We start from the raw sequence: 72,089 nt of genomic DNA, 5'->3' as shown, positions 1-72,089 counted from the left end.
GCAAAACAAGGGGTGCCTTGTGCTAAGCGGTAGTACCGTGGCCAGGGCGGTAGTACCGCTTGTTAGTGCCGCTGGTACTACCGCTCCTGCTGTGGTCTAGACTTTTTCGTGTCGGGTTTTCGTATAGGACCACGCAGGGGGCGGTAGTAGGGACGGCAGTAGGGCGCGGTAGTACCGCCCTGAGGGCGGTAGTACCGCTCCTACTTCTGCTCCACTTCCGCTCGACTCGCTGCCCTCCCTTGTTTTTCCAACGGCTGTAGGAAGCGGCAGTACCGCCTATAGGCGGTAGTACCGCTCTCAGGGCTGTAGTACCGCTCTCAGGGCTGTAGTACCGCCCTACTGCGTGTACTTCTTCCTCCTCAGTCCTGTTTGCCCGTCTGCCTGCTTGCCACAGCGGTAGTGCCGTTGTGGCAGCGGTACTACCGCTCCAGCAACGGTAGTACCGCCCAGATGCGGGTTGCGGCCTGCATAACGGTTGGATATGTCCCCCCACTATGTAAAGGGGTCTTCTTCCCCAAGAAGACTCACCTCTTCCATCCCCAAACTCCATTGCTGCTCCAAGCTCCATTTTTGCCCGATCTCTCTCCCTAGCCAATCAAACTTGTCGTGGAATAGTCACGGCAGATGCCCTTGTGAAAGGACTTAGTCGTGGAGCCATCGCAACTAGGAAGCTTAAAGGGGTTAAAACGGGACAAAGGACACGAGGGTTATACTGGTTCGGCCCCTTACGGTGAAGGTAAAAGCCTACTCCAGTTGAGGTGGAATTACTAGGGTTTCGATGACCAGGGAGCGAATCCGCTATGCCTGGCTACCGATTTGATCTTACCTCCCCTGAACCGCCGCTGGGTCGTCCCTTTATATAGAGAGGTTAACGCCCAGCAGCTCTCAGAGTCTCGGCCGGCTCATAAACAGTGTCCGGCTCGGACTCTTAACTATTCTTGCCTTACAATACAAGTCATGCCATAACGGCGGTTTATCACTACGGGCCTCAAGTCACCTATGGGCCGGAGGCCCTTACTGAACCGCCATCTTCAACCTATCCTTGGGCTTCTGAATGATGAGTTGTCGCAACGTAACCCGGCCCATCCTGGGCGGGTTACACCAGTAGCTATATCCCCAACATTAGGCCCCAGATTGATTTGAACCGGTTCATGTCAATCTTCAATACCTTAAGAAAAAATCTTCTGGCTTCTGTTTGCGCAAAGGTTATAACCCGCCATGACGTCATCTCCTGGACTCTTGGTAACCCGCCGTGACGTCATCCGCCATTAATGCACGTTCTACTCAACGTATCTCAACAAATCCTTATCTTAATAACCGTCCCGAAAACCGAGGCATCTCTGTAGCTGGATAATCATGCTTTCAACCTCCTCGTTGCTCGCGCCCACTTATCAGCCTTCCCTTATAAATAGGCCCGACCGGGTGCTTTCTCATTCTTCCCTTTCCATCGTCTTCCTCCTCTCGACGCCTCAGAACCCGAGCTCCGCCGCCGCCGCGCATCTCGTCTTCCTCAGCCTCGGCCGCTGCATCAACCTGAGCTAGTCCAGAGAACGGCGGCGACTCTCCGCAGTGAATCTGCAACTGTAAGTCTTCCTCTTCTCGAACGTCAGATCCGCATTAGGGTTCCGCGTTTCTTCCGTGTTCTTCGTAGTTCATCTTGGTTTCTTCATAGTTCTTCCACCGCGGCCTCTTTTGATCCGAAAAGCAGTACAGAACTCCTGCGGTAGTTGTTTCGCGTCCTTTTTCCATACTAACAGATCCCTTTCACTTGCAAAAAGACCTCATTGGAGCTTATGAACTCATCTGTACCAGTTTTTAGTTCTAGAAAGTTTTCTTTCCTGCACGACCGTTTGATCCAAAATAATAGCTCCAGTTTGTGAAACTTGTTTGTGCAACACTTAGGCAAAAAACTGCATCTGTCAGCCATGACGGCTCTTATCCCCGGCTTATAAAGGCAATGCTCAATGAATAGTCCGGGTTACTCATAGTGGATTTGAATAACTTAATTGTTCATGATGCCCATGGCGGTTTAAACAATCGGACGCAATTAGCCATATATCATTAGGCCCCTTCGTAAGCCGCCACCTTGAATATGAATTGAAATATTTTTGCCGGCTTAAAGTTGAACCGGAAATTTTATTTTGTCAGAGGCTTTCATCCTTCACCATGCCGCCCAAGGCTCCCAAAGCACCCATTACATGCAACTGGGTTAGATCCAACGTCACTGATAGCACCTTAGCTGATTTCGTGAAAACGGGTTACCTGCCAAAGAAAGAGGTCATGTCCTATCGTGCTCCTGACCCGTCAGAAGAGAGACCTCAACCCAAGGATGGGGAGGTTGTCATATTTACTGATCACATGAACCGGGGCTTTGCTCCTCCCGGCTCAAAATTCTTCAGAGATGTCCTGCACTTTTTTGACCTGCGACCTCAAGACATTGGACCCAATTCCGTGTCAAACATCTGCAACTTCCAAGTATTCTGTGAGGTGTACCTTGGAGAAGAACCCATCTTGCTACTCTTTAGAGAGTTATTCTATCTGAACCACCAAAACGAATGTGCCCATGGGCCCAGCTTGGAGCTTGGCAGAATCCCAATCCAGCGACGTAGAGACTGTCTCTTCCCTTCTGCTGAGCCGCCGAGCCACCCGAAAGATTGGAACCAGACATGGTTCTACTGCCAAGACACTTCTCCGGCTAACGAGAACCCTCTGCCCGGCTTCCGCGCCCTACGTCTAGAGTCAAATCACCCCTTACTAGATAAACTATCTGCGGCTGAACGTCAAACACTTACCCCCACCATAAACAAGATCAAAGCTCTTCTAGGGAACGTCCTAAACGGCATTGATTTGGTCCGGGTTTGGATTGCCTGGCGGGTGATTCCTTTAAGCTGCCGCCCCGGCTTGATGTGCGATTACACGGGCCAGAAGGATGATCCTCTTCGGCACAGTCCTGACGACTTACCTAAGGACATCATTGATGACATGACCAAGTCTCTTCTGAACGAGAGCCTGGCAGATTGCGGGAGAATAGGCTTAAGTCCTTTCTGCAAGGCTAACCCGGCCCCAGCGGTAAACTATTGACCTGAACACCTCACCTTCCATTCTAACGATTTCGTCTTAATTCAAAAACCTTTGTTGTCTTTTACAGGCTAATGATAAATTTTGGAAAGTCAAATATGACCATGCTGCTGCAAAGAAAACCAGAAAGGCCAAGAAAGCCGCCAGGAAAGCCGCTGCCCGTAAGAAGGGGAATAAACCTAGCGCCTCGGACCTGCTTCATCTGGACGATACCTCCGAGTCAGAGGTAGCTCTTGACTCTTTAGGCCCCTTTTTTAACCATCTTACTGACACGAATTATCAGCAGGACACCGGAACGAGTCATGAAGTGATTGAAGAGGTAACTATAATTTCCTTTGACTCCGAGCCTTTGCCGAGACAGAAAATCTGAAGGGTAACCCGGAAAGTAAGATTTTCACATCCTTTAGCTTATCAAGATCCTCAATTTCTTTTGAAGCGACAGATTCATGAGAGTCGGAAGCAAACCCGGACCAGCAAAGATGCAGACCTCTCCTCCGGCTTACCCGATGCATCAAGGAAGCGTCGGACTGAGGTTATCTTCGACTTATATTCTTTGCACCCTTTGGCGGGCTTCACTCGTCAACCGCTCAATTCTTCTGACTCAAACTACCAGGAAACTTCACCTTCCTCCGGCGACTCAATGCAGTCCAGCATGCCGGCTTTCAAAACCGCTCCCGGGTAATGATGATCAGTTTATTTTGTGCTTATCTTACTCGTTTTTGTACTAACCCTTTGACTTTCAGTGTACAAGTAAAGCCCAGCAAGAGGACAAAGAGAAGTAAGCCAGTCGAAGAACCGAGCTTGGCTGAGCCGGAACTCAGAACGGCTGCTCCTGACGCTTCTACTCGTGAGCCGCCAGCTGTACCAGCTCCTGATGCTTCTGCTTATGAGCCGCCGGCTGCACCAGCTCCTGATGCCGCCACTGCTCCATCTATTGAACAAGTTATGGAAGGTTCTGAGAACCCGGAGATCCCCAGCCCGGCTCATCCAGATGATCCGGACATTGAAATCACCCGGACTGAGTTTGTCGAACCGGGAAGACCTACCGTGCTGGCTAAGTGCTCTGCCAAGGAAGAACTTCTAAAACACCATAGGGCCAAGCTAGATATCACTGATTATGCTCATCTGAGCATTGAAGACATTGTCTCTGGCTATGTGAATCAAGTGCAAAACAGTCGGGATCTGGAAATTGACATGGTGAAACAAATACAGCAAAAATCTGAGGTACGACTCTCTTGCTTACTCCCTAGTTATCCTTACCATGTCAGCCCCCAAGTCTATTACTTATGATGAAATATGTTGTAGACTTAACACCAGTTTAGTAATCACGTGTGGTAACCAAGTATTTGAGCAGCTATGCATTAGCCCCCAAGTGCCAAGTATCTTTGCCTGCAAAGTGCTTGGGACTTATTTCCATGAACCGCCACTGTAAATAGAGCTCTTTAACATACATTAGCCCCCAAGTGCCAAGTATCTTTGCTTGCAAAGTGCTTGGGACTTAATGTTGCATTATGATAACCCTACCGGTAAACCGGAATTTATGCAGGCTGCCATTAAGCAATTTGAATCGGAGATCTCTGATTTAAAGAACCGCCTGAAAACTCAAGAAAATGAAACCCAAAAGGCCAACTCCAAGTTTGAATTCAGTGTATCTGCACAAGAGAAACTGAAGAAGAAGTTTGAAGCAGAGAGAAAAGCCTGGGTGGATGAAAAGACTGCTTTGCTCAGCCGGGCCGAACAAGCGGAGGCCACTCTTACTGAAACAACCGCCGAGCTATCCGGCTTAAAACGCCATGTATCTCAGATGGTCTCCGCAATCTTTGGTAAGTTACTCGGTAAGTGTTAGCTAGTTTACATCTTCTCCAATAAGCTTACCTGACTTTGTAATGCAGGCCCCCGGAGTTCCAATCTCAATCAAAACATGCTGACAAAGCTGAAGGCTGTTTATACCCTGGTGGAACAACTCTACACCGGGTCACAACGTGCTTTAGCCGCCGTGGCTCTATCAAATGAAGTTCCCACTCATCTGGCGGATGTGTTAAGGCGGCTTGCAGTGCTACCTCAACGCTTCCAAGAATTGAGACGAGCTTCTGCAAGAGCCAGAGCCATAGCCGCTCTGAGCCGGGCCAAGGCGTTTCTACTGGAGCTAGACCCGGCCGACATCGCCCTTGGATATCCCAGTTTGAAGGAGGACGGCACCCCATTTGACCAGAAGGACTTCGCCGCTTGCGTGAAGAGCATACGCCCTGTGGCCACTCTGATTGGTAATGACACAGATCTTTCCAAATATCAACCGGGCTATGACGCGGAGAATCAGAGGATCCCAACACCACGTTATGAAGCAATCAGCCTGATTCCTCCCACTTGTAAGCATACCTTCGCCCCTGAAGTTGACCCGGCCGGGTTAATTGATGATGAAGCTCAATTTGAAGCCTTGAGTGGCATTGACTGGAAATCATCAACCTTCCAGGACATGGAAACAGCTGGAGGAGCGGAGAGGGATGACCCGGAAGCCTCAGGCCCGACACACCTTTAACCCTTCAAGCAGCTCATGCTTACGTCTTGATGAAACAATGCTTCATTATTCAAACTCGGGGAGTTATGTAATAGAGTAGGAAAATACTTGATTTTGTCGTGCCATCGCGCACATGTGTGGCGCTCAACACTGTTTAAACTGCCTTCTTATATTCTGCCGGGTTATGCTTGATCCTCTGTTTTCCTTATGTTTAAAGAGTTGTCCTTAATTGTCCTGCATAGAAAACAAATCACAAGTCCCTTGGCGGCTTACCGCATGGAGGGTCATATATATAACCCGGAGTATGCATCAAAAAATCATAATAAATCAGTTCAATTGTATCGTTGAGACAACCATAACAGCCTATCTATGATTCTTCCAGTACACTTCCGGTTTATATAACCCGAATAATGAAGGTGAAAACCCAACTCTGTAATACGATGCTTATTATGTGCGATCAACTTTATTGATCAAAGTTAAGCCGGTGGAACAGAAACCACCCGTGAATACCTAAAATATGATCAAAAGAACTTGTTTGCATAAGAAACTTCAAAAATTTGGAGTCTTCTGATTCGAATACGATCAGAGAACCGTTCCAAAGGGGTTAAGCTAAGATTCGAATATGATCATATAGCCCCCAGTGGCTTTGGCATTGCCGATCAAGAGGGTACTGACAGCTATGTTCTCTTTGGTTCGAATACGACCTATGTTTGAACAGGAAGCCCCCAAATGACCTTGAGAGTTGTTTAGCGACGCTGATTCGAATACGATCCACGTCGGTTCCCAAAGGGGGTTTGAGCTATGATTCAAATATGATCAAGAAACTCCCCAGTGAGCTCGGCAGTGTGCCAATCAAAAGGGTATCGACGGCTATGCTCTCTTTGGTTCGAATACAACCTATGTTTGAACAGGAAGCCCCCTAGTGACCATAAATTTTAGCGGCTAGATTCGAATACGATCGTAAGCCGGATCAGCCCCCAAGTGACCATGTGAGACTATAATAGAAATAGCAATGACACATTTACCTTTGAGGGGAAAAAAGGACAGAGGTCCTGCTTTATTATTTATCATAATATATACATTGTCACGGAAGTATGTACATTATAAGAGCCGGTGGCTCAAGTGTAATAAGGCCGAAGCTGAGCTATATTCCACGGCCGGCGGGTCTCCTCCTCCGACTTACGTGAATCTTTGTGCTCTCGAACATCGATGAGGTAGTATGACCCGTTGTGCAAGTTCTTGCTGACCACAAAGGGCCCTTCCCAAGGTGGGGATAACTTGTGTGCATCTGTTTGATCCTGGATGAGCCGGAGCACCAAGTCACCTTCCTGAAAGGTTCTGGACTTAACCCGGCGGCTGTGATAGCGGCGCAGGTCTTGTTGGTAAATCGCCGAGCGAGCTGCTGCTATATCACGCTGTTCATCCAACAAGTCAAGAGCATCCTGACGCGCTTGTTCATTGTCCGTCTCAACATAAGCCGCCACACGAGGCGAGTCATGACGGATGTCGCTAGGGAGAACCGCCTCGACTCCGTAAACCATGAAGAAAGGCGTATAACCCATAGATCTATTAGGAGTAGTATTGATACTCCATATCACAGAGGGTAACTTCTCCACCCAACAACCCGGCGTCCGCTGCAAAGGGACCAAAAGGCGGGGCTTGATACCTTTCAAGATTTCCTAATTAGCTCTCTCAGCTTGACCATTGGATTGGGGGTGAGCCACTGATGATACATCAAGTCAAATATGCTCTCGTTGACAAAATTCTTCCATGGCGCCTTTAGACAGATTGGTACCATTGTCAGTTATAATGCTGTGTGGAAAACCAAAGCGAAATATCACCTTTTTCATGAACTGCACCGCCGTGGCCGCATCACACTTACTAACTGGTTCTGCCTCAACCCACTTTGTGAACTTGTCAACCGCCACCAAGAGGTGGGTCTTCTTATCCTTGGACCTTTTGAAAGGTCCAACCATATCAAGCCCCCAGACTGCAAACGGCCAAGTGATTGGAATCATCCTCAACTCTTGAGCCGGCACGTGAGCACGTCTTGAGAACTTCTGACAACCGTCACATTTACTGACTAAATCCTCTGCATCAGCATGAGCCGTCAGCCAATAAAAACCGTGACGAAAAGCTTTAACCACAAGGGATTTTGAGCCGGCATGATGGCCACAATCCCCCTCGTGAATCTCTCGTAAAATATCTTGCCCTTCCTCAGGGGAAACACAACGCTGAAAAGCCCTGGTGACACTGCGATGATGCAACTCGCCATTGCCAATTATCATTGACTTAGACCGTCGGGTTATTTGTCTGGCCAAAATTTCATCCTCAGGCAATTCTCCCCGGGTCATGTAAGCCAAGTATGGCACCGTCCAATCTGGGATAACATGAAGAGCCGCCACCAACTGTGCTTCAGGGTCTGGAACAGCCAAGTCTTCCTCTGTAGGTAACTTGACAGAAGGGTTATGCAGAATATCCAAGAAAATATTAGGCGGCACCGGCTTTCGCTGAGAGCCCAGCCGGCTTAAGGCATCAGCCGCCTCGTTCTTTCTGCGGTCAATGTGCTCTACTTGGTAACCCTGAAAATGTCCGGCAATGGCACCAACTTCACGGCGATAAGCCGCCATGAGGGGGTCCTTGGAATCCCACTTGCCTGATACTTGTTGGGCCACCAAATCTGAGTTGCCAAAGCACCTTACCCGGCTTAAACTCATCTCCTTGGCCATCTGAAGACCATGGAGCAAGGCCTCGTACTCAGCTGCATTGTTAGTATAGGGAAACATCAACCGTAGGACATAACAAATTTTTTCACCTCGAGGGGAAGCTAACACGACTCCAGCCCGCGAGCCCTCCAATTGCCTGGACCCGTCGAAGTGAATAGTCCAGTATGTATTATCTGGTTTCTCTTCAGGCATCTGCAACTCTGTCCAATCGTTGATGAAATCTACCAATGCTTGTGATTTGATAGCCGTGCGTGGCACATACTTTAGACCATGAGGCCCAAGTTCAATGGCCCACTTAGCAACTCTTCCCGTGGCTTCTTTGTTTTGGATGATATCTCCTAAAGGAGCAGAACTAACCACAGTGATAGGGTGGCCCTGCAAATATTGCTTAAGCTTCCTGCTTGCCATGAACACCCCATAAACAAGCTTCTGCCAATGTGGATACCGTTGCTTGGACTCAACGAGTACTTCGCTGACGTAATAAACCGGCCGCTGAACCGGATGTTCCTTGCCCGCCTCCTTGCACTCCACCACCACAGCCACACTGACGGCTCGTGTGTTAGCAGCTACATACAACAATAAGGGCTCCTTATCGACAGGAGCAGCAAGAACTGGCGGCTCAGCTAACTGTCTTTTCAAATCCTCAAAAGCAGCATTAGCAGCATCACTCCAGACAAAGTCATCTGTTTTCTTCATCATCTGATATAGTGGTATGGCCTTTTCGCCCAACCGGCTTATAAACCGTCTCAAAGCAGCGATGCGACCCGCCAGACGCTGGACGTCATTTATGCACGCCGGCTTAGCCAGAGAGGTGATTGCCTTGATCTTCTCCGGGTTAGCTTCAATGCCTCTGTGAGAAACCAGAAAACCCAAGAGCTTGCCTGCAGGAACACCAAACACACACTTGGCCGGATTAAGCATCATCTTGTAGACCCGGAGATTACCAAAGGTCTCCCTCAGATCGTCTATGAAGGTCTCCTTCTCTCTGGATTTTACCACAATATCATCCACATAGGCATGAACGTTGCGCCCAATCTGATTATGAAGACAATTTTGTACACACCGCTGGTAAGTCGCCTGGGCGCTCTTGAGCCCAAACGGCATAGACACATAACAGAAGGCTCCAAAAGGGGTAATGAACGCCGTCTTCTCTTGGTCCTTAACTGCCATTTTGATCTGATGGTATCCAGAGTAAGCATCCAAAAAACTTAAACCCTCACAAGCCGTCGTAGCATCAATAATTTGATCAATACGGGGGAGAGCAAAAGGATCAGCCGGACAAGCCTTGTTTAAATCCGTATAATCCACACACATACGCCAGGTGCCGTTCTTCTTGAGCACGAGCACCGGGTTAGCTAGCCATTCTGGATGAAAGACTTCAACAATGAACCCGGCCGCCAAGAGCCGGGCTACTTCCTCACCAATGGCTTTCCGCCTCTCCTCATTAAACCGCCGGAGAAATTGCTTGATAGGCTTAAATTTCGGATCAATATTAAGAGTGTGCTCAGCGAGTTCTCTCGGTACACCCGGCATGTCAGAAGGTTGCCATGCAAAGATGTCCCGGTTCTCACGGATGAATTCGATGAGCGCGCTTTCCTATTTAGGATCCAGATTGGCACTGATGCTGAACTGCTTAGATGAGTCGCCTGGCACAAAGTCAATAAGCTTAGTCTCATCGGCCGACTTAAATTTCATTGCCGGCTCATGCTCTGTGGTCAGCTTTTTCAAAGATGTCATATCTGCCGGGTCAACATTATCCTTGTAAAACTTTAATTCCTCTATCGCACAAACAGATTCAGCGTAAGCCGCGTCACCTTCCTCACACTCCAAGGCTATCTTTCGGTTGCCATGAACCGTAATGGTCCCATTGTGGTCCAGCATCTTGAGCTGCAAATATACGTAACACGGCCGTGCCATGAACTTGGCATAAGCCGGCCGCCCAAATAAAGCATGGTACGGGCTTCTTATTTTGACCACCTCAAAGGTCAGTTTTTCTGCCCTGTAGTTGTACTCATCCCCAAAGGCTACTTCCAGCTCGATCTTACCAACTGGGTACACCGACTTACCGGGCACCACACCATGGAAAACAGTATTGGACTGGTTGAGGTTTTTATCAGTTAATCCCATACGACGGAAGGTCTCATAATAGAGGATGTTGATGCTACTGCCTCCGTCCATGAGTACCTTAGTGAATTTATACCCACCAACTTGAGGAGCCACCACCAAGGCCAGGTGACCTGGATTATCAACGCGGGGAGGGTGATCTTCCCTACTCCATACAATCGGCTGCTCAGACCATCGCAAGTAACGTGGAACTGCCGGTTCAACAGCGTTCACCGCCCTCTTATGAAGCTTCTGGTCTCGCTTGCACAAACTGGTAGTAAACACATGATACTGTCCACTGTTGAGCTGCTTTGGATGGGTCTGGTAACCCCCCTGCTGCTGCTGCTGATTACCCTGGCTAGATTGCTGGTTAAAACCACCGTGATTACCTTGAGAATTCTGAAATTGGAATTTGAACCGCCGCCCGGGCCATGAAAGCCGCCGCCCTGCCCATTGTTACCGTTGAACATGTTGGAATTCTTAAAGGCTTTCATGATCGCGCAGTCTTTCCATAGATGAGTGGCCGGCTTCTCCCTAGAGCCATGCCTTGGGCAGGGCTCATTTAACAATTGCTCAAGCGTCGGGCCAGACCCGCCAGACCGGGGAGGCTGTCTCCCCTTACGTCGGTCATTGTTACCCTGCGTGTTGGCATTGGCCACAAACTCCATACCATCATCGGCCTTACGCTTATTACCTCCCTGACTCGCCGGGTTATGCTGAGGGCCCTTGCCGTTGCCATTCCTCCTTCCCTTCCCTGTCTTTTCCTCATCAGACGCGGGATCCTTGGTACTATCAGAGTCGGCGTACTTGACCAGAGCCGCCATCAGCGTACCCATATCATTGCAATCGCGCTTGAGCCGCCCAAGTTTCATCTTCAGGGGCGCAAAACGACAATTTTGCTCCAACATCAAAACCGCAGAGCCGGCATCCATCTTATCAGACGAGTGTATTATTTCTTTGACCCGGCGTACCCAATGGGTTGTAGACTCGCCCTCTTGCTGCTTGCAGTTAGTCAAATCCACAATTGACATAGATTACCTACATGTATCTTTGAAGTTTTGGATGAACCGGGCTTTTAGCTCTGCCCACGACCCGATGGAGTTAGGTGGTAGTCCCTTCAACCAAGTGCGGGCAGTCCCATCCAACATCATGGTGAAGTATTTGGCCATTGCCGCTTCGCTGACTTCTAGCAACTCCATAGCCATCTCGTAGCTTTCAATCCATGCTCCGGGCTGTAAATCAGCTGTGTAATTAGGTACCTTCCTTGGTCCTCTGAAATCCTTGGGCAGACGTTCGTTACGGAGAGCCGGCACCAGACAAGGGACACCTCCGGTCCTCGTAACTATGCCTGCCTCGATAGAAGCTGTCGGATAAACTGGGAGGGGTTGGTAAGCCGTCAGCTGAGCCGCCTGCTCCGCCTCTTGACGTGCTCTGTCTTGGTCTACCGCGTTAAAGGCTCCATTATGCGCCGGGCCATGGCCAGCTGGCAGGTCACGGCGCCGGACGTTGCTTGAGCCGGTCGCTGAAACCATGTGTCTGCTATAACTTGGGCTCCGGCTTGGACGAGGGGTTGAATGAATCCTGTCCCGGCTATATGAATATGCCTCCTGTTGTGCCAGAGCCGTCTGAAGAAGTTCTCTGACCCTGCGGATTTCGACCACCGTTGGAGAGTCGCCCTCGACTGGGAGAGCCGCCAGTCGCGCCGCTGCAGCGACCATGTTCTCCAACGGATTAGAATAATGACCCGGTGGTATTGGCACGTATTGAGGTGGGGCGGTATTCACACGGGGAGGCCCCATCACTTGCGGCTGAACCAGCGTTCCAGCCCCGGGTGTCGTGATTTCCGGCGGGTTACTGGGCCCTGCACCGGGCGTGTTGAAGAGGTTTCGAGGATCATAAACCGGAGGGAGCCGAGATTGAGCCTTCTGATGCCTCCTTCTCATGATCTCATTGGATGCGTTCTGATCCATCGTGAGCCGGAAAGACTGCGCCTGAATCAGTTGAGTCTGGGCGTCCAGAGCCGCCTGTTCTGCAGCCATCCTGATTCCTTCCGCTGCCAGATCTTCCTTGGCTCGTGCTATATCCAGCTTTAACTGTGCCAGCTCCGCATCATGTTGAGCTTGATCCGCTGGGACAACCGTGGCGGTTAACAGGGCAGTCATCTTATCCGTTAGATCCATCAGCACCTGAGCCGGCGAGTGCGCAGGGCCTCCTGCCCCAGCGGCGGGGTTTTGAACAGGTTGCGTGCCAGCCATGAAGATACCAACCCGGCTTGGCGGCTCAAAAGGGTCTGGAATACTGTCGCCATCGGAACAACCCCCGAGCCTGCCATCTTGAAGTTGATACAACGAGTCCGTCTCACATGTGGATGATTCCTCATCAGAGCAGATGGTCGTCTCATCGCTAGATCCAGATCCTTCAGAGAGTCCTCCGTGGATGCATCCCACGAAAGCACATTTCAAGGCGGGCAGAGTCCGGGCGGGTCTCGCACGCTGAGCCGTCTCGATGAGGTCGGTGCCGATGTCCGGCTTAGGGCCCGGCTCGCCGATCTTGCCAATGAAAACGTGGATTCCGCCGAAGGGGACCCGGTACCCGTACTCGATTGAGCCGGCGTCGGGGCCCCAGCCCGCGTCGTTGATGTAGATCTTGCCGCGACGACTCTTGGTCATCCGGCCCATAGCGTATCCCTTGAGCCCTTGGAAGCTGCCCTTCAAGAACTCAAATCCACCGTGCGCTGGCCCCACGGTGGGCGCCAACTGTCGTGGAATAGTCACGGCAGATGCCCTTGTGAAAGGACTTAGTCGTGGAGCCATCGCAACTAGGAAGCTTAAAGGGGTTAAAACGGGACAAAGGACACGAGGGTTATACTGGTTCGGCCCCTTACGGTGAAGGTAAAAGCCTACTCCAGTTGAGGTGGAATTACTAGGGTTTCGATGACCAGGGAGCGAATCTGCTATGCCTGGCTACCGATTTGATCTTACCTTCCCTGAACCGCCGCTGGGTCGTCCCTTTATATAGAGAGGTTAACGCCCAGCGGCTCTCAGAGTCCCGGCCGGCTCATAAACAGTGTCCGGCTCGGACTCTTAACTATTCTTGCCTTACAATACAAGTCATGCCATAACGGCGGTTTATCACTACGGGCCTCAAGTCACCTATGGGCCGGAGGCCCTTACTGAACCGCCATCTTCAACCTATCCTTGGGCTTCTGAATGATGAGTTGTCGCAACGTAACCCGGCCCATCCTGGGCGGGTTACACCAGTAGCTATATCCCCAACAAAACTTGTTGATTTTCTAGGGATTGGTTGAGAAGGCCCAGATCTACACTTCCACCAAGAGAAATTTGATCCCCCCACTAATCCCTTTATGATCTTGTTAATCTTCGGTGTTTGAGCACCCTAGACAGTTGAGGTCACCTCAGAGCCATAGTCCATTGTGGTGAAGCTCCATGGTGTCGTTGGGAGCCTCCAATTAAGTTGTGGAGATTGCCCCAACCTTGTTTGTAAAGGTTCGGTCGCCGCCTCCAAGGGCATCAATAGTGGAATCACGGCATCTCGCATTGTGTGAGGGCGTGAGGAGAATACGGTGGCCCTAGTGGCTTCTTGGGGAGCATTGTGCCTCCACACCGCTCCAACGGAGACGTACTTCCCCTCAAAGGGAAGGAACTTCGGTAACACATCCTCGTCTTCACTGGCTCCACTCTTGGTTATTCCGTACCTTTACTTTTGCAAGCTTATATTGTGTTTCATATCTTGCTTGCTTGTGTGCTTGTTGTTGTTGCATCATATAGGTTGCTCACCTAGTTGCATATCTAGACGACCTACTTTGATGCAAAGTTTAATTTGAGAAAGAAAAGGCTAAAAAATTGTTAGTTGCCTATTCACCCCCCCTCTAGTCAACTATATTGATCCTTTCAATTGGTATCAGAACCTCGTCTCTTTATTAAGGACTTTGCCGTCCGAAGAGTATGGTTGACACCGTAGACAGTGTGGAGGAGCACTCCGGTGCGAATCCGGTCTCGTCTACGGGCGATGGGGGAACCTCGGTCTCTCGTGAGGAATTCAATGTGGCCTTGGACACATTGAAAACCTCCATGACGACCGAGGTTGAAAGCATGTTTAATAAATTCATTGAAGGGCTTAAACTATCCACCGCACCGTTGAAAGTGGGTGATCCCACTAACAAGGTGACGGATGCTAACTCCGACAAGGGGGAAGCTACTAGTGAAAAAGCTCCTTCTTCTAGTGGTAAGAATGGCACCAGCATCTTTGCCCATGTGGAACCTCCACTTGTTTATGGTGGACCGATTCCTTCTACACATTTGAATCATGCCGGTCCTCCCCATAAGATTGTGAAAAATGAGGACTTTGATTCTTGGGTTTATCGCTTTAAGCGTCATTTAAATCATGTGAATACTAATCTTTGGAGAATCATTGAAGAAGGTTTCTATCTGCATGACCCAAGCAACTTCACCCCTAGAGAAGCCGCGGATAATCAATTCAATGAGAATGCTCTCTTCATCATCCAAGATGCAATTCCACCTGAAGATCTCCCTCATCTTCGGCCCTTCGCCTTGGCCAAAGATGCATGGCATTGTGTTGTCTCCCTCTACCGGGGTAGCGCAAGCATTCAACGCTCCAACTATGAAGTGGTGCACGATGAAGCCGATGAGTTTGCAATGAAAGAAGATGAAGAACCTCGTGAGCTTTATCGGAGAGTAACCAAACTCGCGGTCTCACTCCGAGATCATGGGAGCAAGGACATGGATGACAATTGGATCAAGCGCAAATTCCTCAAGGCAATGATGCCTTACCACAAGGCCATGTCCTCCGTCATTCGTCAAAGGCCGGACTTCCACACTTTGTCCTCAAGTGAAGTGTTGGATGAGTTTGTGGCTATGAGCATCCTGGACAAGACCACCGACAATGCGGTGCTACGTTCTCAAAGAGCAAAGAAGCCCAACCTTGCATTAAAGGCCAAGGCTAGTGTGGAAGAAGAAGAAGAAGAGGAAGAAGAGGAGAACAACCCCGAAGATACAAAGTATGATTATCATGAGCACATGGCTCTCGCTTCACGACAATTTTGGAGTAAGAAGAACTCAAGGCCCAACTTCAACAAGAACAACTCAAGTGGCAACAAGGTCAAGCAACGCGGGAGGACTTGCTATAATTGTGGCAATGTGAGCCATTTTGTCGCGGAATGCCCTTATGAGAAGAGAGAAGACAATGGTGGCAAGCTCATTCAAAAGGACAAAGCCAAGTCTTTCCCTAACAAGAGCAACTTCACCAAGAGGACTCCTCCCAAGGGGTTGGTGCACAAGAAGAGTACAATGAGAATGATGATGACGATGAAGGCGGTGACTCGGTTGCTATGGCCGCCGTGGCCATTGCAACAACTCCTCGGGTATCCCTCTTCGACTCAACCAATGAGAACATCATCGCCAAGTGCCTCGTGGCTAAAGCAACCAACAAGGTAACCCCCAACATCAAAACTACCATCATTACTAATCCTTCCTTGACGGATTGCATTGATGAAAATGTGGGGCCTAATGAGGAAGAAAATGAGTTTGATTCCTTTTTGAGTAAGCTCAAGGGTAAGTCCAAGAAGCACTTTGTTGCTCTCTTGGAACAACTTGGTGAAGCCAATGACACCATCGAGGCTCACGAACAAACCATCTCTAAGATGGAGGGGCATAGTCGTGATTATGCCGATGAGATATCGGATCTCTCTAATGCTCTTGAGGAAGAGCGTGGTCTTCGTTTGGCTCTTGAGGAGTCACACAACGATGATCATGCTAAATTAAAGAAAGATCTTGATCATGCTTGTGTCTTATCTCCTGTGCTAAATTCCGAGAAGGCCAAACTTGAAGTTGATCTTGCTAGACTCAAGGAAGAGTCTGATATACTTGACAAGGCCCATAAAGCCTTGAAAGGTATTCATGCTAGTCTTAAAGAGTCTCACGATCAACTCCAAGTGAAGCTAACTAAGGAGAAAGCCACCTTTCCTCATATGGTTTTGATTTATAATGCAAATGCTACTAACCCATGTTGTGAGCATGTGCATCTTATTGAGGAGAATGCCAAGTTGAAGATGCAACTTGATTAAGGCCTTGTGTCATGCATACAAGGTGAGAAGAACCTCAACGACCTTTTGAGCAATCAAAAGGAAGTTGTGGCCAAGGAAGGGATTGGATTCGCACCAATGCCCAAGAAAAAGAAGAAGAATGACAAGACCAAACGACCTCCCCCTCTCAAGCAAACCTTTGTGAAGGAGGGAGAGGGTGCTTCCAAGGAGAAGAAAAATAATGTGAAGGGTGGTGGTGCCAAGAGAAGCAATGCCACCCCTTCCAACAAAGTCGGCGACTTTAACCCTTCTTATGTGTTGTGTCGTGCTAGTGATGGGCATGTTTATGCCAAAAAATTTGGTTCTCCTTATGAGTACATTGAATGGTCTATTTGGGTTCCTAAGACCCTTGTCACTAACATCAAAGGACCCATTACAAAATGGGTACCTAAATCCGAGCATTGATCTCTTGTAGGTGTTTGCTTCCGGTGGGGGATCATGGTTGCTCGATAGTGGAGCTACAAATCATATGACCGGAAGCAAGGACTTGGTGGTGGACGTGCACAAGATTCCATCTATGCCCACCAATGTCGAGTGGGGTGATGCCTCGTCGTCCAAGGTATTGGGACTAGACAAGGTTGTCATTTCTCATGATCTCACGATCGAGAAGGTCATGCTTGTTGAGTCCCTTGCATACAATTTACTTTCCGTTCGTCAACTTGCACTCATGGGCTTTGCCACCTTCTTTGATATTGATACCGTGGCCCTCTTGTGGATCAAGGCTCTTAAAGTAGCCTTGTTGGGCATGTCGAGAACGGTCTTTATGTGATTAACTTTTCGGAGCGACCCACTAAGACCGCGACATGCCTAATGGCTAAAGTTGACGTGGGATGGCTTTGGCATCGCCGTCTAGCCCATGTCAATATGAGATCTTTGCAAAGTCTTCTCAAGGGGGACCATGTCCATGGACTAACGAATGTTAGTTTCGCTAAAGATCGTGCTTGCAGTGCTTGCATCGAAGGAAAGCTACATGAAAAGGCTCACCCTCCCACGACTATCATTTACTCGAAGAGGCCTTTAGAGCTCCTTCATATGGATCTCTTTGGGACTCCATCCTTTGATAGTCTTGGGGGTAGAAAGTATTGCTTGGTGATTGTGGATGACTATTCAAGATACACTTGGGTATATTTCTTCAAGAGGAAGAGCGAGACCCAACAAACCGTCATTGACTTTGCAAATGAAGCCCAACGTCAACACAATGCAAAGATCTTGACAATAAGAAGTGACAACGACATCGAGTTCAAGAACTACACCTTGGATGAGTTTCTTAGTGATGAGGGGATCAAGCATCAATATTCCGCACCGTACACCCCTCAACAAAATGGTGTTGCGGAGAGGAAGAACCGGACATTGATGGACGCGGCAAGGACCATGATGGCAGAGTTCAAGTCTCCATACAACTTTTGGGCCGAAGCCATCAACACCGCGTGTCATGCATCAAATCGTCTCTATCTCCGCAAAGGCTTGAACAAGACTCCATATGAGATACTCATCGGTAACAAGCCCAACCTCAAGTACTTTTGGGTGTTCGGGTGTAAGTGTTTCATTCTCAAGAAAGGTATTCGTTTGTATAAATTTGAGGCTACAGTTTATGAGGGCATATTTGTTGGTTATGCTACAAACTCTCATGCTTACCTTGTCCTCAATAAGTCCACGCGGCTTATTGAGGAGACGTGTAACGTGGAGTTTGATGAGAATAACGGCTCCCAAGTGGAGCAAAGTGGCACTTGTGATGTAGGTGATGAAATTCCTCCTCAAGCCATAAGAAGAATGGGTGTTGGTTTTATCCTACCCATTCAGGGACCCCTTGTGGCCGAAGGAGAAGGAAAATGCTCCACTCAAGTGGAGCCATCACCAACCCAAGGCCCACACACTTTCGAAGAACAAAGTGAAGGCCCTCAACCTCAAGAACAAGACCAAGGGCAAGATAAATCCCAAGATGGCGTTGTAACATCAAGTGATGCCCAAGGTCAAGTTCTCTCCTCCGAGCAAGTTCAAGATCAAGAGCTTCCTCGAGATCAAGAACAAGCTCAAGACGGCGCTCAAGATGATCAAGTGACCGCTCCTCGACTCACCCCCGAGGAGGAAGTGGAGCGTCATGCCGCCAAGATTGCTTCCAAGCTCTCCACCAAGGGTCATCTCACGAAGAATGTGCTTGGAAGCATTCAAAATGGGGTAAGCACTCGTAGACAATTGGCAAACTATTGTGAACATCACGCGTTTGTCTCTTGTGTTGAACCCCAAAAGGTATATGAGGCACTCGAAGATCCGGATTGGCTTAATGCCATGCATGAAGAACTCAACAACTTCGAGTACAACAAGGTGTGGAGATTGGTGCCAAGGCCAACGGGGAACCACAATGTCATTGGAATCAAGTGGATATTCAAGAACAAGCAAGATGCTCATGGGACCATCGTTCGCAACAAGGCAAGATTGGTGGCACAAGGCTACTCCCATGTCGAGGGTATCGACTACGGTGAAACCTTTGCTCCCGTTGCTCGCCTTGAATCCATTCGTTTGTTGATTGCTTATGCTTCTCATCACAACTTTAAGTTGCAACAAATGGATGTTAAAAGTGATTTTCTTAATGGTCCTATTAATGAGTTGGTATACGTCAAGCAACCCCCCGGGTTCGAGGATCCCGACTTTCCTGATCATGTGTATCAACTCGATAAGGCACTCTATGGCCTTAAACAAGCCCCACGTGCGTGGTATGACCACCTTACCGAGTTGTTACAAGACCGTGGATTTGAAGTTGGGCTAATCGACCCCACTCTTTTTACTAAGAAGGTCAAAGGGGAGTTGTTTGTGTGCCAACTATATGATGATGATATTATCTTTGGTTCCCCTAACAAAGCTTTCAATGAGGAATTTGCTGCTCTCATGACCTCTAAGTTCAAGATGTCTTTGATGGGAGAGTTGAAGTTTTTCCTTGGATTCGAAGTCAAACAAAGAAGAGAAGGAACCTTCATCAACCAAGCCAAATTCACTCAAGACATGCTAAAGAGATTCAAGCTAAGTGATGTCAAGCCGGCTTCCACTCCAATGCCCACCAAGTGCCAACTTGACATTGATCCCAATGGTAAAGCGGTGGATCAAAAGGTATATCGCTCCATGATTGGCTCCTTGCTTTACCTTTGTGCATCTAGACCGGATATCATGTTGAGTGTGGGAATTTGTGCATGGTTTCAAGCCACACCTAAGGAAAGCCACTTTGTGGCGGTCAAGCGAATCTTTCGATATTTGGCTCATACCCCAAACTTTGGCTTATGGTACCCAATAGGAGCAAACTTCAAGCTTGTAGGATATTCGGACTCCGATTGGGCGGGAGACAAAGTGGATAGGAAGTCCACTTCCGGAGGGTGCCAATTTCTTGGTTGCTCTTTGGTGAGTTGGTCTTCCAAGAAACAAAGTTGTGTGTCTCTCTCGTCCACCGAAGCGGAGTATGTGGCGGCCGGTAGTTGTTGTGCACAACTTCTTTGGATGAGGCAAACTTTAAAGGATTACGGTGTCATTTGTGACAAAGTGCCTCTTTGGTGTGACAATGAAAGTGCCATCAAGCTTTCTCTCAACCCGGTCCAACACTTCAAGATGAAGCATATTAAGATTCGGTATCACTTCATCCGGGAGCACATTAGGCGAGGGGAGATCGAGCTCAACTATGTCAACACTCATGATAACCTTGCAGATATTTTCACAAAGCCCTTGGATGAAGCAAGATTTCGCGAGTTAAGGCATGAGCTAAATATCATTGATTCGAGCAATGTGACTTGAACCCTTGCACATCCCACCATATTCAACTTGTTGTCTTGTTTAGGTGTAGACATGGACATAGGGGGAGTGTTGTTCTCTCAATGAACTCTTCCTCCCCCCATTATGCATAAATTGATCGAGTCTTTCACATTAGCCATTTTTTATGGTACTTGTGCTTCAAAGACGAGTTTTGGTCATGGGCCCAAGGATAATTCTTCGCGGCGCCATACCATTTGCTCAAACATAGGTGGCCACGGCCACCGCCCTCTCTTCTCAAGAGTTTGTCTGTGTGTTGTTTCTTGTTGCTTGTGCTTCTCTCTTTTGAGTGGTTGTGTTTTGGTGTGGTCGTGTTCGGGTTTGGCTTGTCGTGTCTTCTGTGGTCCTGCTGTTTTTCTCTAGTCGAGCATAAGTCTTCTTTTCCCTCCTTGTTTGTGCTTTGGGGCTCCTGAGCGGTACTACCGTGTCGTCAGAGCGGTACTACCGCTTATAAGCGGTACTACCGCCTGGCCGACACGGTACTACCGTGGAGTGGTTCAATGGGCGCTTCGTGCTCCAGATCTGCACCAGGGTGGTACTACCGTGCCTTGCGCAGTACTACCGCTTGGGGATGGGCGTTGGGGTATGTATCGGGCAGGGGGAGTGTCTACTCCCCCATACCCGTTCAGTTTGCCCCATCCCCTCATCCTCTCCTCTCTCAGGCGACTCCCCAAGCACCGGAGGCTCGCCGCCGGGCCACCGGATTCAGGCCGGCTCCCTCGTTTCTGCCCGGTGGGATCATTCCCCACCCTCTCCTCGTGCCATGGATGCTAGTATTGCCCCTGTTCTTCTCTCCCTTGGTTCTCCTTCTTGAATCTAGGTTTTGGGGCTATACTCGTTGCATCCCTCGATTTAGTTGTTGAATTGAGGCTTAGGAAGGACTTGGGAGACTTCTAGACTAGGGTGTTTGTCGATTAGGTGTAGAAATATGATCTTTTGCATCTCCGGTAGTACCGGATCTTGCCGCGGTAGGTGTCAGCCCGCTGACAACCGCTCCTGCGGTACTACTGCTGTACCCTAGCGGTACTACCGCTTATAAGCGGTACTACCGCTCTGGTGCACGGTACTACCGCCCTGTTTCTATACCTAATCCTATTGTTGGTCTTCGTCTTTCCCTGGCTTATGCTCTTTTGCTTTTGTGGTCTTTGTGTGCGTGTGCTTTCAGGTGGTAGTAGCTCTGGGCATCAGGCTCGCCACAAGAATCCAGACCGTGCAACAGGTTCCAAGCGCTATCGCTCGTCAGATGTTCCAGAGTCTGCTGGTGGCGGTGGTGAGGGTGTCTCTTCTGAGCCGCCAAAGCGCAAGGCCAAGGTACCAACATTGAAGACCTCCGCTTTGCGCAAGCCTGCCAATCGGATGTCTCGAATGGAGTTCTGTAACAAGACGAAGCTCAATCCCTACCATGCGGACCAGGAGCCTGCTCTTCTACGCCGTCCATTCTGGAACAGGTTTCAGCAGTCTAGCTATCACGATGTCTTGAAGAAGAAGAAGAACTTGTTTGTGAAGGTCAAGTCTGTCGATCTCTCACACATGGAGAAGGACTTGCAATACTTTGGGCATGCTCTGCAGAGGTGTGAGGAGTTGGATATCAAGAGGATCATTTCATTCAACAAGGACTTTGATGCCGAGCTCGTGGCCCAGTTCTTTGCCACCGTTCACTTTGGGCATGATCTGGCTCGCACTCTGACTTGGATGACCAATGGTTGTCTTCTGTCCGCCCCATGGAAGGACTTCATGGTCAGCTTATCGTACAATGATGAGGGTGCCCAGACCCCACTTGGGTTCGCCCTCATAAGGAGATTGCTGCTACTCATAAGGAGAAGCTTTGGCCCTTTTCTACCAGGAAGGTGTCAGAGACTGGGAAGGTTACTTATGAGCTCTGGCCCTTCCTTGACATCATGCATCGGATCTTCCGAAACTCCCTGTTCCCTCGGATTGGCAACTTGGATCAGGTGCACTCTTACCTTGTTAACATGCTTCTGTTCTGTCAAGAACATCAGGGCTCTCAGCAGGTGCTGGATGTGTCACATGTGATGTGGTCTGAGCTTCACTCTGCTGTCATGGAGCGCAAGTGCATCATCTATGGGCCCTATCTTATGCATCTTATCAAGGACACTTGGGCATCCAAGTTTCCAGATGAGGAGCTTGTCACAGACAACATGTTGTCTCATGACACTATCGAGCTGCGTCAGAAGGAGAAGTGGAGTTCGTCTACTCCGGCACCTCCAGTGCAGGAGACTGTCCTATCTGATGACGATGAGGAGGATGATGATGGGCCGGAGTATGTGCCCCCATCTGAGGAGCCCTCTTGGGCGAAGAAACTCAAGGAGAAGATGAAGCGTTTGTTCTGCTTTCAGGCCAAGGGTCAGTACAAGGCTCACAAGGAGGCCAAGATGGCTCGTCGCCGTGACAAGGCTATTATGAGACAGGTTGGCCTTGAGGCTCCAGATGGCTCTGAGGAGAGGAACACTGATGAGGAGTCCTGGATCAGAGTGCATTGCCCGTGGTCTGACACTGAGGAGGACACCGGAGTTCATACTTCTCCCCGTGCTGCAGAGGTTTCTGAGGAGGAGGAGGAGCATGACTGGTGATGCCATGGAGACCTACTACCATCGTGTGTCGTGTCGTCCCTTTTGGTGTCTTGCTGCCAAAGGGGGAGAGTTAGGGATTTGCTTTAGGTCTTGTGTTGGCGTGTTCGTGTTCGTTTGTGTCTCGTGTCTCGTGTTCGTTGTGCTCGTTCGTTTTCGTTCGCTTTATTTCAGCTTTGAGCAAGACCATATGGTGTAAGACATATGTGAACTACCCTATCCTATCTACTTTAGTATCAAGTACCCTATTATATTGTGAGTTGCTTCATTTTACGCATTCATATTATTGCTCTCATGCTCGTCCTTGCTTTGTTGTACTTGTTGTTATTCTTATATGCAAGGATGTTGCCTGCCTACAAAATATAGGGGGAGTTTGATCCTAAAGATGTGCACATAGCCTTTCATGCTAATTCCTTGGTGCACACCTCTAGGGGGAGCCCGTCTGTATTTTGTTAGAAGGGGGTTTGCTTATTTTCAGTTACTATTTTGTGCAAATCCCGTGTTGTCATCAATCCACCAAAAAGGGGGAGATTGTAAGGGCATATTTATCCCTTAAGTAGTTTTGGTGCTTGATGACAATACATTTGCGGACTAATCGTGTGCGCTAAGTGTTTCAAGTGATCTAAGATAAGGGCACGTTGCGATTGTTACCCCTCGAGGACTTCACTTTAGACGGATTATTTTCCTTCATTTCTTTTCGGTGGAATTGAGTCGTAGGGATAACCGTACTATCAAGAGGGGATCTGTTTCGGAAGAGTATAGGTGGAATCATCACGTACACATCCTCCTTTCTCCCACGCCTTCTTCCTTGTTGTTGGAGTTTCTGTGTTGTGCAAAACAAGGGGTGCCGCGGCTAGGGCGGTAGTACCGCGACTAGGGCGGTAGTACCGCCTGTAGGCGGTAGTACCGCTTGTTACTACCGCTCCTGCTGTGGTCTCGACTTTTTCGTGTCGGGTTTTCGTATAGGACCACGCAGGGGGCGGTAGTAGGGACGGCAGTAGGGCGCGGTAGTACCGCCCTGAGGGCGGTAGTACCGCTCCTACTTCCGCTCCACTGCCGCTTGGCTCGCCGCCCTCCCCTGTTTTTCCAGTGGCTGTAGGAAGCGGCAGTACCGCCTATAGGCGGTAGTACCGCCCTAGTGCATGTACTTCTTCCTCCTCAGTCCTGTTTGCCTGTCTGCCTGCTTGCCAGAGCGGTAGTGCCGTTGTGGCAGTGGTACTACCACTCCAGCAACGGTAGTACCGCCCAGATGCGGGTTGCGGGCTGCATAACGGTTGGATATGTCCCCCCCCCCACTATATAAAGGGGTCTTCTTCCCCAAGAAGACTCACCTCTTCCATCCCCAAACTCTATTGTTGCTCCAAGCTCCATTTTCGCCCGATCTCTCTCCCTAGCCAATCAAACTTGTTGATTTTCTAGGGATTGGTTGAGAAGACCCGGATCTACACTTCCACCAAGAGAAATTTGATTCCCCCCACTGACCCCTTTGCGGATCTTGTTACTCTTGGGTGTTTGAGCACCCTAGACGGTTGAGGTCACCTCGGAGCCATAGTCCATTGTGGTGAAGCTCCGTGGTGTCGTTGGGAGCCTCCAATTAAGTTGTGGAGATTGCCCCAACCTTGTTTGTAAAGGTTCGGTCGCCGCCTCCAAGGGCACCAGTAGTGGAATCACGGCATCTCGCATTGTGTGAGGGCGTGAGGAGAATACGGTGGCCCTAGTGGCTTCTTGGGGAGCATTGTGCCTCCACACCGCTCCAACAGAGACGTACTTCCCCTCAAAGGGAAGGAACTTTGGTAACACATCCTTGTCTTCACCGGCTCCACTCTTGGTTATTCCGTACCTTTACTTGTGCAAGCTTATATTGTGTTGCATCTCTTGCTTGCTTGTGTGCTTGTTGTTGTTGCATCATATAGGTTGCTGACCTAGTTACATATCTAGACAACCTGCTTTGATGCAAAGTTTAATTTGAGAAAGAAAAGGCTAAAAAATTGTTAGTTGCCTATTCACCCCCCCCCCTCTCTAGTCAACTATATCGATCCTTTCAAAAACCAATATAAATAAAGAATGAGTTCATTACAGTATCTTAAAGTGGTGATTTGTTTTCTTATACTAACGGAGCTCATGAGATCTTGTGTTGAGTTTTGTGTTGTGGAGTTTTCAAGTTTTGGGTAAAGATTTGATGGATTTTGGAACAAGGAGTGGCAAGAGCCTAAGCTTGGGGATGCCCAAGGCACCCCAAGGTAAAATTCAAGGACAACCAAAAGCCTAAGCTTGGGGATGCCCCGGAAGGCATCCCTTCTTTCGTCTTCGTCTATCGGTAACTTTACTTGAGGCTATATTTTTATTCACCACATGATATGTGTTTTGCTTGGAGCGTCTTGTATGATTTGAGTCTTTGTTTCTTAGTTTACCACAATCATCCTTGCTGTATGTCCTTTTGGAGAGACACACATGAATTGGAATTTATTAGAATACTCTATGTGCTTCACTTATATATTTTGAGCTAGATAATTTTACTCTAGTGCTTCACTTATATCTTTTAGAGCACGGTGGTGGTTTTATTTTATAGAAATTATTGATCTCTCATGCTTCACTTATATCATTTTGAGAGTCCTTTAGAATAGCATGGTAATTTGCTTTGGCTATAAAATTAGTCCTAATATGATAGGCATCCAAAGATGGGTATAATAAATACTTTCGTAAAAAGTGCATTGAATACTATGAGAAGTTTGATACTTGATGATTGTTTTGAGATATGAAGATGGTAATATTAGAGTCGTGCTAGTTGAGTAGTTGTGAATCTGAGAAATACTTGTGTTGAAGTTTGCAAGTCCCGTAGCATCCACGTATGGTAACCGTTGTGTGACAAATTTGAAACATGAGGTGTTCTTTGATTGTCATCCTTATGAGTGGCGGTCGGGGACGAGCGATGGTCTTTTCCTACCAATCTATCTCCCTAGGAGCATGAGCGTAATGCTTGGTTTTTGATCTTGTAGATTTTTGCAATAAGTATGTGAGTTCTTTATGACTAATGTTGAGTCCATGAATTATATGCACTCTCACCTTTCCATCATTGCTAGCCTCTTCGGTACAGTGCATTGCCCTTTCTCACCTTGAGAGTTGGTGCAAACTTCGCCGGCGCATCCAAACCCCGTGATACGATACACTCTATCACACATAAACCTCCTTATATCTTCATCAAAACAGCCACCATACCTACCTATTATGGCATTTCCATAGCCATTCCGAGATATATTGCCATGCAACTTTCCACCGTTTCATTTATTATGACACGCTTCATCATTGTCATATTGCCTTGCATGATCATGTAGTTGACATCGTATTTGTGGCAAAGCCACCATGCATAATTGATTATACATGTCACTCTTGATTCATTGCCCATCCCGGTACACCGCCAGAGGCACTCATATAGAGTCATATTTTGTTCTAGTATCGAGTTGTAAATAAATAGAAGTGTGATGATCATCATTAATAGAGCATTTTCCAAAAAAAGAAAGAGAAAGGCCATATAAAGAAAAAGGGGCCCAAAAAAAGAGAAAATAAATAAAAGGGACAATGCTACTATCCTTTTTCCGCACTTGTGCTTCAAAGTAGCACCATGATCTTTATGATAGAGAATCTCTTATTTTGTCACTTCCATATACTAGTGGGAATTTTTCATTATAGAACTTGGCTTGTATATTCCAACAATGGGCTTCCTCAAATGCCCTAGGTCTTCATGAGAAAGCAAGTTGGATGCACACCCACTTAGTTTCTTTTGTTGAGCTTTCATACATTTATAGCTCTAGTGCATCCGTTGCTTGGCAATCCCTGCTCCTTGCATTGACATCAATTGTTGGGCATCTCCCTAGCCTGTTGATTAGCCGCGTCAATGTGAGACTTTCTTCTTTTTTGTCTTCTCCACACAACCCCCATCATTATACTCTATTCCACCCATAGTGCTATGTCCATGGCTCACGCTCATGTATTGCGTGAAAGTTGAAAAAAGTTTGAGATTACTAAAGTATGAAACAATTGCTTGGCTTGTCATCGGGGTTGTGCATGATGAGAGCATTCTTGTGTGACGAAAATGAAGCATAGGCAAACTATATGATTTTGTAGGGATAAGCTTTCTTTGGCCATGTTATTTTGAGAAGACATAATTGCTTACTTAGTATGCTTGAAGTATTATTATTTTTATGTCAATATTAAACTTTTGTCTTGAATCTTTCGGATCTGAACATTCATGCCACAATAAAGAGAATTACTTAGAAAATTATGTTAGGTAGCATTCCACATCAAAAATTCTGTTTTTATCATTTACGTACTCGAGGACGAGCAGGAATTAAGCTTGGGGATGCTTGATACGTCTCCAACGTATCTCGGCCCCAGGGGACTCCGGCGGTGGCTATGCCACCACGGCTGCAGAGGCAGCGTGGGGGCGGCCTTGGTGGCTGGTGGCGACAGATCTCGGGCATCCGGCCCAGATCCGGTTTCCCGGGTGGTGTGGGCTCGGGCGCCGGCTGGCGGCCCTGGGCGGTGGTGGTTGTGCGCCTGGGTTGCTCCCTTCTCCAGCGTGGTTGAGGATGGTTGGTGGTGGTGGCGTGGTGTCGGCGATGCTCAAAGTTGGCTCTGTCCGACGGTCGGCGCGCCCGGCGGTGGGATTTTGGTAGGCTACGACCTGCTGTGGATCCCGGATGCCAGAGCGGCGGCTCTGGGCGGTGGTCCGACGGGTCTACCTCATGCGATGAGGACGGCCGGTCGTGGTCATCGTTGGTGGAGGGGAGGCCGGCGGCGTCCGGTGTCACCTCTCTACAACGTTGATGAGTGTGTCTCGCCTTCCTGTAGCGGTGAACTCACCCGGCAACCTGCTCCCTGAGCATGGCTCTGGTGGTTTGGATTTTGTTCATGGACGGGGCGAAATCTCCGCACGGCTTGCCGATGCTGGCAGCGACGACACCTATGAGTGCCCTTTCCTTCTTGGGGGCACTGCCATGGTCCTGATCATGTCTTGGGGGAAACCCTTGTTCCGGCCCTCCGGAACAGGCAGCGGCGGCGTCACGGCGTCATTACCTTCATGAAGGCGCCGCCTTGGCTGCTCGCGGAGTCCTCGGAGCTAGAGTTTGGAGCGTCTCGCTTTTGGTGTGGGTTGCCCCTCGGGACATGGGCCTCCAAGGCGCTATGTATGCCATCGCGGCGCATCCTGCACATCTTCTTCTTCAGACCCAACTAGGTCCTGCCATCCACCTGCCGGCCCTTCTAGGCACTATGTGGTGGGAGGTGCGTTGATCTAGTTAGTTCTGTAGTCGTCGGTGTGGCTTGGATGTTGCTTGCAACGGTAGTGATGCGGCCTGTTTGCTCGGTGCCCGTCTTCTTTGCTTTCTTGGCTAGGGATAGGGCAAGGCAAGTACTCTCATTCTCATTTGTAGTAGGTGTGGTTCTAATCCCAGGGATTAGCGTGGTGTGTTTTGCCTTTTGGCATTGTACTCAAACCATGGATGGGTCTCTTCACCCTTTCTTCTATCAATATATGATACGCACGCTTGTGCGTATTCGAGAAAAAAACTTAGAAAACAATAAAAACATGTTTACAATGATTATCTTTTAGCTTTATCTTAAATAAATAGGGCAACATATCCTATGCATCTGAGGACTTCGTCCATCCTCTAAGCCTTCCGATCTACTCCCTCCGTTCCCAAATATAAGTCTTTCCGTTCCCAAATATAAGTCTTTCTAGAGATCCCAACAAGTGACTACATACGGAGCAAAATGAGTAACTCTACACTCTAAAATATGTCTATATACATCCGTATGTTATAGACCATTTGAAATGTATAAATAGATACATCCGTATCTAGACAAATCTAAGACAAGAATTTTGGAACGGAGGGAGTATTTAGGAATGGAGGGAGTATTTAGGAACGGGGGGAGTAGATCATGCGAGCAGCATAGCGGGCTATGCGACGGCAACCACACAACACGGCGGCTCGGCAGGCGTTAATCCTAAAAATGTGGTGACTCATGTTGTGCTAAGAGATCATCTCTTATTACATGTCTTTTTTTAGGGAAGACAAGCTTTTTCTTGTGATTTCTCTCTCTTCCATCTCAATATTTATCCTACGTGTCACTCTTAAGATAGCATCTTTGTACATACTGGTTAACCAAATTTTTGGTTACCTTTTTTAGTCGATCTTCCTTTTCTTTTACTAACCGAATTTTAAAAATAACTGAATGGTAGAAACCGAATTTTAGGGTCATACCGAACGCCCACCTTGACCTTGGCCCAACTAGGCGACATCATCGCTCCTGTTGGGCTAGCCCAACTGTTTAGGGATTTGAAAAAAGTTCATCGATTTTGAAAAGAAAATCACAGATTTGAAAATTTTCACAGAGTTTCAGAAAAGTTTGCTTAAAAAAGTTCAAGAAAGTGAAAAAAATTCACAAATTTGAGAAAAAGTTCAAGTATTTGAAAACGCATAAAAAAGCAAAATGAACAAAAAACAGAACAAAACCCAGTTAAAAAAACAAAAAAAAGCCCAGAAAACCAGTGGAAAACCGGCTCATTTCTCGCTGAGTAGGTCGCGCCCTACTACGTTAGCACGAATGTGACGCGAGCCCGACTGGCTAGCGGTGCTGCCCATCATCTAGAGACTAGGGATCGATTCCTCTGTGCTCCCCCTTTTCTTCCCTTTCTCTTTCAATTGTGCATGCTATAATGGGTCGGCCAATTACTATAGCCGATTAAGGCGAAGCGCTTCTCTCATATCGACGGGCGACGTATTTTTAAGAAAGATCATCCTACCTTTTATTACGAAGGGATATGAAGAGATCTTCACTGTTGATGCATCGACGACATCTGAAAAACAGAACATGTGTTGGGTTCGTGGTTCGTGGATGGCTGGTATGATTTTTTTCTTCGGCGTCTTAGTCGTGGTGGGGTGCCAGATCTGGAGTTCGATGGCGCGTTAGGGGCTTCACTTTTGGTGAGCGACCTTGGAGGTCCGCAAAGCTACATATCAACGATGGAGCCACATCGAGCTCGAGTGAGGAGGTGATCCGTCGTTTTTTTCTTAGGTGGCTGTTGCTTTTCTTCCCTTTCTCTTTCAATTGTGCATGCTATAATGGGTCGGCCAATTACTATAGCCGATTAAGGCGAAGCGCTTCTCTCATATCGACGGGCGACGTATTTTTAAGAAAGATCATCCTACCCTTTATTACGAAGGGATATGAAGAGATCTTCACTGTTGATGCATCGACGACATCTGAAAAACAGAACATGTGTTGGGTTCGTGGTTCGTGGATGGCTGGTATGATTTTTTTCTTCGGCGTCTTAGTCGTGGTGGGGTGCCAGATCTGGAGTTCGATGGCGCGTTAGGGGCTTCACTTTTGGTGAGCGACCTTGGAGGTCCGCAAAGCTACATATCAACGATGGAGCCACATCGAGCTCGAGTGAGGAGGTGATCCGTCGTTTTTTTCTTAGGTGGCTGTTGTGGTAGTGCCAGAGACAGATGACGGTAGTTGGTGTCAAGCTTAGAGATATTCTGTTATCTTTTTAGTTTTATTATATCGGTCCTTGCATGATTTATACTTTGATCTTTGTGACATAAATGAGACACATATTATCATAAAAAAAGATACAAGTCAATGTTTTATGAGGTGAGTGCTTTTAGCGAAGGGGCTGCAGGGCGACTCCGGACCCTCTCGTTGGCCAACGACAATGGACAGCATGCGGTTGGTCATGTTTGACGACGGTGGCAAGACAACCAGTGTGGATCGGATTTGGGGCCAACAACGAAGGAGAACGATATATATTACATTTGTTGTTCCATGAAAATGCATACAAGTATAATAAATTCATATCTTGATGAGTAAAATGCATCATAAATTTTAAAAATATTGGAGGTGTGTCAATTTAGTCCTATAACTTTGAAACTGCAGTTTTGAGTCCTAAAAACTATTAGAGGTGTGTCAGTTTAGTCCTATAACTTTAAAACTGCAGTTTTTGGTCCCAAACTATGTAAGTTTGTTCATCTCATGTCCTAAGCTTGCATGACCAGCATCTATGGTGCATTTTTTCAATGAGGCCTTTATATGTGTTTACTTCCCCAAAAATGGTCCATACACTTCCACGTCGCAGTGTGTTGCAACCTACACGCCGCCATGAGCTGTAGTGCGGCCCCGCTGAGAGGTTTGGCACAGTCGTCTGGGAGACCCGAGCCATTCAACATGGAGGACAACATCCCTCTACCTCGGCGGGCTGCCATGGAGAACCTGAGCCAATCAGGATGCATGACGTCATCCCAAATCTTTCTCTCATGACATTGTCGTTGCCCCGACATCCTTGTCGCACAACTGGTCGTGCATGTTGTTGTTTGGGCACGAGCATGGCCACAGGTGCGGAATTGTCGCAGCTGCAAGACGACGCGAAGGAGTGCGCGAAAACCGCGAAGTTTTAAAGTTATATGACTAAACTGACACACCTTCAATAGTTTTAGGACCTAAAACTACAGTCAAAGTTATAGGACTAAAATGACACACCTCCAATAGTTTTAAAACCCAAAACTGCAGTTTTAAAGTAATAGGACTAAACTGACACACAACAAATAATTTTAGGACTTATGATGTATTTTACTCTATAATCTTGATTATGCATATTAAGATGCACAGAGCTGCCATAAAAAACAAGCACACGGAGAGAAGGCAAAATACGACCCCTTTAAAAGGTTGATGGATGTTGGATACTTGCTTTAATAAAGAAATTAAAATGGTTGTGTATGATACAGAGGCCGGAGACTTGACCTCTTTTTTGAAAAGAGAAATGGAATAGGTTGGCCTAAAGACCTGCCTCACGTCAAGGACCAAAGTCTGAATTGAATCTCGAATAGATGGTTGTGCTGAATAGGCCTCAAATCGAAGCCGAAGGCAATAAAAACTGAGGTACAAGAGAATCTCGAAGGCTGGGTCCAGGATTGTGCATAGCAGTTGTTCCTCGTTTCATATCATACACGTACAACGCCTTGTCATCGGACATCAAAAAGTATATGCAGTCCCCTTTTCTTAGACCGAGCTGGCGTGCATGGAACGATGCTCCGTAACCGCGGCAACTATCGTAGAAAATCACCATGTCGCCGAGCGTGTCCACCTTCAGCCAAGCTCCATTGGAGACATCCAACTTGTGCACAACAATTCGCGCGATATGCCGGACAGATATCCCGTGGTAACAAAAGCTTAGAACAAACAGCTCTCCGCGGCACTCTAAGATGCCGCAATCAAACATGGTATACCCGACTGGGGAAGGATCTTCCAGCTTGCCGCGTGTGCTGAACTTTGGGTATGGTGAGAACTCCAGTGCGACAATCTGACGTTTAAAGGGGTCGTATGCGTAGAACTTGCCACCAAGCGTGGTAAGACCTTCATTGAAGCTTTTCCCATGCTCGTGCTCGTGCTTGAACCATTGGTTTCCTCCTGCATGGCAGTAGTGGATGAGTGCGTGTGCGAGGTCTGCTACGAGCACGACGCAATCGGGATCCGTCGGCTTGAGCGAGAGAAGGCACCTACTGCTTTGTGCGGCTTGGAGAAGATTCTCTTGATCTAGAGGTAAGCTGATTCTCTCGAGGGTTGATGGGTTCCAGAGGAAAGACTTGTGCGATTCCAGATGCAGCATCAGTGCCCATCCTTGTGGTGTTAGCCAGTAACGATGGCCTCCGAAACCATCGGCTCTCCTGCCCAGCAACTGCCTCTTAGGGATGCTATACAGGAATATGGTGTCGTCGTCGCTTGCCTCGCCGTCATGTTGGTCGTCGAACAGCAGCAGCGGAGCGAGGCCTGGATCCAGCGGAAACGGTGACACGCCGGTCAGCCCCTTCAAGTTCTCCGCCTCGCAGCGCGTATCCATCTCGCCGTCCGTCGTCACGTCGTGTCCCTGCAAAGTTTTCTTAATTTCCTGCGCCCAATCTATGCGAGATCCGTACCTTTCCCTTCTATTTTATGTATGTAAAAAAAAGTTCGTGTTGCCGTTTGCCGTTGCCCACGCGGACGCGGACGCGAGGTTTAGGTTCCGGGTCGGACCGGGATTGTACGTACGTACGTGTCATCTGCTGCTTCCTACTCGGGATGGAATTCTTCTTGAACTCCAAGAGAGAAATTTTAGCATAAAGCTCGATCGAGATCCAGCCGCACGTACGCGTTATTTATTTATTTTTGAAACGAGACACGTACGCGTTATTACCACCTCGGTGCACGGACTCGCGTTGTGCGGTTAGAGGAGAGACGTCGCGATGTCGCAGGAACAAGATTGGTCGTCTCTCCCGGTGGACCTGCTTATCCTGATCCTCAACCGTCTCCGGTGGTCAAGCCACCCGAGTTTCGCCTTGGTGTGCCGACAATGGCGCTCCGCCGTGTCGCCCTTCTACCCGGCGTGGATCACCCCGCTCCTGCTAAACACCACCGACGTTGGAACCACCAACATCCGCTACTACAGTCCCTACTTCCAGAAAAACTTCGAGATTGACGACACGCTAGAGGCGCCTGGCGCCAAGATCTGTTGCGCCAGCGGAAGGTACGTGACACTATGCATGCCAAAGCAGATACTCAATGTTGACCTTTTGAGCTACGACAACGACTATCTGCCACTGATATCTCAGTTCCGGTTTGAGCATATCGTCTACGACGGTATGCGCAAGATGGTTGGCATTGACACGGTTTGCCTGCAAGAGATTGGTTGTTGCATGCAAAACAGCGACGAGGTGTGGGAACGTTGGGCATACTGCTACCCTGACAGGACAAAGTTTACGGCGTCACCAGTGTCCAACCCTGTGTTCCACCGCAGCTTCATCTATCTACTACTCGAAGACGGAAGATTAGCCGTATGCGACGAGTGCAAACACGAAGAAGGATTTGAAATTCTTGACAAGCCCCAAAGTTTCGGGTTTGTATACGAAGACAGCTACTTGGTTGAGTCCGACCAGGTTGAGCTGATGGTCGTCCTCATCGGCCGACGCGGGTCGCCTGTCAACATTTTCAAGCTCAATGAACACACGATGGAGTGGGAGAAAATGGAGAGCCTAGATGGCAGGGCTTTGTTTACAGGTACACTCACGACTGTAATGAAGAAGACTGCCATTAAGTCCATGCAAAATAAGGTCTTCCTCCCAAGACTCTACGATTGGCCTGACATCGTTTATGCTGACTTTGTTCTGCGCGACGGTGAATTTGCCTTCGTAGAGTCACGGCGTGTTGATAACAAAATGAAGGTTGGCAATGGCGCATATAGCACAAACATGTGGTCTTACGAATTGGGACAACGCGAAAATCCAAGGGACTTTTGGGAGACAGAGAGAATGGATTACAGTATTTGGGTCGATTTTAGCAATAGTTAAACATTTCTCACTAAACATTCTGCATTATACTACTAGAGATGCTTAGCGCAACATTGTTGCATAAAGTCAGATGAGAATTACTATTCTACACTACAAAGTATACATACTATGTATCTCTTGACAGAATTAGCAAAATACTTGCATCAAAAAGAGACAGCACTAGCGGCCAGTCATGTGGCGTGGAACTAAATAGGCACGCCTCCGTACCGCCCGATCATCATGCCCATGCGAGCATTGTAACTTGCAACATTTATTTACAATGCAATATCATCGTGAAGTTTTTCCTCACGGTCAATCAAGAAACATGTGAAGACTTGCATCATTAGAAAGTTCAAACCCATCTATGGATGTATGTAACCATTGGGAGGAACGAACATAAGCAACAACTTGAAAACAGCTTTGCAATGCAACATTTGTGGTAGACACCGAAAATCATTGCATATATCGTACATTTTCTTTTTCAAGAACAAACGACTGTTGTTTGTCATTTTCATTACAGAAAAGTATACTTTTCATCCTTCAACTCTTGGCCAAGTCTAGATTTGGACCCCCAATTTTGACACTAGACAACTTGCACCCCCAACAATTGAAACCGGACATCGTTTGTCCCTAGTCTCGGTTTTGACCGGTTTTGGTGCTGACTCCCCCAGTTTTGACCCATGCTGACTCAAGTTCGCATAAACAAATTCAAATCCATGAGCTTTTTTGAAATTCACGTACATTTTTTATATCCGTTTATTTTCCCCAAATACGCGTCCTTTATTTAGAACCGCTTAATTTTTTTTGGATCTGTGAACTTTTTTTAAATTCACATACTATTTTCAAGTTTGTGTAATTGCTTCAAATCTGCTTACTGTTTCAAATCCCAGAACTCCTTTAAAATTTGTGAATTATTTATAATCCGCGTACTTTTCCAAGTTTGCCTAATTTTTTTCAAATTCCTGCAATGTTTGACTAATCACGTACATTTATAATTTTTATAATTCATGTATTGTCCACGTTTCATGTACTGTTCACGTAATTATTGCATAATTTTTATAATTTACGTACTTCTTTTACAAAACTGCGTACATTTTTCAAGTCCGCGTTTCTTTTAAATCTGTGTACTTTTTTTCGAGTTTGCGTACTTATTTTCTAAATTGATGTTTTTTCCCAAAAAAATACGCAAATTTGTAAAACTATGTGAATTGGAACCATTACGCGAACATGAAAAAGGTACGTGTGTAACACCCCGAGAATCATGCTACAGTAACTCTCTGTGATTAAGCTAATCATGTTGCTAAACAGGGCTTGATCACATTGGAATCACATTTCTTTTCAAACTCCTAATTCAAACTTCAATTTAATTTAAAGTGGAAAATAAAAGTTTTCAAAAATTTAAACAAAAATGTTCGGTGGGTGCCAAATAATACACTGGTAATTATTGTGGAGAAAACTCCTTTTTAGAAAATGCCTAAGTATTTTAAAATGGATTAAAAGGTGAAAGAAAATAAATAAAAGAAAATGCAAAACAGAACAGGCAAAGAAAAAAGAAAAAAGGAGGGGGCCCTCCCCCCCACTAGACCCCTGGCCCGACTGGGCCGACCCCCGGCCCAGCCCACCTCTCCCACTCGCCCCCTTCCCTGTTCCCCCGACCGGGGTCGGAACAGGGGCAGTCCCCGCCGCACCCCCTCGCCGGCGACGGGGAGGATAAGGACGCCAGCTCCCCCCGCCTCCTCGGGCCTCTCTCCCACTCGCCAACCCGCTCACCTCTCGGCCCCTGCGCCTCTCTCTTTCCCCCCCAGATCCGCGCCGCTCTCTCCTTCCCCACGCCCGACGCGGTCGCCGCCGTTCCCGTCGTTCACACGGCCACCGTGCCCACCTCGCCGCCCCACGTTGTCTCCAAGGACCGCCGTCGCCCGCTGCTTCGTCTGGTGCAGCCCGTTGGAGACCGGAGCCCCTACAACGAGCACACCGAGCTCGTCTTCAACTTTGGACGCCGGCGACCCCCTTCTTCCCCGGCGCCGACCTGCTGCTCCTAAGCCTCTCACCGGCCTCCGTGTGCCGTGCGGTGAGCCTCTCCCCCCTCCTCCCCTGTCTTTTCTCTCTCGCGCGCCCCCTAGCTGCTTCCCCACGCGCGCCCGAACGCCGCGCCGCGGAGCTCGCCGCCGGCGAGGCTCCGGTGACCTGTTGGTCACGGGCTCAAGCCCGTTGCACTCCCCACCTCGCGTAGATGCCCCCCAGCCCCTCCGCTTGCTCGATAGCCCGCCGTAGCCTCGTTTCCGTCGGGCACCCGTGCGCGCCGCCGCCTCCACCGCTCGCCGGCGCCGATTCCGGCCAAATCCGGCGAAGCCCCGGCCACCCCTGGATGCGGCGCTGCGAGCCCTTTCGAATGGGCCTAGCCCCGCTCCTCCCCGAGCCCCGTAGCGCGATTCCGGCCAACTCCGGCGAGGGGCCGCCGCTGTTTTGGTCGCCGGAGTTGCTCCGGCGCCGGCCGCCGACGTGGCCGGCCTGGGGCCACCCCAGGGCCACTGCCAGTGGGCCCCGTGGGTCCCAGTTGACTGGGTTGACCCAGTCAACTGCTGACTGGGCAGGCCCAGCCACTGACATGCGGGCCCCGCCGCAAAATTAAAAAAAAGAGAAAAAGAAAAATGTTTTATAAATAAAAATAATTAGATTAACTAATCACTCACTGACATATGGGGCCCACCCCTCTAATTAGACTGTTAGTTTAGTTCAAATTAATATTAGACTAACAGAGGCTGACATGTGGGTCCCACTGGACCCACCTGTCTGGTTTGACTGGTCAGCCGACCTGTTGACCTGCTGACGTCAGCATTGCCTCATGCTGACGTCATAATTCATTTTTGCTTAATTTAAATAATTCCAAAAATTCAAATAAACTTTGAAAATTCATATCTTTTAAACCGTAACTCGGATGAAAATGTTTTCTATATGAAAGTTGCTCAGAACGACGAGACGAATCCGAATACGCAGTCCATTCGTCCACCACAACCCCCTAACCTATCGAACTAGCAACTTTCCCCCTCCGGTCCGTCTGTCCGAAAACGCGAAACATCGGGAATACCTCCCGGATGTTCCCCCCCTTCGCCGGTACCACCTACTGTCGCGTTAGGGCACACCTAGCACCGCTCATTGTCATGTCACGCATCGTCATGCTTATGTTTGCATTGTATTTACTGTTTCTTCCCCCCTCTTCTCTCCGGTAGACTACGAGACCGACACTGCTGCTGTCCAGTTCGACTACGGAGTTGACGACCCCTCCTACTTGCCAGAGCAACCAGGCAAGCCCCCCCCTTGATCACCAGATATCGCCTACTCTTCTCTATTCTGCTTGCATTAGAGTAGTGTAGCATGTTACTGTTTTCCGATATCCTATCCTGATGCATAGCCTATCCTTGCTACTACTATTGTTACCTTTACCTGCAATCCTACATGCTTAGTATAGGATGCTAGATTTCCATCAATGGCCCTACATTCTTGTCCGTCTGCTGTGCTATACTATCGGGCCGTGATCACCTGGGCGGTGATCACGGGTATATACTTATATACTTTATACATGACACATGTGATGACTAAAGTCGGGTCGGCTCGTAGGAGTACCCGCAAGTGGATCTTTGTGGCGGAGCGACAGGGCAGGTTGAGACCACCCAGGTGAGAGGTGGGCCTGGCCCTGGTCGGCGTTCGCGGTTACTTAACACGCTTAACGAGATCTTGGTATTTGATCTGAGTCTGGCCATTTGGTCTATACGCACTAGCCATCTACGCGGGAGTAGTTATGGGTATCCCGGCGTCGTGGTATCAGCCGAAGCCTTCTTGACGTCAGCGACTGAGTGGCGCGCGCCGGATTGGACTGGAACGCCACTAGGCTAGGTCTGCTTCCGGTCGCGTACGCAACGTGCAGGTGTGCATAGGGCGATGGGCCCAGACCCCTGCGCGCTTAGGATTAGACCGGCGTGCTGACCGCTCTGTTGTGCTTAGGTGGGGCTGCGACGCGTTGATCTTACGAGGCCGGGCATGACCCAGAAAAGTGTGTCCGGCCAAATGGGATCGAGCGTGTTGGGTTATGTGGTGCACCCCTGCAGGGAAGTTTATCTATTCGAATAGCCGTGTCCCTCGGTAAAAGGACGACCCGGAGTTGTACCTTGACCTTATGACAACTAGAACTGGATACTGAATAAAATACACCCTTCCAAGTGCCAGATACAACCCGGTGATCGCTCTCTAATAGGGCGACGAGGAGGGGATCGCCGGGTAGGATTATGCTATGCGATGCTACTTGGAGGACTTCAATCTACTCTCTTCCACCTGCTGCAAGATGGAGATGTCCAGAAGCGTAGTCTTCGACAGGACTAGCTATCCCCCTTTTATTCTGGCATTATGCAGTTCAGTCCACTGATATGCCCCTTTACACAGATACCCATGCATATGTAGTATAGCTCCTTGCTTGCGAGTACTTTGGATGAGTACTCACGGTTGCTTCTCCCCCTCTTTTCCCCCTTTTCTTTTCTATCTGGTTGTCACAACCAGATGCTGGAGTCCAGGAGCCAGACGCCACCGTCGACGACGGCACCTTCGACACTGGAGGTGCCTACTACTACGTGCAGCCCGCTGACGATGACCAGGAGTAGTTAGGAGGATCCCAGGCAGGAGGCCTGCGCCTCGTTCGATCTGTATCCCAGTTTGTGCTAGCCTTCTTAAGGCAAACTTGTTTAACTTATGTCTGTACTCAGATATTGTTGCTTCCGCTGACTCGTCTGTGATCGAGCACTTGTATTCGAGCCCTCAAGGCCCCTGGCTTGTATTATGATGCTTGTATGACTTATTTATGTTGTAGAGTTGTGTTGTGATATCTTCCCGTGAGTCCCTGATCTTGATTGTACACATTTGCGTGCATGATTAGTGTACGATCAAATCGGGGGCGTCACAACGTGGATTTGAAAACGTACATGAATTTGACTCAGCATGGGCAAAAATGGGGTGAGTCAGCACCAAAATCGAGTCCAGGGACGAAAGTTGTTCGGTTTCGGTAGTTGGGGGTGTAAGTTGTCCGGTTTTGAAGTTGAAGGATCAAATCTAGACTACGCCAAGAGTTGAGGGACGGAAAGTATACTTTACTCTTTTCATTAACTAGCAAATATGCCCGTGCGTTGCAACGGGAGAAAAAAAATCGCCTCTCATACACACACTCGACGACACCAACAAATTACTTGAAATCTTTCACGGTGCCATACGAGAAACAACATGATAAGTGGTGTTGTGCACAAACATAAAAGTGGGACGATTTTTTAAGTGTACTGAAGTTGTGTCCAGTTTATTAGACAACACAGATATCTATCTAGTTGCCGGTATCAATTCACGTCTTTTATGTGTTCCTCGTCGGTCATACCCAACAAATAATCCATTAGACTGAAAATAGCAAAGTACACTTTAGTACTCAATGATAACATGTGCATAAGAGCATTATTTCTTTCCCGCAAAAAAAGAGCATTATTTCTGGCTTGTTGATATATGTGTTTGCAAGTGTAACCCAAGTCAAGACTTAATTTGGTTGCAAACATATTAGATTTCTCCATCGAAAACAATCAATCTGCAAGGACATGCATAACGAATAGACATTTTCAAAATACCTCATATTAAGATAAGTATTAATTAAGGGTGCAGCATAAACATAATTTTAGACATGATTAACATGAAAGTTAATATCATATTTGGAATCTACACATTTTTTGAGCTATTCCCATATATAACATTCTAAATTTGGTGTTAGGGTTTGAAAGATATGAATATTTTGAAAAGTGTTTGAATCTGCCAAAAAAAGAAAGGTTAAAAAGAAAATAGTTGGGCCGAAATTGCAACAGTGTGCAGCCCATCTACTAAGATGGCACTTGGGCGAGGCAGCTCTATCTTACGCCAATCTAAAATCAAGGAGAAAAGGTAGAAAAAAGGTTCAAACCCATCTATTGATGTATGTATTTCTGAAAGAAAATCTATGGATGTATGTAACAAATCTTTGTAATGCAACAAACCATTGGGAGGAACGAACATAAGCAACTACTGAAAATAGCTTTGCAATGCAACATTTGTGGTAGACACAAAATCATTGCATATATCATACATTTTTTTTCCAAGAACAAGAGACTGCTGTGTGTCATTTTCATTAATTGGAAAAACAATACACCACACACAACACAAGATCTGATAACAACAAGCCGAAACACCTAGGTGTATAACTCCAGCAACTAACATGTCTAAGATGCACTCTCACTATAACCTGCCTTCCTGCGTGCAAGCTTCCACAACTTCACTGTATCCTCTGCATGTGCAACAACCTGAAGTGCTTGTTCTCAAATAAATGATCATTTTGTTCCAACCACAACCTTCTAATCCTAACAATGCTCCATGCCTCAATTTCTTTCCTACGGTGTCCCTAAACACCATATTATATGGCATATTGCACACATGAAAACGCACACAAGTTTTCAGCATGTTGAACTAACATATGCAACATAAAAGAATCAACAATCTACTAATCTCACACCATAGGCACCTGATACGCCTCCAACGTATCTATAATTTATGAAGTATTCATGCCATGTTTACTATTGTTTTATATGATGTTGGTATAATTTGATTAGAACTAACCCGGACTGACGCTGTTTTCAGCAGAACTACGGTGGTGTTGTTTTTGTGCAGAAATAAAAGTTCTCGGAATGCGATGAAAATCAACGGAGAATTTTTCTAGAAAATATAAAAAATACTGGAACGAAGAGTTACCGGAGAGGAGTCCCGTGGGCCCCACGAGGGTGGAGGGCGCGCCCCTGCCTCGTGGACTCCCTACGGGGCCCCCTGACTTGTTCTCGACGCCATCCTCTCCTATAAATACAGAAACCTCCAAAAATTAACCTAGATCGGAAGTTCCGCCGCCGCAAGCCTCTGTAGCCACGAGAAATCAATCTAGACCCTCTCTGGCACCCTGCCGGAGGGGGCCATCATCACCGGAGGGGCCATCATCGCCATGAAGGCCAAGGACCAGAGGGAGAACCTCTCCCCATCTAGGGGGGAGGCCATGGAGGAGGAAGCACAAGGGGGAGAACCTCTCATCCTCTCTTTCGGTGGCGCCGGAGTGCCATCGGGAGGCGAATCATCGCCGCGGTGATCGTCTTCATCAACATCACCATCATCATCACCATCCTCATCTATTTTACGCGGTCCACTCTGCCGCACCCCGCTGTAATCCCTACTTGAACATGGTGCTTTATGCCACATATTATGATCCAACGATGTGTTGCCATCCTATGATGTTTTGATTAGATATCCTTTGTCTTTGGGTTGATTGATGATCTAGATTGGTACGAGTTGTATGTTTTATTTTGGTGCTGTCCTATTGTGCCCTCCGTGTCGCGCAAGCGTGAGGGATTCCCGCTGTAGGGTGTTGCAATACGTTCATGATTCACTTATAGTGGGTTGCTTGAGTGACATAAGCATAAACCCGAGTAAGGGGGTTGTTGCGTATGGGATAAAGGGGACTTGATATGTTAATGTTATGGTTGGGTTTTACCTTAATGATCTTTAGTAGTTGCAGATGTTGCTAGAGTTCCAATCGTAAGTGCATATGATCCAAGAAGAGCAAGTATATGTTAGCTTATGCCTCTCCCTCATATGAAATTGCGATGACGACTACCGGTCTTGTTAACATTTTCCTAGGATAATTCCGCACACCGACCCATCATTATTCCACACTCGCTATTTATAATATTTAGTAATATATTCTAACTTTATGATAACAGCACCTACTTTTATGTTTTAGCTCTCCGATATCATGCAAAGTTATCCTCTTCATACCCACAACGTAGTTTTATTTCTCGTTTCTAGTTGGAAGCAAACGTTCGGTGTACGTAGAGTCGTATCAGTGGCCGATAGGACTTGAGAGAATATTGATCTTACCTTTAGCTCCTTGTGGGTTCCACACTCCATACTTATCACTTCCATCATTGGGAATTGCTATGATGATTCCCTGCACTTGGGGATTATCAAGCTCTTTTCTGGCGCCGTTGCCGGGGAGCAATAGCGTGGGGTTGATATTCTCGTGTGTGCCTGTTTGCTTTCTTCATTAAGTAGATTTTGTTTTTCCTTTTTGTTTCTGTTTAGTTGTGGGTGAAACATACAAAAAAATTAAAAGAATGAAAATATAAAAAAAATTACTTGCCTCTCATGCCTAAAAAGTTTTTCAATAAGAAAAGTGATTGGAAGATTATGCATTGGAGAAGTGAGGGTCGACCTTGGACACTTGTGTTCATGCTCATGGAAACAATGTAAAAAAATTCATGGAAGTTTCTCTGAAAATAATTATCCCCTTGTATATTTTCATTGTATTATAAAAATAATGTGCCAAGCCTTGGTTTTAGGATGATTAGATTGCTTGTTTACTATGTGCAGTACAAAAACAGAAATTTGGCTGTAGTGAGTGAATTTACATTTTTTACTGGAAAGTCAAATGGGTCTGAAACTTTTTGCACATTCCTTCTATACAAATCGTTTAAATGTTCATATTTTTTAGAATTTTTTGGAGTTACAGAAGTTTACTAAACTTCCAGATTACTACAGACTGTAATGTTTTGACAGATTCTGTTTTCTATGTGTCGTTCGCTTATTTTGATGAATCTATGGGTAGTATCAGGGGGGTATGAACCATGGTGAAGTTGGAATACAGTAGATATATTTCTAATATGAAATTGGAATAAGTTTGCAACAGTACCTAAAGGTAGTGATTTGCTCTATTATACTAACGGATCTCACAAAGTTTTTGTTAAAGTTTTGTGTGGATAAAGTGTTCGAAGATCGAGGAGCTATCAATATGAGAAGAATAAAGAGTGGCAAGAGTTCAAGCTTGGGGATGCCCAAGGCACCCCAAGTAAATATTCGAAGGATATTCAAGCATCTAAACTTGGGATGCCCCGGTTGGCATCCCATCTTTCTTCTTCAACAATTACCAGTATACCTCGATTTTTGTTTTGTTCACATGATTTGTGTCTTTTGTGTTTTTCTTTTTCTTTAAGAACCATGCTAGTATGAAATGTCCCTTCATCGATTAATAGAATGATTCATGTGCTTCACTTATATCTTTTGAGTATGACCTTATAGAATGTTTTTTGTGCTTCACTTAAATCTTTTGAGTATGGTTTTATAGAATGCTTCGTGTGCTTCACTTATATATTTTGAGCTTGGATATTGGTTAGTCTATATTAATTGTAGAATGCTCCATGAACTTCACTTATATCTTTTGGAGTATGAATAATACTATCATCTAAAGCGGGTTTGGAAGAGTGTCAACTTTAGGAATTAGTGTTCCCACTATTCCGAATGAGAAGAATTTTGTTTATGTGAAGAGTAAAAAAAATTATATGCTTGTAGATCATGAAAAGAATGCTATATGTGATGGTTATATTGTTGAATTCATTCATGATGCTACTGAAAATTATTATGAGGGAGGAATATATGCTTGTAGGAGTTGCAATAATATCAAGTTTTCTCTCTGTGTGCTTAAAGTTTTGAAGTTATACTTGTTTTGCCTTCCTATGCTAGTTGATTCTTGTTCTTATAAATTATGTGCTCACAAAATCTCTAGGCATAGGAAGTGGGTTAGATTTAAATTTGCTAGTCATATTCTTCATGATGCTCCCTTTATATTTCAATTCTTTTTTTTTATGTGAGCATCATTGAAATCATCATGCCTAGCTAAAAGGCACTAAAGAAAAGCGCTTGTTGGGAGACAACCCAATATTTACCCTTAATGTTTTTGTGTGTTTACATGATTAAGCTAATGTAGTAATCATGTTTTATAGTTTTTGTTTCAATAAAGTGTCAAGTAAGACCTTTGGAAAGGCTTGGGTGAAAGTTAATGTGATCTTGTTTTAAAAAACAGAAACTTTGCGCTCACGAGATTAGGTGCCATTTTTTTTACAGAAGAGTGATTTTGAGTTGATTCTTTTTGCAGAAGATTAATAGACAAATTCCTCACATTCACCAATTTATTTGATAATTTCTGGAGTAGAAAAAGTATGGTTGTTGTTCAGATCATTACAGACTGTTCTGTTTCTGACAGATTCTGTTTTCATTGCATAGTTTGTTTGTTTTCTAGTTTCTATGGCTTATATTTCTCAATACCTAAACCACTATATTTGGGGATGTTTTTGCCCTGAGGTTCAACCACTTGGATGAAAATGACTCCCTGCTAATCCAGCCCATGGCACGTGTATTTTTTTGGGAAATTACCGTGTAGGAGTGCGTGGTGTACCTAGGTTTCCATTTCAAATTTTTTGAACCTGTGTGCCATTTGTGTTGGTTCGTTTAGTGTTTTTCAAAATATGTTCACAGGGGCCAGAAAGACTCGGTCATAGGAACTTAGACCACCTACGCGCTGGTAAACGAAAACCACCCCGACCGGATCTACCGAGTGATATCATACTTGAATCCACATTCCCAGTATTTGAGGAAGAAGTAGCCGATGTTTCCTTCCGTTCCCGGTAAATAGGAATTCTATATCCTCTAGCTCTTTTGTTTCATCCGATCGGTCTCTATCTTCCGTAGACGGCGGTGCCGCTGTTATGCGCTGCCCTTTTCTTCCCTAAACAGCGGTGCCGATCTTTCCATTCAAATGTTGTTGTCGCTGCCGCTTTGACCATTGGCTATCGGTGCCGCTTTTCGCGCGATTTCTGAAGTTTTCCCCATATACATGGTGCTGTCGTTGTCGCTTCGATCGTTGGTTCTGGAGCCTGTTGTTCTTACTTATCGGTATTGTTTTTTATTCCTTTGGGGCTGCTATAAATATGAGGCCTCGCTGTTGTTGCCTTCTGCCTTGTGCTCTGTTGAGCTTCTCCCGGCTACATTGATTGATGGGTCGCGGGAGGACGCCTCCTACGCCGGCACCCTTCGGAGGTCCGCCCCCATCACCGTCACCAGCCTCTCGCGGTCAGGTGCGTCTCCCCGCACGTTCGACGGCGCATCTTGCTTATAGGCAGGACCACAAGTACGACGATGTCGATGATCACGCGTACGGCGTGCGCTTGCTGGCGAAGATGGTGTTGAGGAATCCCGCGAGCCATGCGTCGAGGGAGGTCGGCTTGTGGAAGTCCCTGAGCTTAGCGCGGATGGAGGCTTCCACGGCTTCTTGGTCTTCTTCTATGGCGCGGGCGCGGGTGGCCCTCCGTGCATGGTGGTCCGGATGGGGCCCAGGCGGCGGTGGTTGGACGACTCGGCCTCGAAAGAGGAGAACCCGCCGTAGCTGGAGCACTCGGACGAGCTGGACGCGGTGGTCTGCGGCCCCGGAGCCGTGGGCGTTGGCGCGCGCGCCTGTAGCTCCGCGCGAGAGACGGCATGTAGTTGTCCGCAGAACCTCCTGCTGCTGCTTCTCGCCCACGACAGTGCCGCGGTCGACGGCCTCGACCGCACCTCCTTCCGCCTCCCCGCACACTTCTTCGCCATGTACAACGACCAAGGCGGCGCGGGCGCCCATGTCGCGGACTACTGCCAGGACAGGCTGCACGCTGTGCTCGCCCAGGAGGTGTGCGCCGCAGAGGACCGCGTCGGCGCCTTCGACGACCTCTCCAAGAAGCAGTGGGGGAACACGTTCATTGGCTGCTTCTACCGTGTCGAGGTCACGGTGGTGCGCTGTTCCGTCGCCGTTTTCGATGTCCTCGCCATCGCCATGGGCACACGAGTCGGCAATCTTGACCTCGAGTTGGGCCTACCTGCCAACGACTCGAGCTCGCGACTTCCCAGGTCGACGGCGCCCCGCTGTTCCTGCCACGTCGCCACAGGCTCGGCGTCACCGTCGCCGAGGCTGTCCTCGCCTTGTCGTCCGTGGCCATCGGAGACCTTCACCCTTCGCCCAGCGTCGTCGTCCCGGAGAGGTGCCGCTTCGGCTAGGCTAGAGTCGAGGGCTAACGCGAGGAGGCGCCTCTGATCCTTGCCTCTCCGCCTGTTGTCAACTGCGGGACGGCGAGCACACGACGGCTGTCTTTTCCTCACTCTCTACGACGTGGGCCCTGCAGTCCAGTCTGTGTCGCGTGCGTGTGCTGTTTGCGTGCTGCTGATGTGTGTCGTATCGTACGTGTGTGCGCGGTGTGCTATGAGGTAGATGAGATTCGCTGGGGCCTTTTATTCTGTTTCTTCGACGACGATGTCGCGCCTCTCACTGCAAGGTAGGAGTTGTTGCCAAGCAGTAGCACTGCCAGGTTGCACATCTACACAAACTACACTTACATGTGCCTATACTTTGTATTTGTTCACTTAGACTATCCACAGTGGGAATAATATAGGTAGTAACATCACACATATCTAGATAAAATATATGATGTGGCAAGCAATAAATGAAGAAAAAGAGGCATGTGGTAACATAGCTAGTTACTACTAGTATGAGTAACATCACACATATCAAGGCAAGATGAGTCTATAACCTAACAAATGAAGTGTTGCATGTTACCACACATATGTTACTCCCCACTATAGAGGTAGTAACACAGAGTAGTACCCATTATGGCTAGTCTTACATGGCGGGGTCCTGCTGCTGTTCGAGATATCGATCCTCGTGCATTAATGGGGGAGGCTGCTGTTAGCGATCAATTGTCTGGAGCTCATTCATTGCGACCAGGCGCCGTGGTGTCCGCCGTTCGGCACGGTCTGCAGTTACTGGTCTGTTTAATTTGTTTGTGTGCGTATTTGTTGATACAGAGTTTAGTTATGCGTTTGGAGTGTTTGTTTCTTGTAGGTGATAGGCGTTCATCTTCTGATGGTTTTTCACTGATGATTTGGATCGTCGTCGTCGGGAGATCTCTTTAGGAAAGTGACCTATTCATTGCACTCTTGGTTAGTGTGTTTGTCCTTCATCTTGTTTGGACGGTGTTGGATTCTTTGCATTCGTTTTTTGTAATTTCCCCTGCTATAGTTCGTCCTCTTTGTTTTCTGTGCAGGTATTGCTCCTTCCGGCGTTGGCTGTTCGTAGACGTCGGGTGGTTCTGTTTCTGCTGCTGGATCTCCTAACATGGTTTCTGGTAATATTTTGGTTGTTTTGTGCGTCGTATGATGACGCGGTTTCTGTGTCTTTATTATTGGGTTTAGATTTTGATAACGTGGTCACCTGGAATCTCCATGCAGTGTTGCATGCTGTTGCTGGTGTGCCTTTTCTGTTGGGCTACTCGATATGACTACGTGCATGAAGCATGCAGGGTCGTTTGCTGTTGTTGGATCCATGCGCATGTTTTTTGGCGGTATGCTTTTTTTGTTTTCCATTTCAGTTTGTGATTAATATTGTTACTCATTTGTAGGTGAGCCGCTAGCTCAATTTGGCGATGGAGTCTGATGTTGGTTCTGATCCAACCAGTGTTTCCTTTATGGTCAAGCATCCAAGGGTGGTTCCTTTGCGTATGGCAGGGGTTTTTGGTCGGCCTACTCCTTTAGGTCAGCTTGTGTTTCGGATTGTATATATTTCGTGCATTTTATTGTATGCTCCTGGATATGTTTTCTAATTTGTTTATGTTGCTGCTATTTGAGTATTTGCTACACCCGTTATGGAGCATTCCCATATACAACAAGACCATCCGATGGTCTACATACCACGACGCTTCCTTCTTGAAGCTAGTCTTCCATGCTAGAAATTCACAGATACGGCCATTGGAACCAATCCCACAATACAACACACGGATCTGTTGTGATTGATCTGCCATGGGCAGTTTCAAAGAAAAGAACAAGCTACATTCACAGGCCAGCCAACTGAAACACTCTAGAAGCAGCAAGCCAACTGAAACACACTAGAAGCAGCGCGGAGGAAATTGTTGCCCAAGCAGCCTTGGAAATTTGAAATGCATATGTGCTCACTATAATATTATTATCAATGGTCATAACTATCACGCATTCGAAGTCTCAAAAGAGAAACCTGATTTCAATGTAAGAGAAGGCATGCGCAACATTGACAATTCAACATGACCCGCTAGCAGATAACCACTTAGCAAAATGAATTCAAGCAAAATTTTCTCCATTGTCATACCAGTACATATCTATCCCCAGCAAGTTAAAGATCCATTATCTTGTACAACTTCGCTGGATCGCATGCAACAATTTGCAAAAGCTCTATACCACTTCATGATAGGTACCAATCCCCCAGGAGGACGCACTAGAATGATATAAGCTACAAATAAAAGTTATGCTTTTAGTCTTACTCCAAAAGTGTCAGCATATAACAATTGATGATGATGTGTATCCTTTTCAGTTTGCTTCTATGCATGCCTTCCTTTTTTTATGATCACAATCTTGCTCATATAGTTATCTTCAAATTAAAATTTAAGCTTGCAACAAAGACAAAATATACAAACATGATGTATCGACCGGGCGGGACGTGTCGCCGTGCAAGCATAGTAATGTATTCTATTACTCGTCGTAGTAGAGATGCCCTATGGTATCGGTTACTTTCCGCATGTGAGGTGTTTATCAGTGAAGTCTTCTCCCTTTTGTTTATTTTTCCCTAAAATGTTATGCATGCAAATAATACGGTGTATATAATACGAATGTACCAATGGGCGCGACATGCCGCCGCGCGGGCTTTGCTAGTATAAATTGTAGAAATGGTATGGTACAGTAGGCATTGTGTGAGAACAATTATGAACCTTGTCTTTGACAGTACCAAAGTGAATGGTTTACTCTTTATCATACTAACCTATCTCACGAAGTTTCGTTAAGTTTTGTGTGATTGAAGTTTTCAAGCTTTGGGTGAGATATCAATATGAGGAGAATAAGGAGTGGAAAGACCCTAAGCTTGGGGATGCCCAAGGCACCCCAAGGTAATATTCAAGGAAGACTCAAGCGCTTAAGCTTGGGGATGCCCCGGAAGGCATCCCCTCTTTCGTCTTCAAAACTATCGGTATACCTTACTCGGAGCTATATTTTTATTCGTCACATGATATGTGTTTTGCTTGGAGCATATTTTCAATTTTACTTATTGTTTGAATAAAATCATTGGATCTGAAATCTTGAATGAAAAAGAATCCTCCCATGTGTAGTTAATTATTTGACTACTCAGTGTTCTTCACTTATATCTTTTTGGAGTAGTTTGTCATTTACTCACGTGATTCACGTATATCCTATGAGTAAATAGTTGAATGAATTGAATATCATAAATCTGAATCTATATATGTTTCATATGCTTATAACATGGGGAGTAATGACTTCACACATAATAAGTATATGTAGTAAACTTATTAAAATTTAACAAACGCAGAATTGGTCACTTGAACAATTCATGAAAGAATATTGAAGTAAGAGAGACTTCACATATAAATATACTATCTTGGACATCTTTTGTAATTGTGAGCACTCATTAAAATATTACATGCTAAAAAGTTGATGTTCGACAAGGAAGACAACTTAATGGGTTATGTTTTTCTATATCCGAAACGTTATATTGTCTTGGATCATCCAACATGATGAGCTTTCCTTTCCCTCTTATGCTAGCCAAATTCTTTGCACCAAGTAGAAATACTACTTGTGCTTCCAAACATCCCTTAAACCAGTTTTGCCATGAGAGTCCACCATACCTACCCATGGATTGAGTAAGATCCTTCAAGTAAGTTGTCATCGGTGCATGCAATAAAAATTGCTCTCTAAATATGTATGATCTATTAGTGCGAAGAAAATAAGCTTTAGACGAACTTGTGATAGAGAAGAAATAAAAGCGACGGACTGCATAACAAAGGTTATCACAAGAGGCAATATAAAGTGACGTTCTTTTGCATTAAGATTTTGTGCATCCAACCATAAAAGCGCATGACAACCTCTGCTTCCCTCTGCGAAGGGCTTATCTTTTACTTTTACCTTCTACCCTTATACAAGAGTCATGGTGATTTTCACCTTTCCTTTTTACATTTTTTCTTTGGCAAGCACTTTGTGTTGGAGCGATCCGGATATATATATCCACTTGGATGAAGGTTTTCATAAAGTATTATTGTTGACATTACCCTTGAGGTAAAAGGTTGGGAGGCGAAACTATAAGCCCCTATCTTTCTCTGTGTCCGATTAAAACTTTGAACTCATAAATATCACATGAGTGTTAGCAATTGTGAAAGATTAAATGATAGTTGAGTATGTGGAGTTTGCTGAATCAAAGCTCTTACATAGACCCTTCCCAAAGTTAAGTTGAATTGCAATTGTTTGATGACTGAGACCACGGTTTGTTAGTTTTCAAGAAAGTTTATGATCTATACTTTAACATGTGAATAGCTTGTTACTTGATCATGAGAAGTTTCATGAGTTTAGCTACTGTTATGATATATAATGATGCTAGAAAAAGTGATTGGAATTATCATTGATCAAACTTATGCACTTGCTAGCATTCACACTTCATAAATTATTTATTTTATCATTTACCTACTCGAGGACGAGCAGGAATTAAGCTTGGGGATGCTGATACGTCTCCAACGTATCTATAATTTATGAAGTATCCATGCCATGTTACTATTGTTTTATATGATTTTGGTATGATTTGGTTAGAACCAACCCGGACTGACGCTGTTTTCAGCAGAACTACCGTGGTGTTGTTTTTGTGCAGAAATAAAAGTTCTGGAATGCGATGAAAATCAATGAAGAATTTTTTGGAAAATATAAAAAATACTAGAATGAAGAGTTACCGGAAGGGAGTCCCGTGGGCCCCACGAGGATGGAGGGCGCTCCCACCCCCCGGGGGCGCGCCCCCTACCTCGTGGACTCCCTGTGGGCCCCCCTGACTTGTTCTCGACGCCATCCTCTCCTATAAATACATAAACCTCCAGAAATTAACCTAGATTAAAAGTTCCGCCGCCGCAAGCCTCTGTAGCCACGAGAAATCAATCTAGGTCCTCTCTGGCACCCTGTCGGAGGGGGCCATCATCACTGGAGGCCTTGGAAGAGGATCCCGGAGGGGCCATCATCGCCATGAAGGCCAAGGACCAGAGGGAGAACCTCTCCCCATCTAGGGGGGAGGCCATGGAGGAGGAAGCACAAGGGGGAGAACCTCTCATCCTCTCTTTCGGTGGCGTCGGAGTGCCATCGGGAGGCGAATCATCGCCGCGGTGATCGTCTTCATCAACATCACCATCCTCATCTATTTTACGCGGTCCACTCTGCCGCACCCCGCTGTAATCCCTACTTGAACATGGTGCTTTATGCCACATATTATGATCCAACGATGTGTTGCCATCCTATGATGTTTTGAGTAGATATCCTTTGTCTTTGGGTTGATTGATGATCTAGATTGGTACGAGTTGTATGTTTTATTTTGGTGCTGTCCTATTGTGCCCTCCGTGTCGCGCAAGCGTGAGGGATTCCCGCTGTAGGGTGTTGCAATACGTTCATGATTCACTTATAGTGGGTTGCTTGAGTGACAGAAGCATAAACCCGAGTAAGGGGGTTGTTGCGTATGGGATAAAGGGGACTTGATATGTTAATGCTATGGTTGGGTTTACCTTAATGATCTTTAGTAGTTGCGGATGCTTGCTAGAGTTCCAATCATAAGTGCATATGATCCAAGAAGAGAAAGTATGTTAGCTTATGCCTCTCCCTCATATGAAATTGCAATGATGACTACCGGTCTTGTTAACAATTGCCTAGGATAATTCCGCACACCGACCCATCATTATTGCACACTCGCTATTTATAATATTTAGTAATATGTTCTAACTTTATGATAACAGCACCTACTTTTATGTTTTAGCTCTCCGATATCATACAAAGTTATCCTCTTCATACCCACAACGTAGTTTTATTTCTCGTTTCTAGTTGGAAGCAAACGTTCGGTGTACGTAGAGTCATATTAGTGGCAGATAGGACTTGAAAGAATATTGATCTTATCTTTAGCTCCTTGTGGGTTCGACACTCCATACTTATCACTTTCACCATTGGGAATTGCTACGATGATTCCCTGCACTTGGGGATTATCAACACTGTTCTTGCCGTTTTGGAATCACTGGCAATGATTCTTACTCGTCGAAGTAAGATAACTAAGACAACCACAAACCTTCTCGTAGCTCACCGATATCCTCAAGATCCTAATGACGTGAACTCAGGCTCCATGGAGATGCAAACGTGGAGAAGGAGGAGGCATTGCAGGACGTGGATATGCAAAGTCGAGCTCACCTCGAGTGGCATCCATGGCACAAGGAACTTGCAAGTTTTTGCCACTTGGGGATGAGGAGTTGCAAGGTGTGGAGAGAGGGGCGGGAGGACGACAACGAACTCATATAAGAGGAGCTCGGAGGAAGAAGGCACTGTAGACACTGAAGTCCGGAGGGGTGGATGTGTCAGTTGGTCGATTTGTATACTATCAAATTACAAAAATCAATATGCTTGGTTTTGGCAACTTGAAGACATCAAATTCTATTGTAGTACCACACTATTGAGATTCAAATTAGTATAACACATTTGTATGCACGTGGGAGAAAAGTGGTTAATTCGAACAACAGTACTTAAGAAAAAAAGAACGGTGAAAAGAAATTATTTGTAATGCTAAAAAATATCATCAGACCAAATAAAACTAGCATTTCGGAATCAACATGCCCCCATTAAAAACCAAAGAATATAAAGTTAGAAATCACAAAGACAATGATTCACATAAGTCGAGCCAAAGAGCCATTGATCTCAAATGAGTTTTTTGAAACTGATTTAAAGATGTATTACAGAGAATTTAGCACGAAAAATATTGGGACAATTGCATTTCTGCCCCAAGTTGGAACCTACCCACGGGGTTTGCCCTTACTTTCCGACTCTGCTCAGTTTTGCCCCCGAGGTCGCCCAAATGCCCTTTCACTGTTTGACCAATACTTTGAAAATTCATAAAAAAATCATGTGAACACAGAAAAATGCAAATAAGATATCAACATGTTCAGATAAGCAGTACCTTTATGTGCATATCATTTGCATTAAGGACAAATGCACCATTTAAACTACCTGAGGTTATTAAATTTATTAGCATTATTGAAAATAAAAAGGTATAAACAATACATTATTCATGAATAAAAATTACATGCAAATATAGGTGATGTTTTGAACATCCTGATATCTTATTGCATTTTTCTGAGTTCATATGAATTTTTTATGAATGTTCAAACGACTTTGACTATTATCAAGTTGATATCAACTCATAAAAATGCAAATAAGATATGAGGATGTTGAGAAAACATCACCTATATTTGCATGAATTTTTTATTCATGAAAAAATATTGTTTATACCTTTTGATTCTTAATAATGCTAATAAAATTAAGAACCCCGAGTAGGTTAAATCATACTTTTTTCATGAATGCAAATGACATGCACATAAAGGTAATTTTTATCTGAACATTTTGATATCTTATTTGCATTTTTCTGAGTTCGTATGAGCTTTTTGTGAATTTTCAAAGTATTGGTCAAACGGTCAAAGGGCATTTGGGCGAACTCGGAGACAAATGTAAGGGCAAAACTGATCGGAGTCGAAAAGTAAGGGCAAACCCCGTGGCTTGGTTCCATCTAGGGGCAAAAATGCATTTGTCCCAAAAATATTCCTCAAAAGGGATGTGGGGGTGTAGGTAGTACCAGCGGGTAGTGCGCGGCGGCACGCCGCGCCACATGGGTTGCTAAGCTTTAATATTTTGTAAGTCATCCTGAGACTTATTCATGGCAAAGTAGTAGATACAAGAAAAAGGTACATCTAGTTGGTACATGTATAAGTGATCTACAACATGTAGTGATAGTGGGTACTGGATGCATATAATTGCAAAGTTTTTGTTCTTTTCTCAGACCTGGGATGTTGACCCTCCGTCTGAGTTTGTCTATGTGATGTAGAGGTAGAGAGATGAAGCTAGTTCTTCTACTCTTTCTTGGTGGTTTGTTTGCTGTGTAGACAATGTTGAAGTTGTTTTTGGATGCATGTCCTAGCTCTTGATGGATTGATTTCAAAGATAAACTTTTTTGAGGATCCTTGTTTGCATTGACATTTCTTGCTGAAGGCTTGCCTTTTGCTGCTCTGTATTTCTAATTCTTCTTCCTTGGTCTTGCTCCATTCTCTTTTCGTTATTCTGTATTTCTAATTCTTCTTTGTTGGTCATTGTGTGGCTTGCTTTTTGTTGTTCTGTATTTCTAATTCTTCTTCCATTCTTGTGCGGCTGAGCAACTCTTGTACATTGTCTTCGGAGCGTTATAGTTGTGTGGTTGCACACAGCGCCATAAGGATTGGTAAATACTTGTTCTTTTTTTGTAAGATTTGGTAGTTCGTACAAAGACTTTATTTGTAGCAAAGTGGTTTATACAGAGGAAGAGTACATCTTGTCGGTACATGCATAAGAAATCTATCGTACTACGGTACACAGTGGTAGTAGCTAGTTGAGACAAAACTGCTAAGCTCTCTTATATTACTTTTACAAAGGAAGTAATTTGCTTCACGGATAGGAAGAGATCATCAACCTCTTCATGTGATGGATAAAACTTAGTAACAATTCCATAACGATCAACCATGACTTATCTATTGGTCAATACTAAATAGAATAATCTCTTGAGAGAGTTCATGGTAGATTAATCTACATAGAAAAAAATAGAGTGCATTTGATGAGGAAAATTCCCAAAGTAGAAAGACATCAAAATTGGAAATGTTTGCAGCCCATTGTCAAAAGAAGAAAAGGTAAGTACACTTTACAATGCAAACATTTAGCTAACATATGATTAACTTTCTAATTACAGAGTAGCACATTAAACAACCAATTTGATATTCTGTTTATAGAAGAGGCACTCTTGAAGCTATATTTCATTCATCAGTACTCGTATGAACATGCAAGCAAAATAGTAGTGTGGTACACTGAACGGCCTGTGCACAATGCTTGCTTCAGGACACCTGTATGCTTCCCAAGACCCAACTCCTAATCATAACACAAAAAATTGTGAGAATATCTGCAAATTGTAGATGACATAAGTGCAGCAAAACCAAATAGAGATCAATGCAAAGCTTGAAACTCGGTCCCGGAAATTAGTGATCAGCTGAAAAATAATGTGATAAATATCGAAGTATTTCACTCTCATCTCCTGTTTAGGATGTCTGGTCCCTCCTCCGAACAACACACCTGCCAGAATGCCTATGATGGCTGAGCTGGATTGAATTAACTTGTACCACATATAGAAGGTAGTCTCCATAAGTAGGCTCAAAATATTGACATGTATAGCTACTACAATAGAGTTGTGGTATAAATAAATATGAACACCTTACACCGAGGGAACTTGATGAGAAACGCTTCTACACATACAAATTCAGAAAAATGCTTTGTACATGTTCACCTTAATGTCCGGAACATTGTGGATACAGATTTTGATTTTTTTTCCAAGGAACAGCATCAGAACCTTAAAAGAAAACAAATGGATAAATGATGCATATCTTGGATATGCTCACTATGAACCTATAGAAGCAAGTAAAAAGACTTGACTTAAATAAAAAATACAATAATTATCCATGAGCCGATCGGTCGCTTCTTAGAAAAATTACCCGAGGATGCAAATATCTATAAGGAGAAGGAATTTCTATTCACTTTCTCACCTTGAAGCCATCGACTTCGACCAGGAATAATCTGACCCCAAGGATACACAGGCAATCCAGCTTGGCATTTGCTTACTACCTTCATCCATGTACATGGGCACCGACGACGCACATGGGATATTCAAAATAAGTATGCAAAGGGTGATAAAATATTAAAGACCTTCCATTCACATTTTTTTAAGTGAAACGTATTCATCAAAGAGAAATTACTCTAAATATGTATACGGGATTCTGCAATTCTAGACATATGGATGATGTATTCTGTCTGTACGCTTACACTTTTTTGATGTAAAATGGAGAACTAATACTGATGGAACTTGTAAAGATGAAATATACCCTTCTCATAGCTCATGGGTTAATACTACAATAAATATTAGGAAAAATACATTAGGCTTAGACTGATTATGTGGAATGGGACCAATATTTCCAGCAGTAAAACGGAATGATGGTTCAGATGTATACTCACTGCAACTAAGGGAACAGATACACACACACCCGAAAGAATGTCTACTGTACCAACATTTGTGCACAACAATAGCTTTTTGCATTAGACAAATAATGGAAAACACAATAGAGCTCATATAAGAATCATATGATATCATATCATGTAGTCCTTCTTATGGAACTTATGATATAAGCTGACCATACCATTTTCTGCCATATGAAGAATCACAAAAATAGAAGAGAAATAACACTACCTTGCAGACCTGATTAGACACCCATAGGTAACCATAATTGATATTGATAACTCAATCTTCAAATGAGCATGGCTAATAGCCTACAGTTTTGAAGAATGCATCAAAATATGAAGTCATATCATTGCAAAAGGGACCACAAAATAACACAAAAGAAGGAACAAATCAACCATGCTTTCAAAATAATTTGTACTTGGTAAAGATATAGCTAATACAAACTACATAACCCAGAGCAGAATTAGCAACTGCAAAAGGTAAAAATAGCAACAATCTATTAGTAGCAGCATCATTATCTCTAGTACTTCCATATATTGCAGCAGCACTGTCCTTCCTCACCCAAGCAGCAACACACAAATCAGAGCATCAATAACATACAACTCAGAGCAGCAAACAATTTGTAGTAATCCATATCCCAGCAGTAGCCTCTCTCATATCTGAATCTTTGAATCCCTCACATAGCGTGTCGTGGTGGGCGCACGGCAGATGCCATGGGATGGCTAAAGATAGGAGGAGGCTCGAGGGCACTGGTGGTCTCCAGAGGCAAGGTCGGCATGAGCGAGCGCGAGGCGCAAGACATACCCAGGTTCGGGGCTCTCCGGAGAGATAACGCCCCTAGTCCTGCCGAGTGTAGTTGATATATATGAGTACAGAGTTGCTCCTGGAGCTGTATGGAGGGAGAAGGGAGGCTGGCCAAGGCTTAGGCAGCTCCCTCTCCTCGAGTGTTGCTTGCTAGGTGTGTGAGTGGGTGGATGGGTGAATGTATTCTGCCCGTATGCATGAGGGCTCCTGGGGGTTTTATAGGTCAACCCCCCAGGGGTACAAGGGTAATGTTACAAGGCCGTAGGGCCGGGTTGTCAATGTCCGGGAACCCGGTGCTGGGACCTGCCGGGTGCCAGGTCTCGCCGGGTTCCCCGGGCGCGGGCCCCATGCGCCTAGGGGCACTGTGCGCTGTCTTGTCGATCGTCAGGGCGTGGCCGAGTCGAGTCGGCTACAGGGGCGCTCCGTCAGGTCGCCGCTTGCTGGCGCCATGGGTGACGATGATAGCACTGTTGCCACGCCGGCCCTGGTCAGTGGGTAGGTGGGGGCATTGTTGCCTCGCCCGGCTGACCAGAGGCATGGGCGGGGCACTGTGGCTTCGGTCATCAGTTGGTGGAGATTTGTCCCATCGTACGGCCGGGATGGGACGGCCGCTAACCCTCGGCCGGGTTGGACAGCACACCAAGGGAAGTCTTGAATTGGTTGTAGGGGCCGAGTTGAGGAGTCTGGCCGGGTCGAGGGACTTGGCCAGGTCGAGGGACTTGGCAGGGTCGAGCGACCCGGCCGAATGCGAGCCGGATTGAGGGGCAATGCTAGCCCCGTTGTTTTTTAAAAGGATCCGGGTTCCGTTGCCTGCCTGGGGTTTATCCCCCCGACATAGCGGCATGGAAGTAGTAGCACGTAGCACAAAACAGTAGCGGCACACACACAACACCATCACCAGGATGTTTGTCCAAAATGCCTTTCAAATTCATTTCACACATTCTTAAATCAATTAACCATGCTTTGTTGAAACAATCAACTCACCGGTCTTTCATTCTAAACTTTTAGCAAACAAGAGTTTGCGAGCTAACCGTAGTTTTTTTGCCTTAGAATTGTGTGAATATGTGTGTTACACCTACCAAACTAATCAAATTGCTACTCATCGATTCCTCATAGAAAATGATACTCAAAGTATCTTGCTCTCACTATTTTTCAAGTTATAGCAAAAATGAAGCGGATCTCCTCTGGCGAGAGTGGGTGGCTTCAATTCCTCACCTTGGAGCTTTTCCTGGCCAGCATCTCGTTGGGGTTCTGCTGCTGGAACACACTCGGCAGCCATACCCACAACAGCGTGACTCCTATAACTCCAACTGCAGTCGTTGTATCCTCTCCAGTAGCTCTTTCACACAGTCGATCGTGTCCCCCGGGATCGACGTCCTGTCTATCTGGACGAAATCAAATCTGCAAAAAGAATAAACACTCAGTTCAATGTAATCCCAAGATTCTACCCCCTGGGTTTGCCGAGATCGATGGTTGGTGTTTATTTACCTTGCTGGTCTTCGGTGTTGACGGCCGCTAGAATCGAGAAGGGAAACATGCAATCGCTAGATGAAGCATTCTTTCAGATTGTGCCTGAACTTGTTAATTCGGTGTATTGGCACCACTTCATCCATGATAGTTCCCTGTTGATATGTTCTAATTACTGACATGATCTAATTATTGAGTATATGTTGAATAAAACATGACACTATGGGGCTGTTTGGATTATGACTATATTTGCCATATATTTCCACATGACTTTTGCCACACTTGCCTCACTTGAGTTGCTCAAATTGTTAGCCACACTTTAGCTTGCCTAAGGGAATCTTGCCACACTTTTTGTGCCTATGACATGTGGGTGTTGGGAATCGTAGTATTTCAAAAAAATCCTACAAACATGCAAGATCTATCTAGGAGAAGCATAGCAACGAGTGGGGAGAGTGTGTCCACGTACCCTCGTAGACCGAAAGCGGAAGCGTTTAGTAACACGGTTGATGTAGTCGAACGTCTTCACGATCCAACCGATCCAAGTACCGAACGTATGGCACCTCCGCGTTCACCACGATGACGTCCCTCGAACTCTTGATCCAGTTGAGGACGAGGGAGAGTTCGGTCAGCATGACGGCGTGGCAACAGTGATGATGAAGTTACCGGCGCAGGGCTTCGCCTAAGCACTACGACGATATGACCGAGGTGTGTAAGTGTGGAGGGGGGCACCGCACACGGCTAAGAGAAGACTTGGTGTGTGTTTGGGGCGCCCCCCTCCCACGTATATAAAGGAGGGGGAGGAGGAGGAAGGGCCCCTAGGTGCGCGCCAAGTGTGGGGAGTCCTACTAGGACTCCCAAGTCCTAGTAGGATTCCCCTTTCTTTTTCCTTTTCCAGAGTAGCAAAGGGGGAAAGAGAGAAGGAGTAGGAGAGGGAAAGGGGGGCGCCACCCCCACCCCTTGTCCAATTCGGATTGGCAAGGGGGGCGTGCGCCACCTCCTATGGTCGTCCCTCTCTCCTCCACTAAGGCCGATGTTGGCCCATAACCTTCCCGGGGGGTTCCGGTAACCTCCCGGTACTCCAAAACTTATCCGATACTTCCCGAAACCATTCCGGTGTCCGAATGTAACCTTCCAATATATGAATCTTTACCTCTCGACCATTCGAGACTCCTTGTCATGTCCGTTATCTCATCCGAGACTCCAAACAAACTTTGGTCATCAAATCACATAACTCATAATACAAACTGTCATCGAACGTTAAGTGTGCAGACCCTACGGGTTCGAGAACTATGTAGACATGACCGATACACATCTCCGGTCAATAACCAATAGCGGAACCTGGATGCTCATATTGGCTCCTACATATTCTACGAAGATCTTTATCGGTTAAACCACATAACAACATACGTTGTTCCCTTTGTCATCGGTATGTTACTTGCCCGAGATTCGATCGTCGGTATCCTCATACCTAGTTCAATCTTGTTAATGGCAAGTCTCTTTACTCGTTCCGTAATGTATCATCCCGCAACTAACTCATTAGTCACATTGCTTGCAAGGCTTATAGTGATGTGCATTACCGAGAGGGCCTAGAGATACCTCTCCGATACACGGAGTGAAAAATCCTAATCTTGATCTATGCCAACTCAACAAACACCTTCGGAGACACCTGTAGAGCATCTTTATAATCACCCAGTTACATTGTGATGTTTGATAGCACACAAGGTGTTCCTCCGGTATTCGGGAGTTGCATAATCTCATAGTCAGAGGAACATGTATAAGTCATGAAGAAAGCAATAGCAATAAAACTAAACGATCATTATGCTAAGCTAACGGATGGGTCTTGTCCATCACATCATTCTTTAATGATGTGATCCCATTCACCAAATAACAACACATGTCTATGGTTAGGAAACTTAACCATCTTTGATTAACGAGCTAGTCAAGTAGAGGCATACTAGGGACACTCTGTTTGTCTATGTATTCACACATGTACTAAGTTTCTGGTTAATACAATTCTAGCATCAATAATAAACATTTATCATGATATAAGGAAATATAAATAACAACTTTATTATTGCCTCGAGGGCATATTTCTTTCAGTCTCCCACTTGCACTAGAGTCAATAATCTACATTACATAGTAATGATTCCAAAACCCATGGAGTCTTGGTGCTGATCATGTTTTGCTCGTGAGAGAGGCTTAGTCAACGGGTCTGCAACATTCAGATCCGTATGTATTTTGCAAATCTCTATGTCTCCCTCCTTGACTTGATCGCGGATGGAATTGAAGCGTCTCTTGATGTGTTGGTTCTCTTGTGAAATCTGGATTCCTTCGCCAAGGCTATTGCTCCAGTATTGTCACGAAAGATTTTCATTGGACCCGATGCACTAGGTATTACACCTAGATCGGATATGAACTCCTTCATCCAGACTCCTTCATTTGCTGCTTCCGAAGCATCTATGTACTCCGCTTCACACGTAGATCCCGCCACGACGCTTTGCTTTGAACTGCACCAACTGACAGCTCCACCATTCAATATAAATATGTATCCGGTTTGTGACTTAGATTCATCCGGATCAGTGTCAAAGCTTGCATCGATGTAACCATTTACGACGAGCTCTTTGTCACGTCCATAAACGAGAAACATATCCTTAGTCCTTTTCAGGTATTCCAGGATGTTCTTGACCGTTGTCCAGTGATCCACTCCTGGATTTCTTTGGTACCTCCCTGCTAAACTAATAGCAAGGCACACATCAGGTCTGGTACACAGTATTGCATACATGATAGAACCTATGGCTAAGGCATAGGGAATGACTTTCATTTTCTCTCTATCTTCTGCAGTGGTCGGGCATTGAGTCTGACTCAACTTCACACCTTGTAACACAGGTAAGAACCCTTTCTTTGACTGATCCATCAAAACTTTATCAAGGTATGTGCTTTGTGAAAGTCCAATTAAGCATCTTGATCTATCTATATAGATCTTGATGCCCAATATATAAGCAGCTTCACCGAGGTCTTTCACTGAAAAAATCTTATTCAAGTATCCTTTTATGCTATCCAGAAATTCTATATCATTTCCGATCAACAATATGTCATCCACATATAATATCAGAAATTCGACAGAGCTCCCACTCACTTTCTTGTAAATACAGGCTTCTCCAAAAGTCTGTATAAAACCATATGCTTTGATCACACTATCAAAGCGTATATTCCAACTCCAAGAGGCTTGCACCAGTCCATAAATGGATAGCTGGAGCTTGCACACTTTCTTAGAACCTTTTGGATCGACAAAACCTTTTGGTTGCATCATATACAACTCTTCTTTAAGATATCCATTAAGGAATGCAGTTTTGACATCCATTTGCCAGATTTCATACTCATAAAATGCAGCAATTGCTAACATGATTCGGACAGACTTAAGCATCGCTACGGGTGAGAAGGTCTTATCATTGTCAACTCCTTGAACTTGTCGAAAACCTTTCGCAACAAGTCGAGCTTTGTAGATAGTAACATTACCGTCAGCGTTAGTCTTCTTCTTGAAGATCCATTTATTCTCTATGGATTGCCGATCATCGGGCAAGTCAACCAAAGTCCACACTTTGTTCTCATACATGGATCCCATCTCAGATTTCATGGCCTCAAGCCATTTCGCGGAATCTGGGCTCATCATCGCTTCCTCATAGTTCGTAGGTTCGTCATGGTAAAGTAACATGACCTCTAGAACAGGATTATCGTACCACTCTGGTGCGGACCTTACTCTGGTTGACCTACGAGGTTCGGTAGTAACTTGATCTAAAGTTTCATGATCATCATCATTAGCTTCCTCACTGATTGGTGTAGTAATCACTGGAACTGATTTCTGTGATGAACTACTTCCCAATTCGGGAGAAGGTACAATTACCTCATCAAGTTCTACTTTCCTCCCACTCACTTCTTTCGAGAAAAACTCCTTCTCTTGAAAGGATCTGTTCTTAGCAACGAATATCTTGCCTTCGGATCTGTGGTAGAAGGTGTACCCAACAGTCTCCTTTGGGTATCCTATGAAGACACATTTCTCCGATTTGGGTTCAAGCTTATCCACTTGAAGCTTTTTCACATAAGCATCGCAACCCCAAACTTTAAGAAACGACGGCTTAGGTTTCTTGCCAAACCATAGTTCATATGGTGTCGTCTCAACGGATTTAGATGGTGCCCTATTTAACGTGAATGCAGCCGTCTCTAAAGCATAACCCCAAAACGATAGTGGTAAATCAGTAAGGCATCATAGATCGCACCATATCTAATAAAGTACGGTTACGATGTTCGGACACACCATTACGCTGTGGTGTTCCAGGTGGTGTGAGTTGCGAAACTATTCCATGTTGTTTCAAATGAAGACCAAACTCATAACTCAAATATTCACCTCCATGATCAGATCGTAGAAACTTTATTTTCTTGTTACGATGATTTTCCACTTTGCTCTGAAATTCTTTGAACTTTTGAAATGTTTCAGACTTATATTTCATCAAGTAGATATAACCATATCTGCTCAAATCATCTGTGAAGGTCAAAAAATAACGATACCCGCCGCGAGCCTCAACACTCATCTGACCGCATATATCAGTATGTATTATTTCCAACAAGTTTGTTGCTCACTCCATTGTTCCGGAGAACGGAGTCTTAGTCATCTTGCCCATGAGGCATGGTTCGCAAGCATCAAGTGATTCCAAAAGTCCATCAGCATGGAGTTTCTTCATGGGCTTTTGAAAGTGCAACTATCCCAGGGTGGTTTTGGTAATTACTAACAACATATAGCTCATTGAACTAATGCTATTCCAAGATGATCATTTCAGAAAGTTCAGTGATTGGCATGGCATGGATTAGGAATGTGGACCCCTCAAAATGCTAAGGACACGTATTGGCTCAAGATCAAGACTCTACATCTTCATTTCAGTGATCCAAGATCACATTGAGTCCATAGGAAAAGCCAATACTATTAAAAGGGGATGAGGTGTTGCTTAATGGCTTACTTGCTCAAAATGCTTAGTGATATGCACCAAAAACCCTCAACCACTTTCTCATATCCACATATGTCCCAAACCAAAATTCAAACTCGGCCCCACCGAAATGTTCTATCCGGCGCCACCGAGTTCATTTGACATAACCACTGCCAGAAACCATAGTCACTTCGGTGTCACCGATAGGGATCTCGGTCTCACCGAGATGGGATTGCAAACTCTCTGTTTCCCTTCGTAACATTTCAGTCTAACCGAGATGAGCGATCGGTCCCACCGAGTTCGCAATGCAAACTCTCTGTTTCCCCTTCGTAACATTTCGGTCACACCGAAATGAGCGAATCGGTCCCACCGAGTTTGCCTGACCAACTCTCTGGTTAGCTTATTACCAAAGTCGATTTCGCCGAGTTTGTGTAATCGGTCTCACCGAGATTACATTATGCCCTAACCCTAATGAAATCGGTCCCACTGAGTTGACATGTCGGTCCCACCGAAAAGCCTAACGTTCACATTTTGAACTGAATCGGTCTGACCGAGTTTTCTGATTCGGTCCCACCGAGTTTGGTGAATTGTGTGTAACGGTTAGATTTTGTGTGGAGGCTATATATACCCCTCCACCCACTCTTCATTCGTGGAGAGAGCCAACAGAACATGCCTACACTTTCAGCATACATTTTCTGAGAGAGAACCACCTACTCATGTGTTGAGGTCAAGATATTCCATTCCAACCACATAAATCTTGATCTCTAGCCTTCTCCAAGTTGCTTTCCACTCAAATCATCTTTCCACCAAATCCAAATCCGTGAGAGAGAGTTGAGTGTTGGGGAGACTATCATTTGAAGCACAAGAGCAAGGAGTTCATCATCAACACATCATCTATTACCTTTTGGAGAGTGGTGTCTCCTAGATTGGTTAGGTGTCACTTGGGAGCCTCCGTCAAGATTGTGGAGTTGAACCAAGGAGTTTGTACGGGCAAGGAGATCGCCTACTTCGTGAAGATCTACCCTAGTGAGGCAAGTCCTTCATGGGCGATGGCCATGGTGGGACAGAAAAGGTTGCTTCTTCGTGGACCCTTCATGGGTGGAGCCCTCCGTGGACTCGCGCAACCGTTACCCTTCGTGGGTTGAAGTCTCCATCAACGTGGATGTACGATAGCACCACCTATCGGAACCACGCCAAAAATCTCCGTGTCTACATTGCGTTTGCTCCCTCCAAACTCCTCCCTTTACCTTCATGTGCAATGTTTTACATTCCGCTGCTATACTCTTAGACTTGCATGTGTAGGTTGATTGCTTGACTTGCTCTAAGTTGCTAAAATCTGCCAAGACTTAAAATTGGGAAAAGGTTAGATTTTTATTTGGTCAAGTAGTCTAATCACCCCCCCCCTCTAGACATACTTTCGATCCTACAGCTTTACACCAATATGACCTAAACGGCAGTGCCACAAATAAGTTGCACTATCATTATTAACCTTGCATCTTTGTGTATCACTACAATCAAGATTCAAGGAAAATAGACCACTCATCAAGGGTGCACGACCATAAAAGATATTACTCATATAAATAGAACAACCATTGTTCTCTAATTTAAATGAATAACCGTCTCGCATCAAACAAGATCCAGATATAATGTTCATGCTTAACGCTGGCACCAAATAACAATTATTCAGGTCTAAAACTAATCCCGAAGGTAGATGTAGAGGTAGCGTGCCGACGGTGATCACATCGACTTTGGAACCATTTCCCACGCCCATCGTCACCTCGTCCTTAGCCAACCTTCGTTTAATCCGTAGCCCCTGTTTCGAGTTGCAAATATGAGCAACAGAACCAGTATCAAATACCCAGGCGCTAATACAAGAATTAGTAAGGTACACATCAATAACATGTATATCAAATATATACCTTTCACTTTGCCATCCTTCTTATCCGCCAAATACTTGGTGCAGTTTTGCTTCCAGTGACCAGTCTGTTTGCAGTAAAAGCACTCAGTCTCAGGCTTAGGTCCAGACTTGGGTTTCTTCACTTGAGCAACAACTTGCTTGTCGTTCTTCTTGAAGTTACCCTTCTTCCCTTTGCCCTTTTTCTTGAAACTAGTGGTCTTGTTAACCATAAACACTTGATGCTCCTTCTTGATTTCTACCTCCGCAGCCTTTAGCATCGCGAAGAGCTCGGGAATTGTCTTATCCATCCCTTGCATATTATAGTTCATCACGAAGCTTTTGTAGCTTGGTGGCAGTGATTGAAGAACTCTGTCAATGACACTATCATCAGGAAGATTAACTCCCAGTTGAGTCAAGTGGTTGTGGTACCCAGACATTCTGAGTATATGTTCACTGACAGAACTATTCTCCTCCATCTTGCAGCTATAGAACTTGTTGGAGACTTCATATCTCTCAACCCGGGCATTTGCTTGAAATATTAACTTCAACTCCTGGAACATCTCATATGCTCCATTATGTTCAAAACGTCTTTGAAGTCCCGATTCTAAGCCGTAGAGCATGGCACACTGAACTATCGAGTAGTCATCAACACGCGACTGCCAGGCATTCACAATGTCTGCAGTTGTTGGCGCAGGTGGTACACCTAGCGGTGCTTCTAGGACATAATTCTTCTGTGCAGCAATGAGGATAATCCTCAAGTTACGGACCCAGTCCGTGTAATTGCTACCATCATCTTTCAACTTAGCTTTCTCTAGGAACGCATTAAAATTCAAGGGAACGGTAGCACGGGCCATTGATCTACAACAACAACATAACATGCAAAAACTATCGGGTACTAAGTTCATGATAAATTAAAGTTCAATTAATCATATTATTTAAGAACTCCCACTTAGATTGACATCCCTCTAGTCATCTAAATGATCACGTGATCTATCAACTAAACCATGTCCGATCATCACGTGAGATGGAGTAGTTTTCAATGGTGAACATCACTATGTTGATCATATCTACTATATGATTCACGCTCGACCTTTCGGTCTCAGTGTTCCGAGGCCATATCTGCATATGCTAGGCTCGTCAAGTTTAACCCGAATATTTTGCACGTGCAAAACTGGCTTGCACCCGTTGTATGTGAACGTAGAGCTTATCACACCCGATCATCACGTGGTGTCTCGACACGATGAACTGTAGCAACGGTGCATATTTAGGGAGAACACTTATACCTTGAAATTTAGTGAGAGATCATCTTATAATGCTACCGCTATACTAAGCAAAATAAGATGCATAAAGGATAAACATCACATGCAATCAAAATATGTGACATGATATGGCCATCATCATCTTGTGACTTTGATCTTCATCTCCAAAGCACCGTCATGATCTCCATCGTCACCGGCTTGACACCTTGATCTCTATCGTAGCATCGTTGTCGTCTCGCCAACTATTGCTTCTACAGCTATCACTACCACTTAGTGATAAAGTAAAGCAATTATATGGCGATTGCATTTCATACAATAAAGCGACAACCATAAGGCTCCTGCCAGTTGCCGATAACGGTTACAAAACATGATCATTTCATACAACAATTTATATCTCATCACGTCTTGACCATATCACATCACAACATGCCCTGCAAAAACAAGTTAGACGTCATCTACTTTGTTGTTGCAAGTTTTACGTGGCCGCTACGGGCTTCTAGCAAGAACTGTTCTTACCCACGCATCAAAACCACAATGATTTTTTGTCAAGTGTGTTGTTTTAACCTTCAACAAGGACCGATCGTAGTCAAACTCGGTTCAACTAAAGTTGGAGAAACTGACACCCGCTAGCCACCTATGTGCGAAGCACGTCGGTAGAACCAGTTTCATGAAAGCGGTCATGTAATGTCTGTCCGGGCCGCTTCATCCAACAATACTGCCAAATCAAAGTAAGGCGTTGGTGGTAAGCAGTATGACTATTATCGCGCAGAACTCTTTGTGTTCTACTCGTGCATATAACATCTACGCATAGACCTGGCTCGGATACCTCTCCGATACTCGGAGTGAAAAATCCTAATCTCGATCTATGCCAACCCAACAAACACCTTCGGAGACACCTTTAGAGCATTTTTATAATCACTCAGTTACGTTGTGACGTTTGATAGCACACAAGGTGTTCCTCCGATATTCGGGAGTTGCATAATCTCATAGTCAGAGGAACATGTATAAGTCATGAAGAAAGCAATAGCAATAAAACTAAACGATCATTATGCTAAGCTAACGGATGGGTCTTGTCCATCACATCATTCTCTAATGATGTGATCCCGTTCACCAAATAACAACACATGTCTATGGTTAGGAAACTTAACCATCTTTGATTAACGAGCTAGTCAAGTAGAGGTATACTAGGGACACTCTGTTTGTCTATGTATTCACACATGTACTAAGTTTCCGGTTAATACAATTCTAGCATGAATAATAAACATTTATCATGATATAAGGAAATATAAATAACAACTTTATTATTGCCTCTAAGGCATATTTCCTTCAGTGGGGTTCACTGGTCATAAAAATATTCTTACCTTAGGTGTGGCTAGAACCAAACACCTACCTAATTTGGTCAATCTTGCCTAAGATGAGGCGTGTCAAAGTGTGGCAAGGTGTGGCTGGGAACCAAACAGCCCATATATAAGTTGTGGGTCAGATGTAACCTGACTGTAAACCATGACAAAATTGAGTTCAAATAGTGCCTCTATTTGTGGGCTTCTGAATACTCAAATCCTGGCGATATGCACAAGCTCTGTCGAGCGATAAAAAATACGATTAATAACCCTAAAGGGCGTGTCCTTCCTGCAAGAAAGCATGGCAAGCTGCATGATTAAAATTGTTTCTTTTTCCAAATGTACAATTTTCCAGAAGTATTCCTGCTAATTGAAGACTGCGTACCTTTTGTTTGTTTGTTCATTACCCTAAACTTTCTCACAATTGTGGCCAGATAAAATTTAAATGTAGGTGCAGTTTATGGGGGCGCATACATTACACAAATAGTAGACTCTGAAATTTAAAAGTCAAACAGTGATATTTTTCAGCATATACATGATTCCTCAATTTTGCATGATATTACAGCATTTTCCAGTGCGAAAGTTGTCATATCTCTACTCAAATAAGTGATCTATATGAAAATAAACCGCTCAAAATTGAGATGAAGCAGAAGAATTTGTACGCTTAGGCTCTTGTACTCTTTGTGGAGTCATAAAAGTAGCAAGCAAAAAGAATGAAGATGAATACGGAGCTGCATCTCTACCTCACGCCTTAAATCGACTCCGGACAGAGGAAGGGATGCACAGAAGAGAGAAGGAAGAGAATCTCACCTGGATTTGGTTGCTCGTTCGAGGGCCTCGCCGGCGAGGAGCAGGAGGCCGCCGAGGGGATCTTGCTCGACGGCTGGGCTCTCCGCGCGGATCACGACGCTAGTGCTCGGGGGTGAGACTTGACGGTGTCGAGCGGCGGCTTCTCGTGCACGATGCCGTGGTTGATGACCGCAAAGCAGCAGGTGCGGGACCGCGAGTCGGCGTCCTTCTCCCGTTGCCCACCCCAGCGCCACCGCCAGCATCCTCCCAGATCGGCTACCCCAGCAGGAAGCTGCTCCCCTTCTCCCCGCAGCCCTCAACGAAGCCATGGGGCTCTACACCCTCGAGTCTGAAGCAGCGGCGGTGTCCATGCTTTTTTTCTCCATTATGTGGTCATTCGCGAGCCTGGAGCCCTGGAGGCAGTAGAGGAGAGGTTTTTTTTCTAGGCTAAAACACACGCTTTATTACTCAAGAATGTTCTGAGGAATACATCTCAAGTTTGGAGCTTGAAGCAGCCAAACATGGCGACCAATAGACAGACTAAGCGCGTATTTAGCGAGGCTATGTGCCTCAATATTTGTGGTTCTACGTTCAAAAATAAAAGAACAAGATTGAAATTCAGACTCCATTTGCTTGATCTCCCGGATAATATGTGCATGTGTTCCTCCATTGCCTTCAGAAATATTGGAGACTACTTCCTTGCAGTCCGATGCGACCACCACTTGTGTTTGCATTAGATCAGATGCTAAAGCCAAAGCCTCCCTGCAAGCTAGGGCTTCAAGAGACGCCGGGTCAGAGACACCCTCAAAACATATAGGTGAAGCTCCCATGAACGAGCCATCAATGGCTCGACAGATGACACCGACTGATCCGCGTCTTGCTGATTTGGTTGTAGCCCCATCCACTTTGATCTTGCAGTGGCCCGGTGGCGGAGGAAGCCAGCGTTGAATCAACGTTGGAGCTCGCACCTGGTTCTGTTGCGTAGGCCTCGAGGCTGATATCTCTGAGATGAAGCGATCAACAAAGATGTGCGTACCCGCTGGACTTTGAAATATATTTTCATGGATTGCCTTCCGACGAGCATGCCAAATAGCCCATAGAGTGACTAGAGCTCTGATGAAATCTGACGACGATACTTTCTCCATTATAGTGAAGATCCATCTGCGTGCATCAGGTTCTGTTACCTCACTTAAAGCCGACAGCAGATGCTCTTTCTCCCGCGCCCACACGCACCTCGACATGGTGCACTCCAACAACGAGTGACGCCACGAATCCTCATTGCCGCAAATTCTGCACCGGCTTGTCGTCGCCATTTTCCGGTGGTGGAGCAAGTCTGCAGAAGGTATAGACTGTTGTGCTAATCTCCAAAAAAACACTCGGATTTTTGAAGGAATCTGGATCTTCCAGAGTTGGCACCGCGACCGTTCCTCTGAATCCGTATTCGACGAGTCGCTCCGTCCTTCCAGCCAAGCTTCCCTCCTGATTTTAGTTGTTACCAACATGCGGTAGGCTGATCTTACTGTAAATATACCCTTACGCTCATGGCTCCAAACCCAGAAGTCATCAACAGATCTTGTACACACCGGAATGGATAGGATAGCATCAGCGTCGAACTTGATAAAAACGCTTCGGACTAGTCCCCTGTTCCAGTCGCCCACATTATGCAAAATGAGCTCGTTCACCATCTGTGGAGGATTCTGTATCAAACTTGTGATTGGCCTCATGTTATGCTCCCGGGGTAGCCAATTATCCCGCCATATGTTGGTAGTAACTCCATTACCAACTCTTCGGATTAGACCCTGAGATAAAACTCCCTTGCCTTCATATATCGCTCGCCACACTTGAGAGGGCGAACTCCCCAACTCAACTTGTAAAAAATCTGTGTTCGGAAAATATTTTGCTTTCAAGATTCTTGCACTAAGGGAAGTGGGTTCCTGAAGAATACGCCAAGCCTGCCTCACCAACAAAGCAAGGTTAAAAAGTTCTATATCACGGAAACCCAAACCTCCCATGTATTTTGGTCTTGTCATGACTTCCCAAGACACCCAAGCAGCCTTTCTTTCCCCCTCCTTACTTCCCCACCAAAATTTCCTGATAAGAGAATTTATATGTTGGCAAAGGCCTCTAGGGAGTAAGAAGCAGGACATTGAGTAAACAGGAACAGCCTGAGCCACACTTCTAATGAGCACCTCCTTTCCACCAGCAGATAATAACTTTTCCATCCACCCTTTCACTTTGCTCCAGACTCTGTCCCTCAGGTATTTGAAAGCCCCATTTTTTGAGCTTCCCACATCACTAGGCATACCCAAATACTTCTCAGAAAGTGTTTTGTTTGGGACTTCCAGCACCTCTTTAATCTCATTCCTTAGAGTAGTAGAGGAGAGGTGGTTCGCCAAGAGAGGGCTTCTGGCGAGGCGGGCTTTCTATAGGCCCATAAGCGGTTGATGATTTCGCCTGAGTTTTCCAAAGAGCGCACGCACGGACACGCAGAGAGTACGTGGCACACGATCAGTCAAACGTAGATAAATCAAACATGGAAAACGCAGATAGCTCTAGAAGGGTTACACACGTCGTTTTACCAAGACACCGTAAAAAATAAAAATAAAACCAGAAAAATCGAACCCTTACGGGCCTAGACTTCTTAGTATTATAAACAACAATTTGATTTATAGACCTTCAAAATGGTGACTAGTTTCTCAAAGTTTTAATTGTATGAAAATGTAGCTAATTTCATACGGAATTTAATTGCGGTTTATGGGGCTCTACAAACAGCTGGGGATGAGGCTTGGTTGCATTATCCTACCTGTATGAAGCCAACATATACCTCCTCCTATTTGGAGGTGTTTATTACGATTAGAAACAAGGATCAAGATAATAAAGCTAGAGATTTATGAAGTTTGTACTCAATGCAATTATAGAACATGTTGGGTGAGGGGGGTCTCTTTAATTGGAAGGCAATTTAAGTGCTCATCAGCTGCCTAAATAAGACAAACTGGATATAAGTTCATGTGCCCGAACTGGGAAAAGGTGTACCCCCTGGCAATATTTAGGGCTCTCGCGAGAGTACTCTATGATCATATTCTATTGTTGGATACACAAAACTAGTATCCAGCTAAAGAAGGACCATATATTTTTGTTTGAATCAAGTTGGTTTGAAATAGATTAGGTATATTGATGTCCTATAAGTGCACAGGGTTTAGTTGTAGCCTTTTCG

At 45.8% G+C, this 72,089-nt stretch overlaps 1 protein-coding gene and 1 long non-coding RNA gene across 3 annotated transcripts; one reads left to right on the top strand and one right to left on the bottom strand.

Moving 5' to 3' along the window:
- The first annotated feature begins 33,197 nt into the window (after positions 1-33,197).
- LOC109747111 (uncharacterized) lies at positions 33,198-34,448 on the top strand. The gene has a single exon (XM_020306196.2). The coding sequence runs from the start codon at positions 33,198-33,200 to the stop codon at positions 34,296-34,298; it is 1,101 nt and encodes a 366-aa protein (XP_020161785.1). The 3' UTR covers positions 34,299-34,448.
- A 32,580-nt stretch (positions 34,449-67,028) lies between these two features.
- LOC120963957 (uncharacterized) lies at positions 67,029-69,767 on the bottom strand. 2 transcript variants are annotated; one of them, XR_012183673.1, is made up of 2 exons: positions 68,897-69,767; positions 67,029-67,177 (listed from the first exon to the last, which is right to left on the bottom strand). It is a non-coding gene; the product is annotated as an uncharacterized lncRNA (long non-coding RNA). The 2 variants fall into 2 exon arrangements; XR_005755642.2 differs by lacking the exon at positions 67,029-67,177 and adding an exon at positions 67,985-68,375.
- Between the last annotated feature and the right edge of the window lie 2,322 nt (positions 69,768-72,089).

Source organism: Aegilops tauschii, chromosome 5 (assembly GCF_002575655.3).
Source record: "Aegilops tauschii subsp. strangulata cultivar AL8/78 chromosome 5, Aet v6.0, whole genome shotgun sequence".
NCBI classification, from domain to species: domain Eukaryota; kingdom Viridiplantae; phylum Streptophyta; class Magnoliopsida; order Poales; family Poaceae; genus Aegilops; species Aegilops tauschii.
This window is presented reverse-complemented; position numbering and strand designations above follow the sequence as displayed.

What these genes read in the sequence shown, in the direction of transcription:
- LOC109747111 (XM_020306196.2), top strand. Translation starts at nt 33,198, where the DNA reads ATGTCGCAGGAACAAGATTGGTCGTCTCTCCCGGTGGACCTGCTTATC.